This window comes from Onychomys torridus, chromosome 17 (genome assembly GCF_903995425.1).
Source record: "Onychomys torridus chromosome 17, mOncTor1.1, whole genome shotgun sequence".
In the NCBI taxonomy this organism is placed as follows: domain Eukaryota; kingdom Metazoa; phylum Chordata; class Mammalia; order Rodentia; family Cricetidae; genus Onychomys; species Onychomys torridus.
The window spans coordinates 8,026,756-8,098,844 of NC_050459.1; the positions used below are offsets into that span (position 1 = coordinate 8,026,756).

General features: G+C 48.0%; 1 protein-coding gene across 1 annotated transcript; it reads right to left on the minus strand.

Annotated features, from left to right (window-relative positions):
- Positions 1 to 9,973: 9,973 nt before the first annotated feature.
- On the minus strand, positions 9,974 to 35,581 carry Irs2 (insulin receptor substrate 2). The gene is made up of 2 exons (XM_036166331.1): positions 30,534 to 35,581; positions 9,974 to 12,274 (listed from the first exon to the last, which is right to left on the minus strand). Exons 1-2 carry the CDS (start codon positions 34,525 to 34,527, stop codon positions 12,270 to 12,272), a joined length of 3,999 nt encoding a protein of 1,332 aa, XP_036022224.1. The 5' UTR covers positions 34,528 to 35,581; the 3' UTR covers positions 9,974 to 12,269.
- Between the last annotated feature and the right edge of the window lie 36,508 nt (positions 35,582 to 72,089).

Below are 72,089 nucleotides of genomic sequence, written 5' to 3' on the forward strand. Positions count from 1 at the left end.
GCTCCTGGAAGGCTAAGACGGGAGGATCACCAGAAGTTCTGTGAAGCTATAAAGTAAGATCCAAGCTAGCCTGAGATACAGAATAGAAGCAGGTTTAAAACAGCAACAAAGAATAAACAGCAAACCTAAGTTCAAACTATAAAATGCAGTAATAGGCAAGCTGACTTCATATGCCTAAGAATAGATTAGTCTAAAATGTAAACAACAGAGTCCCAGCACGTGGAAATAGTTGTCTGTGTAGCAGAGGGCAGGGGACTCAAACTGAACTGAAGCCTCCACCCCCAAAACTGAAGACTATAAGATGGTTACACAAAAGTAATGCTCAACTTTTTCATTGCATGAGGATAGCAGAGTATTCAGTGAGGGCCTACTGTGTGCATGAAACAAGAGTGAACATAGCTTCCCCCAAACCAGTCAGGTCAAATTCTGATAGGCAAGAGACAATAAAGCTAGCCAGGCAAACATCTGTGATATGAGGAGTGACCTATGTTCAACAGAATCAAATTCTAGATTTAATGGAAGTAAAATGAAATGGCTGTTCTTCCTTTATTTACCTGTATATCCACGAAAGGGTTAATTATAACCTAAACTCCCCATGAGAGGAGTGTGGGGAAAGGAGGCCTCCCACATACCAGCCTGCCCTGAGGAATGTGTCTGTCACATGTCCACGTCCTGTATGCTGTCCTTTGGCCTTTTCAGACTCCTCTGAAAAGGGGATTAGTGAGGACACGTGATGGGCTTCATATGGAAGCCCAGAGTGTAGCCTGCAATGGATGGAGGAGTTGAGAGATCCCATGTGTCTGCATCAGCCTGAGCTTCATCCTCAGACTGGCCCTTCCTGTGATACACACACACACACACACACACACACACACACACACACACACACACAGGCATGCATGTGCACACGAATCATCTCTCTCACCCCACACCCACAGCCAAACTGACTGCTGGCAGCAATCAAGCTGTGAGGAATGCACAATAGCCCGAATACAGAAGACCTCCCAGTCAGGCCATGAAACCCTTCCCTGGGCCCCAGCATATCCCTCCCCACCATTGAGGCCCAAAAGAACAACAGGATGTCCAGGGCAGCACCTCCCTCAGCAAGCGAGCTGCCTGCCTCCCTGCCTCCCTGCCTCCCTGCCTGCTTGGATGCAAAGTCTAAGGACTGAGCAGGATTAAGTCATTATCGGAAAAAAAAGTAATGAACTGAGTTAACTGAATCCTCTAACAGAGGGGTTGGCTCTATGGAAGAGCAAATCCCCACCTACAGAATAACTACAGGCTGGGAGAAAAAGCGGATCCTGTGTCCGGTGTGCCTTCCCAGGATTCTGTACTCCAGCAGGCATGGGACTCCCCATCCCCAAGACTATTCACCCATGACACCCAATGGAAAAGAAATGCCCAAGTTTTTTGTAACATGAAGCTAGCAAAGTCTTCAATGAGCGCCCACTGTGTGAAGAAACAGAAGGGAACCAAGTCTGCCCAACCGCTCAGGTCAAATTCTGATAGGAAAGAGACAGGACCGATAGCCAGGCAAACATCCAGGGCATTAGCAAGTGACAGATGTCCAACAGGAAAAGAGTCTGTGAAACAGAGGCAGTGGCTGGAGGTTCCACTGGTAATGAGTTATGAGGTTTTATTCCAAAAGAGCCATCTCCGTGTTGCCCGCAATCATCCTAGCAAGTCACGTGGTAGGTGACTCCATTAAGCCACTGGGAAGGTGAGACCAAGAGACTTCTATGGAGGGAGGGTGTGCGCATGAGGACGTTAGTCCAGCAGCAGTGGAATCTGCACCTTGCTGAGGAGTCTCAAGGGGGCTGGTGGGGGCTGGAGAAAGCAAGCCCAGCTCTATAGCATGCTGGCCCATGACAGGAGGCCACGGAGCACAGCCCTGAAGGCGGAAACTCATCCCTAGGACAGGAGCAACAATGACCCTGGTGGAAATAGAGGGACCAAGGATGGAGGGCATGCCAGGTGGGTACGGGTAGTCATGGAGACAGCAGTGCTGGCCAGAGGCATGATCAGGGTACGGGCAGGGATGAATTAGGAGAGTCCTCAGGACACGGTCAACTGTCACATCTGTTCTGTTGGCCCCTGCTGCTGAAAGCAGTGCAGAGGGTACAGGGTGCCAGCATGGAGCACATGGAAGAAGGGAGTTGGATTCATGGGTACACTGAAGCTGTTGTTAGTTCACCTCACGTTCTCCACATCCTGCTGGCTTCAGCAAGCTGCGAGGCTGCTGGAAGGGGTGTGCGTGCTACAGCTTCTCAGAGGGGCAGCAGCATGCTGTGGGTGGATCCGTGGCAGGACCAGGAGAAGAGGAAGCGGAGTTGTCCTCAGCAATTCATCTGGTCGCAGCTGAAGGAGGGCTGGGGATCCATATGCAGTGATGGGGTGGGGGGACCCCCAGGTTCAGGATCTAGGGATTCTTCACTTCCAGCGCCTGCTAAACCTCCCACATGCCCCCAGCTGCTGTTTGATTCTGTCACCTGTCACGGAGCATGTCATTTAGTGAATTTGTGAAGGACCTTCAGGATTCCTTTACAGGATTATTTGAAAGCTTGTCACTTATGATAAAATCAATGACTTCTACGGAAGACCTCTACCTAATGTAGACGGGTGATCAAGGAAGACATCTGTCAGAGACCGAGTTTCATTCCGGGGAGATCGTTGATGTAGAAGAGAGGTCCAACTGTGCCCATTGCCACACAAAGGAACCTTCTTCAACCTTGCCCCAGATTGCCTTATTTCAGTCTTTATTAATTAGGCTTTTGCGAGTGATAAAAAGAAAAGAAACCCCAGCTACTCTGGAGGCTGAGGCAGGAGGATCACGAGTTCAAGACGAGCCTGGGAGACACAGTGAGGATCCATCTGGAAATAAAAAGTCAAAAGAGGGCTGGGCATATGGCTCAGTGGTAGAGTGCTTGTCTAGCTTTTGTGAGGCCCTGAGCTAAACCCGAGCACTGGGGTGGTGGGAGGAGGGTAGAGAACAGAGAAACGAGGCAGATTACGAGGTGCTGCAGCTTGATTTTTGAGGGCTTCATCTTGACCCACAGACAGGCTAAGGGGCCTCACTCCTCTGCCTGATGATCACAGAGCCTGAGAACTTCGTAATACAACTTTCTGCCTGGGTGTCTCTCCCTCTGTCTCTGTATCATCAATGTCCCCACGGTTCAAAGCAACATGCTCTGTCCCTCACTGGCCACTAGTTTTGAGTCCCATATAGGTGTCTCTTCTTAGCTTCCTCCATAGACAAGGTGGTATTTTACAAATAAAAATGAGGTGTTCTTATCATCTAGAAAACAACACAAAGGAGCTTAGGGAGATAGCTCACTATGCCTCTCACATGCATCATAGAAGGATGAACCCCCAGTACCCACACAAAATTTGGGTACAGCTCACTATCAGTAATCCCAGTACTAGGGAAGCAAAGACAGATCCTTGGGGCTGGCAGGCTGGCCAACCTGCCTAGCTGAATTGTGAGCCCCAAGTTCACTAAAAAAATCCTGTCTCAAAAAAAATAAGATGGTTAGCAATTGACCTCTACATGCACACACACAGAGGAAGAGAGCGGGTGGGGTACACACAGACACAGAGACAAGACAGAAAGAGAGGCAGGAGGCAGAGACTAACTTGTAGTATATACTGCACTGCAATTGAAAGTCTCACTTATCTATCTGTTCCTGACTACAAAGGAAACAATTTTTTTTTTCCTTCTCCGAGATAGCTGGTAAAGGCACTTAGCAAAAGGCTGGAGCTCCAGAATGGAAGTGGCAGTGTGAGGCCCCTTGTGGGTGGGAGCTTTCCTGAAACAGTCAAGAAGCTAACCATCTGGCCCCGCATCCTGACTGAGTCACCAGATGAACAGCTGTGAGTGGAGGTGCTGCCAGGGAGCTGCTTTCCAGAGGACTCCATGCCTCAGGTGTGGCTATTGACTCAGACTTGAGCAGGTCGTCTGCCACCGTGCCTGGGTGCCTCCAGCTAACTTTCTACGGAGCAATGAGATGTGGGTGCAGGGTGGGGTGAAGCAGGTGGAATGGGTCACCACCTGGAGCCTGGTGGCTTTGCATCCTTTCTTTGGAGAGTACCATGCGAAGAGGTGGTGTTTGCAGTTTCTAATGTAACTGGTGTCTTGGGGATAGAAGGGGGACAGCTCTGGTCAACACAAGGCGGAGAGAAGACAACAGTTAGTGACTGGGAGCTTCTGCCAGCTGCCTGCTGACTTCCATTGGCCTGCCAGGGATGCTATGAGGCAAGTTCAATTCCAGAGGAAGGCTGGGATTTACATCATGGAGGGCAAACCCAGGCAGCTGTTGACACTCAAGCAAGTTGGGAGGCACACACTTGACCTGCACCAATGGCGTTATTCAAGCTTGACACTGCTTGGGGAGAGCTTCAAGTGCCTACCCTGCCTCCAGGGCCTTGGGAAGTGCACCCACCTTAATAACTCACAGGAGAACTGCAGCTCAAAGGGAAAAGAACTGGCCAGAGGACCCAACGCTGGCCTTGCTGTGGCCCGCTATGCTCAGAGGACAGAGGAACTCAGAGCTGGCTCGGCCACTTGACCGGACGTGGTTGTGCCAGGCAGCGCAGCCGGAAGCAGGAGGCGAGGACAGTGAGCCAAGAGCTTAATGTCTTCAGAAAATGGCCCAGGCGGGAGGAAGGAGAATGTCTGCTCCAAGAGCAGTAAACAAAAGCCTGGCCGCTGGCCAGGGAGCTGCCGCAGACATGGACTGGACAACTCTGAGCCGATCCTAGAAAGCCCAAGAGCATCCATGCCGCCTCCCTCTGGGTCTAGAAAAGCAGTGGTAGTGAACCTGCTTCTGTCTGTGAGACCCCAGCAAGTCCAGCAGGAGGGCCAGACTCTGCCCAGGCCTGGCTGAGAGGGAAGGACAGGGGACAGAGAGCCAGTGATGGATGGCTTGGGGAAAACCAAGCCAAGGACCAGTGGTGGAGGAGAAAAAAAACAAAAAGCCAAGGACTTCACCCAGGCAGGAGTCATGGCAAGCCTACAGCCCCTGCTTCCCCACGGGATGGTTGTGACCCCATGGAACTCATGACCACAGACTTCTAAAGACTTTTCTCCTTCTGTCTCAGGAGCAAAAGGGCTGAACCAGTTCATTCTTACACATACAAGAAGTCCATGAAGACGGGACAGTGGCATCAGTCTGTGCGTTCCAGGGAAGCTGCTCCCCCACCACCAATGCCAAAGCTCTGGGGCAGGTCTCAGCCTTGTAGCACCAAACAAGCATGGCCGTGGGTGGTAAAGATAAGCTGGGTTCTAACTTGAACCTTTGCTTTGGTTATTGTGACAGGAGGAGGTGACCTCCTCCTGTCACTCGGCTAATCATGTGTTCAGCATTCAATACTGTGAGCAGGGAGCCATCACTGGTGTCTCCTTCTCCAGGCATTATGGACCTTTCCAGAAATGTGACAGATGAGAGAATGGCTAACATTTACATCAGTAGATAATGAAAATGCAGCCTGGTACTTTGACCATTGAAAGCAGGGGGCCATGGTCCCATCAGCATCATATTCCATTAGCATGAGTCTAGTTCCTTTGCTCCCAATGTCGTCAGAAACCTTCCAAGACATCAGCAGTGACAGGCACACACACATGGCATCCTGCAAAAGAGACCAGATTGGCCATGCACAGTACACAGGCACCAGGGCTGAAGCACAGCAGGTCATCCCTGGAGGACCAGCAAGGCCAGCATTCCTACACACTGTCCTTGGGCACGCAAAGATGAGAGGCACCGGGGTCCTGCCTCTCAGTCTCTGCAGCAGTGCTGGGTCACCAAGGTAACCAAATCCTTTATCAAGGAGAGAGAAAACTGGTCCCCAGGATTTCACTGATGCCTGGTTCTCAACCTGCATGTGGATGGGATTTAGGTACCACATGTGTGCTTTGCTGTGGAACATACTGTCTACTCAAAGGTCAGTCCATCTGTGGCCTGCCCTCAGCCATAAAAAACAGACCCACCTCCAAAAAGAACCCTCAAAAGAAGAGGCTCCTGCTCTCTGCTTAAGGCTGACCTTTCACCTCCAGCACCCCACACTGAGTTGCAAAGTAGAGGAAAGGGCTAGCCACAAAGAGGGCAAACTGTGATCGATTGCGTCTGTAATTGCTTCTCACTGGAACACAGCGGCTCTGACTGGACAGCTGTGAAGAGTGGTGTGGCAGAGCAGAACTTGGTCCTTGATCTCCTTCCTGCCTCTTTGATTTGTTGAGCATGTCCCTGCCTCAGGGCCTTGGCACTTCCTGGACCACTCAATGAGCCTTTCCCATCCTCTCATGCACACAGCAGAGCAAGCAAGCGTGCCATGCTCTCTCCCTGTCCTCCACTCAAGCCCTGTTCGAATTCTCTGACTTGTGGCCCAGGATACAAGACCTCAGCTCTGCCACCCCCTCTCCGGTGCCAGGGAGGCTGCACAGGGGGGAGGAGGAGGAGGGTGAGGAGGGGCCTCCCTGATGCACATCAAGTACCCCGTCTCACCTGTCTGCATCCAAAGGCAGTCACCATTCACAGCCCATGGCACACTTCTGTTCCTCATGGCTCCTCAGCGGGAGAGCCTGAAAGGCCTCCAGAGTCTCGCGAATTTTCATTAACCAATCGCTCCATTGACCCAAGGCACCTATATAGGGCACCAAGCTAGGAGTTGCCTGCCAGAACCAAGGTGACTGTACCATATCCGTGCCCTCTCACTGAAAAGAGAGAGATGTCCCGTAGCCTAAGACTATGCAGTTTTAACAAGACAAACCTCACGAGTCTCCTCGCCAGCAGTTAACTGTGCCAGGATGGGTGTTACTTGACCTCTTCTGTTACATGTCAAGCGCAATTCCCATGCAGGTAAGACACTAATGGGTCACTAGCACTCAGTGGTGTTTATTTAGGACAACTCAGGGCTTTATTCCCTGAGATCCTTCCCCAAAGCCAACAGATGAGGTAAATGCTTATGCAAGGACGTATGGAGATGTAGCTCAGTTGGTAGAGTGCTTGTAGAAGGTATGAAGAAAGCCCAGGTTCCACCGTCAACGCCACATAAGCCTGGTGTGAGTCTGAAGCCAGTGGAGGCTACAGGAGACCCTGTCTCGAATCAAGTGGGGTGGGAGGGGCTGAGTGTGAGCGCTGCAGCAGGATACAAAGTAGCTGAGCGAAAACTCACTGTGTGTCACAGACTGTACTCAGTCTAGGATGACAGTGAGGAAGAGCTGTGACTGCTTTCAGTCCTGAACCTGTCACCAGCAGAACATGGGACAGGTCGAAACCCCTCTTCACCCTTTATTATCAGAGGTTTTCCAAGTTTGAGATGGGAGTGGGTGGCGGTGTCTCTGCACAGTGGCAATGTGACAGGGATACAGTGTTGCCAGCTGCTGTGTCTCACGGTTCCTTTTCCCTCCAGGGCACTCACATGCAAACCCAAAGATGGAGGTAGCACTTTGGAACCAGATGGTGAGTTACCAGGTCTGCACTGAAGACCAGTGGCTGTATGGACATTAAAATCATCATCGGCTTGTGGAACAGCCTAGTTTTCCTCCTCCAGGTACACAGTAAGGCTGCTTCCTACTGCTTTTGAAGCTGTCTCCAAGGGCTCCACACTGGCCAATGAAAACAGCAGGTATGACAGAAGTCCTTTGAGTGTAAATCAGAGGGTGTGGTAGTCAACTTATGATTCCCATTCATGGCAGGGATCATGGAGCTAATGACGGTGTCTTCCCCCCACCCAGGATTCTAGAGCACAGTAAAGCAGAACGCTTTGCCATGGCCAGCAACCACTGGGCGTGCTGTTTTGAGTTAAGCTTCTGGGATCAGGGGGTTGCACGTTGCAGCAGCCTTGCCTGCCCATCCTGACTCATACACCTGAGTGACTAGTTCTCTAGAGCAAAAAGCTTTCAATACACTAGGACAGCACACAGCTGTAAAATGATTTTTATGCAAAGCACAGAGTTGTAAAGAGATTCAAATTTGGTGACATTAAAATAAAGAGATACTTTACTACCACTGGGCCCTGGGGTGAGAGGCAAAGGTTGATTCTGAAGAGACGGGAAAGGGAGAGGTTGTACTGTATCAGTTTAACCCGATCACTCCGATCAATATAAAATCAGGGTGGAGATGTGGCTCATGGTAGAAACCTCAGCCAGCATGTGCAAGGTCTTGAATTGGAACTCGAGGACTATCAAAATAAGACACTTGGGTTGAAATAGTTAAAACATAATTTAATAAAAGGAAGGAAACCCCACTGTTGCTGTGACTAAAGCACCTTAGGAGATGTAATGGTACATGTGACGCACACTTGTAGGTCACAGTCCATCTCTGAAGGAATTGAAGCAGAAACCATGGAGGCTCCAACTTAGCTTGCTTTCTTATACAGACCACCTCCCCAGGGAAGCTTGGCATCCACAGTAGGCTAGGCCCTCCTACATCAGCTAAAAAAAAAAAATCAATCCCACCCCCCACAGACATGCTCATAGGCCATGTGATCTGGACAACCTCTGAATTGCGACTCCTTTCTCAGGTGACTCTGTGTCAAGCTGACAGTTAAAGCCAAAATGGGCACCAACCCTGCACAGTATTCATAAATACACTGGCCACAGGAAGACAGGTCGGGCTCAGACATAGGCAAGTTTAGGGGATCCAGTGAACACATAGAGACATGGATGGATGAACAGATCGAGATAAAGCCTGCGGGGGAACCAGTCCCCACGGCAGGGAATCCCAAACACTTGAAAACAAAGAAACTCAAAGATAAAAACAATGTTCCTTCGAATTAGGGAAATCTAGAGCTACACAGGGTTCCAAGACTTCCGAATTAGATACAGCAACGTGCTGGGTGTTGAGACACATGCTGGGTGAGCCTCAAGAGCAAAGGCAGAAAGCTGTGTGATGCACACACCCAGCAACCCCAGCACTAGGTAGACTGAGGCAGGAGAACCTGATCTCCAAACAAAACAAAACAAAAAAGCAAAGGCAGAATTTTTCAAGCATTGAAACTAGTGGTTCTCAACATGTGGATCGAGACTCCCCTTGGGTTAGCAGTATTTGGTGCAGGGAGGGGAGCAATGGGGTAATGTCTGGAAAGTTCTTGAGGCCAGAGCACACGTCCCAGAGTCCGATTCATGTCTATTCCCTAGTCTGAGTGAACACAGCCTACAGAAAGGTTTTCTGAGGTAAGGATCATTCAGGTTTTAGCAACTAACTGCAAGTGGTAAGTAGAGCAAAGTGGATGGATATATGCAGAGAAGTCACTTCCAGCAGAGGCAAAGCTGTCCTTGATAAAAATCAATGAATTATCAATATCACTTCAGTGTCATCTGCTTCTAAGCTGCACCTCAGGTGTGACAGTTACATTGTTTGTGTCTGAAGGGAGCACACTGGCCTGAGGGGCAGACTCCAGTGTGCTGTTGAGAATGATTCCTGCCCTAATTGGCCTGCTTTATGCTAATACACACACACACACACACACACACACACACACAATTTAAAACCAGAGTAGTCTTTGTCAAGAACTGTGAGTGTGAGCTAAGCTGCAGCTGTGATGTGACCAGCACCTTCAAGCTCCTGCTCTGACTGTCTTGCCATGGCAGACTGGACCCTCAAACTGTGAAAAGAAATAAACACTTCTTCCCTTAAGTTGATTTTGTCACTTTATGACTGAGGGGGCATTTTCGGTTTAGAACAAAAGTTTTAAAATCAAAAGGCATCCAAGTGGGGCGCAGGGGTGGTGTCATATGCCTTTAACCTCAGCAACCGAGAGGCAAAGTCAAGCAGACCTCTATGAGGCCAGCATGGTCTACAGAGCAAGTTCTAGGACAGCCAGGGCTATGTAGAGAGAAATGCTGTCTCAAAAACAACCAACCACACAAAAGCCAAAACCACACATACACTGCTTATTAATGCCAGACATGCAGGAAGAGACTGGTTTCAAGCTAAACTGGTTATGTATGCAGAAAAACATCCTCCAATCCGTATTCATTTCATAAATAATGTATTTTATTTTATTGCATATGGCTATTAAGGAGGGCATCCATGGTCAATACAGACTAAATACAGCACACTAATCTACTCCAGTTTATTCTCGTCTTCAGCGGCATCACGTGACCCCTATATACAGCATGTACAGCGGAAGACGACAGGGTGGGCGGGTCTCTTGTTGAAACACAATAGCGAGAAATATATTTAACATCTTGGTATCCTGAAACAACATGTACCCAAAGAAAACACTGTTTAATAACTGTTAAAAGTTTATATAGCAAAAAATAGTTTAAATTTAAGATTAAGTCAGGCAAAATGTACAAAGACCCAATACACAGCACAAAGTGTGGCCAACGTAACACTCACACATTTTGGTTCCTTTCTGTAAACTAAATTAAGGATGTAAATATTGCATATGCCTGCTCTTCTTGAAATGTACAGGATGAGGGGAATTTAGTGTATTCTTGTTTAGCTCATTCTGGCTGCAGCAGGGACCTGTGCCATCTGTGTCCTATGGTGAGGACACATCACATCTGCTTAAGTATGCTGTCGTTGGCTGATCAGCCCTACTGTCCCTGGGGGATTTAGTTACCAAGCAAATACGGTATGGGTTCCTAGACCCAAAACGAGTTAAAAATTTCAGGGGATTCTTGAGCTTCTCAATAAAGTACAGCACACACCCAAACGGACTTTCACTCTAGTACTGTGTGCCCCGTGCCCTGCTCTGATGTGTAGCTACAGGAAAGTAAACCTTGAGAATTCGAGAGGGGTGCGGGTCAATTTACATTCAACTTTGTCTTGCAATCCAGCTCTCTTCTACAAGCTCAGCACAGAAGCGGGAAGACAGCTGCACTGCTGTTAAATATATTTTAAGACATGGAATTTTTTGGTCGTCCTCTAAAAAGCCTCTTCCTACCAATGTATTATTCTATAGTGATATATATCTATATACTTATATATATATATATATATATATATTCTCCCAAACAAAAACAAAATGACAATAAAAAATTAAACCAGCAACTCACATTTCCAAGAATTAGTGTAGCCTCTACAGGCACTGGGGGGCGGGGGTTGGGGGGGGAAGGGGAGGCAGGGTCTCCAGCCCTGTGATGGAGCAGCAAGGTGACAGATATTCTGCTGACAAGCGCAGCCCTTCTAGGTGACACATGAAACAATTCCACAACACTGACATTTTCAGAACACTGAAAACAGAACCAGGGTAGTCTTTGTCAAGAACTGTTGACAGGCGTGTAGGGAGAGAGGCGGGTCTTCCTCTTCTGCCATTAACAGGACAACGGCTGGCATGCCTCCCCTCCTGTTCAGGGCAGCCTTGTTGGCCAACAAAGCAACATTATGTCAGAGATAATATATTTAAGAAAACAAAATTTGCCAAACCCAAACCAGCCTTGAGCTTTGAGCATGCCTACATTGAGCTTTTGGTTCAAGGAATGCGAGCTAAGGTTCAGTCAGGAGGCTTGTGGGCAGGAGAAAAGGCTTTTACCATCTGAAGTACTTACATGAACATCTACAGAGAGAAGAGTCAAGAAACCCGTTAAAGGTACAGAGATCTACCCTTCCCTACCCCTATCCCCAAAGACGGCTAACGATTTCCAAAAGGAGGCTGCTCCAGCCACATTCAGGAATTACTAGCATTAATCCATCTTCGAGTCCAATCCCATGGAGAATTAATGTCAGTCCCACACCGGGCTCTGTGCATAAGTAAACATTTGCAGGTACCTGGACTGGAATCCACACTCACTTATCAGAGAGACGGAGGTCAGCATGTGACACACTGGGGCAGAGCTGCCCTGAACCCTGCCAAACAATGCGGCTTCACCTTGAACTGAGGTAGGACTGTGGTAGTTTTGACCATAAGCCAGTAAATACCAGATTTGACCACTTTCATGGGTATTGTCGCATCTCCTTGCATGCTGAGGGATTAATCCGCTTCGCCACAATGAAAGTAACAGAACTGACAAGGATGGCCGGGATCAACGAAGGCCAATGGAAACGTCCAATCTCCTGGAGTGTACTCCACCAACTCATTAGTTCACAAACAAAACAAGAAGCAACATAAACAGTGCAATGACGGCAAGTGCCCCGTGTGGGAACAGGCGAGAGATGGGGGCTTGCCTCTTGGTTCCTTATCGAATACAATTCACAGAAGTCTCAAAATGTAGAGTTGCTCCCGTTGAAAGGAAAGTGAGCAGCGTTGGTTGGAAACATGCTAAGCATCTCCTTCAAATGGATTCGGAGTTCTGTGGGGGTGGTGATGGAGCCTGCAGCACTTCACTCTGAAAAAAAAGATCAGATAACTGGTGAGCCATGCTCCAGGGACCACAGCAGCCCCAGAACTCCCCAAACCCATGGACCTGAATTTGGGATTTGGGCCTCTCCCTAGAAATGAGGCACCAGGGAGATGTAAATTCAAGATGGCTGTCCTGGAGATGGGGCAGCAGGGTGCACTCAAATCCATCTGCACATAGGTGAGAAACGTCTTCCCCCACACACTTTGCCAAGCAGTCCAGCAAAGAAGTCACAGGGGATGGGCAGGGTTCTGGCTTTCATGACAAGCATCTGTGCTGGAGGGACCGGCCTGCCTCCCCAGGCACTGGTGATGAATGACAGCCACCACACACCTCACTGGTCAGCTATCAACCTGACTCCTCCAGGGAAGAAGGGAGTCCACTCTTCTTCCCCAGGAAACTGCCCATTATCTCCCCTCTTCTTAAGACCCAGACTTGGGCAGGGCGATACAATGTATGGAACTTGTCTGCTGTGTGGTCAAACACTCCTACAGTCTACAGATGACTGTAAAACTAATACAGGGACCTCACACCTTTAATCCCAGCACTTGGGAGGCAGAAGGAAGAGGATCTCTGTGAGTTCGAGGTCAACCTGCTCTACAGAGTGAGTTCCAGACCAGCCATGGCTACTCAGAGAAACCCTGTCTCAAAAAACCACGCCCTAAACTTGAAAGTTCTCACAGCCACATGCCTGCTGTCACAAGGCTCTCAGCGGCTCTTAGCCTGTACATATCTCCCCAAGAACCAAAGCTACCAACTCTCCTGATGAGCTGAGTGGCAGGAAGACTATCGTGTGGTCATGTGACCAGCTGCACCTGTTTTCCCCTCCCATGGAGGAGCAGCACACCTCTACCACCTGTCTCCATTCTTAGTGTGTAAAGTCCCTGTTTACCTGTGTGTGTGTGTGTGTGTGTGTGTGTGTGTGTGTGTATACACGTACACACTTACGTTCTTTTGTTAATGGACTGCATAACTTGGAAAACTGATGTCACATCATGATGACCCTGCCTTTTTATCTTAAAAGTTCCTTGGCTTTTAAAATAAACTGACATACTAACTTTACATCATTCATGATGATAGCAACAAGGCTGCACTGGGTCTTAAACTGGTCAGACCTTTTCTCTCTTACCTCTAATATCATCATACAGCCAGACACACCTCTAACATCGAATGGAATTCTAACCTTTGACTCTTGAACCTCATTCTCTACTGAGAGAGAATGTGTGTGTGTGTGTGTGTGTGTGTGTGTGTGTGTGTGTGTGTGTGTTCTTGAGTTCATAGGCCTGACTCAGCACAAACAAAAACGTGTGGCTTCTCTCCAACAAAGCACAGATCTGTGCAGACAGAGCAAACACCCCAACTCTTCTACTCCCCTGAGAACGTGACACTTGGAGGCTGTGCAGCTTCATGGCTGTGTTTGTCCTGTAAGCTTTACGTTCTTTCAACAATTAGGATACACATTATGCAAATGTCGGCAGACACTGAATTCAGTACTTCTTCCTTGACCATTGATCACTGTGATCTTCTCATCCCAAGAGACTCCAGGGTACAGTGGCACCTGGCTGCTGACACACCTTAACAAGCAGGGCCCAAGTTTCACAACAAAATGGCAGCATCTTGTCACTCAGGTGACCCTACCCCAGTGAAACTCCTACAGGAGAACACCAACCAAGTTCACTTATTTCTACACAACACTTAGGGAAAGGAAGCTGAACCCACGTTCTTGGAAGGAGCTCTGTGAGTCCTTCCATGTCCCCACTACAACACGGGTGTATTCAAGGGCCAGTGGGGTCTGCACTTCCTTAGAGATGCTATGTGACTGAGACATCCAACCTCAAGCATCAGGTCTTTGGGAGCACATATCAAGTGAAACTGTGTATTTAAGTACAAGGACTGAGCTGAGAAGCAGGAAGAATCTCGTTCACCATGCATGGTCCTTTCAGCAAGATTCTTTTTGAATTCTATCCTCGAATAAGGTCTCTTCATGTAAAAACAGTATTCTGATGGGAAGATGAACGAGTGCCCAGCTCACGTGCTAAGGACAGGGAGGTCAGACAGCACCACAGGCAGCTCTGAGGCCAGTGTGTTCGGGATGGGTGCATCCCACATTCTCTCTCACACACACCAGGGCAGTACAATGGGATGGAATTTGTCTGCTGTGAGGTCAAACACTCCTACAGTCTACAGATGATCATAATACTAGTATGGGGACCTCAGGACTCCTTGAGGATCATGGAACTTCAATTTTAGTGTGTCTACACACTAACAGAACCACAGTTACCAACAGTTCCTTAAGACAAGTCTTAAGGTGGCCACAGTGCTGACAGTGTGAGAGACCTGGGGAACCTCTAGAAATATAAACAGGATGAACCACCAGAAGAGATCCTGGGGGTGGGGGAGCTGCAGAAACAGGGAACCAAGGGGACTCTGAGAGCCTCACTGGACCTACATGTTGTAGAAATTTAACTATGTAAAGATCTGCTACATTTGTTTCTGCTGTGGACTATTTAACTGTGTAAAGGTGTGTCACATTTGTTTAATAAAATAAGGATGTGTTTAACTATGTAAAGATGTATTTAACTATGTAAAGATGGGTTGCTGTTTCACCTTGCCTGCCTAAGGCACCCGATTGGTTTAAGAAAAAGCTGGTCTGCCAATAGCTGGGCAGGAGAGGATTAGGCTGAACCGGCAGGCAGAGGAAATGAGGAGGAGGAAGAATCTAGAAAAGAGGAGAGAGGAAGGAGGAGAGAACGAGGGAGAAAGAGAAGGACAGGCCCTAAAGCCAGGCAGCTGCCAGCCAATAATGAAAGTAGGACATACAGAAGGAAAGAAAGATAAAAAGCCCTGAGGCAAAATGTAGATGAAGAGAAACACAATAATTTAAGTTAGAAGAGATAGCAAGAAATAGAAGCTAAGATAAGGCCAAGTGTTCATAACTAATAAGTCTCCATGTCTTGATTTGGGAGCTGGTTGGTGGCCACAAATAAAGTCTGCTCCCCCCACTCCATGGAACCCTAAAACTGGGAAGTACCACTGAAGAAGGAGTAGAGAAGGAACGTCCACTTGTCCATCCTTATGAACAGAAGGCCTAAGACTGAAAATGGCTATCTTTACATCAATGTCCAAAACACCTTTTTCCATTGTGAGCAGGCGGCAAAATCTATGTTGCACATGCTGGCCAGAGTCCTGACCTACCATAGCCAGGAAAATGTAGGCCTGAGGAGGGCCACATTCAGGAGGCTGGCCTAGGCCTGGGGGTTAGACACCTAAGATCAGGCTTCTGCCCTCACCAACCCTTTCCAGTCCATCAAGAGAGGAACCAGAGCTGGGAACTGACTCAGGTGAGAAGTAGGATGTGTGCCCTCTGCGTGTGAACCAGGATGCGTGTGCCCCATGCCTTTCTGTTTACTTTGACTGGGCTGGTTCATGTAAACTACAAGGAAGGAATGTATTTTCTAACCCTGCTAATCTGACATCCCCAACCTTAAATATTTATAGTTCCTAAGGACACGATGCCAGTATATATTTATTTATTCATTACCTATGTCAAATCCACTAGAGGCAACACAAGGATGATTAATTTATGGTCACTCTGCTCTGCATGTGCCTTCAGACGGGAGAGACTTGGTGCTACCCAGTCCCAGTGGTAAAACAGAGACCCAGGGAGATCCTGCACTGCACACAGGACAGACCCACAGACTCCTGTCTTGAGTCACAGGATCTGAAATCTCCTTGTAATTCTACACCCAAATCCCTAAGATCACAGACGAACCCTGCAAAGTAGCAAGTGTCTGGAGCCATGAAAAGCAGGCAGGTAGCAACAGTGGAAGCCATTAGCAAAGCAACTTCCGTACGTCCGTTTGCTCTGCCAGAGCCCAGCTAGGCTTCACCTTCCCTCAGCCGTCACCGATGACTTATGTCACTGATATGCAACACGTGGGACACAGTCTTTGAGGACAAGCCTTCAGGTCACCTTTTCCCAGGGCAGAAAGAATTCAATGAGCCCCAGTGGTTCCACCTCCAAAGGCTCTGCTCAGATCTCAGGAGAAGAGCAGGGGGAGGGAGGAGAGAGGACTGGGGACTGAGGGAGAGACAGAGGACAGACACACTGCTGAAGGACCAGGGAGAAGGTCTTCACAGTTCATGGGACAAGTAGCAAAACAAGTAAGTCCCACTCCGCTACCCAGTCGAGCACCAAGCCCAGAGTCTGTTAGCAAGAAATCAGACAGCCATAGGGGCGCCTGAGTCAGGTGGACTTCCGCTGGGATGTCTCCTGAGACGCTGGGTTTCGCATGTTTGACATCAAGGCTTTTCACATACCAATGTTCATGATCCCAGGCATTACCTGGGTCAGGACAGCTCTTCCCTGTGGAGCACAGGCTCTGTCTCCAGACCTTCTCTCTCACGAAGAGCCACACACAGACCCTCACTTGGGGCCCCAGAGAGGTTCTGTGCACTTCGGAGAAGAGCAGGTGTGGACCCCCTAACGTATTCAGGGCTCCGAATCACTAGTGCTATTTAGATGAATATTGATTTGCATGACTAAAGAAAACAGGAGGCCACGTATTTTATTTTTTCCAGTAGCAAACCAAATTAAGGAAGAAATGAGCCCTTTGGTGAGATCCCCTATCCTTCAAGCCCATCTCAATGCCCAGTTTAGGCTTTTCATTTAAACACAGAACTAGTTGGGAAAACAGGCTTTTCAGTTGGAAGAGAAATTCCTAGAAAAATATGCCTGATAATTTAGTACTTCTTACTTTGCTAAGAGCATTAAAAAAAAAAAAAAAAAGTCAGGTTGGGTGTGATAACAAAGCCACCAGAGATTCTAAGAAAAGCAAACGGTTACTTAACCTTTCATCTAAATTGGAAAAAAAAATCATTTACAAGGAAAACATGGATGATTAAGCTCCCTGTGACGACCTGCTTGAGAGAGTCTGACTTTCTTTCACGTGAGCGCTCACTTCCACCGGCAATTAAAACGCTTTCATTCTGAATGCTTGTTATTAAACAAACTCCCTACCTTCGAGTTGCAACTTGCTAATGACACAATCAATCCCAGACGGGAGATGAGGCCATGTAGCTTTTTCAAGGCTGGAGCCATCTGCCCTTTACGCAGCTTAATCCTTCAAGGAAGACAGCCTCTTAATGGCCCAGCCACGGTGTGCTCAGAGGCCTCCCAGCCTGTGAAGTACCCCACTTTAAACTTTCTCTACACACCCAAAGCTTCGCCCATGGGAACCTGCCAGCTCAGCCTCGGCGGCTTTTACAAGCCAAGGTTTCAGTAGCTGTTTCCTAATGTGGGCATCGAGCGAGCTTCTCCCTGATAGGAACCCTCAGCTGCCAGCAGGTGCAGATCCAGCACCACAGAGCCAAGCTGTTTTCATGTTCCAGCCCAGGACCCTGGGAGTCCAGAGTCTTCTGTACCCTAAGGGACCCTTTCTCTCAAACTAGGACACTCTAATCCCAGGTTAACACCAGAGGGAGACCTCAGAGTGATGGGGTCCCCCGAGTGAGCCAGGGGCAACTTCTCCCCAGTGCTGTCAAATGGAGGCCCCTCTGGCCCCCAGGACAGATGTTTAGGGCCCAGTGGGAGTGAGGGAATAAGAAGAGTCCACTCAAGCCCCGTCTCCTCTTCCATTCCGCACCATTTGTTCGGTTTTGTTTTGTAAGAAATGAGGCTTACAGCAGGATGCTAGGGGCACACTTACATAGTAGAAAGGTTACCAGAAGTGGATTAACCAGTTCTCCACTGTCACCTCCTCTATTACATTTTGGTAGCAAGAGCAGCTAAAGGTTACTTGTTTGAAAACAAAAACAATACTACCTAATATAACCGTCACACATGGTGGACTCCAAGAGCCACCTGCCCTAAGTACTGGCTTCTCTGTGTCTGCCTCTCTTCCCTCTCCACACTATATCCAGCCCCATGCCAACCAGGTTCATTGAGCTCTCTGCTCTTTGTACATTCAACCTGGACTTTTTTTTTTTTTTTAATTCTATGTATGAGATCATGCAAATTTTTTCATTGGCTTTTTATAGAACTCTCTTCAAAGGACATTAAATACCATACTAGTATCTGATCCTATGTAATGAGCAAGACTAGGTGATATACACATGCCTTGAGAAACCAGCTTGCTTGCTAGACTGCATGTGACCATGTCCTTCTGGCCTTCATGTCCTCTGCACTCGGGACAATGTTCCTTAGTCAAGCTAAGTTCAACAACAACAGACACCCTTACAGCTTATGCCACTTCTCGGAGCAGAAAAGACAAACACAACCTCCAAAAGGAAACCTGAAGGTGGTGTCTCAGATACCTAGGAAGGAGAATACTCTGCATCTCACAAATGATGATGGTACACAGCAGGGGCCGGCCATATCTCTGTAAAGTCTTACTGGATTCACAGCCACATCACTCACCTAGCACAGCTGGGTAGCTATGACAACCAAGAATCCACTGTCCAACCCCTCACAGAAACAGTCGGCCAACCCTTCAAAGGCACACTAACCCACCAACATTTAACAAGGAACTCGAAGAGAAGACACAGGCAGGTTTGTCAAAATAGCACCACACATTTTCCACCTGTGTGTCACACCTGAGACTAGCCGATGCCTCTGGAAATGATCTGCAAGCTTACGCTCTTCAGAAATGCAATACTGTCTGCTAAAGGCCAAGCTATCCTCTTACCGACCCTACTTTGAGTCCTAAGACCGAGTGTGAAGCCAGCAAGCACTCTTTAGACCCAGACTCTCTGGCTTCTTACAGCACAGCCCGGCACACAATCCATCCGGTCACCTCCAAATGCAAGCTTTGTGGATACTCAGCTTCACAAAGAGAAACTGACACCTACCTCACCTGCATATCATAATCAATCCAAATCTCTCTTAGGTAGCTTGAAAATGTGATTCCAAGGGCTATACTTCCATAGCTGGTACATGAACTAGCATTAAAATGACAGATATCTTCTAAGGATACTTTTTTCAGATATAGCACATTTTTGCATGATACTTACACAGATGTAAAAACTATGCTTTATGTATACTATAAAAATGCTTACAATTGGAGTTATAAAACCTATTTTTTTCCCTGTCAAATTATGGAGAAGTAGAATAAATATTCAGAGCAGATTCATGTACATTCCTTCAACTGATAGCCAATCCACTTGGGAGATATGAGGGCTCATCCTGATTGTTGAGTTGATAGGATCTATAACCTCTGGGGCATGTCTGAGAAGAAATTTCTAGATTGGGTTAACAGAGCTGGGAAGACCCACCCTCCAGAAGCCCACACAGCTTTCTCTGGTTCAATGGGATGTATGCTTGGGAGACATGAGGTTACAATAGCCAGAGTTAGACTGAGGACCATGGCCACCATCAACCAGGTGATTTCTCAGCTAGGTCAACAACACCCACTCCTGAAGATAGGGATATTCTCTCCCTACCCCGACAACCCCGGTATCACCGTGAAACTATCAAAGGAGATTTTATATAGAAACCATAATGACTACAAACAAAACATACATGAATATTGATTTTCTATATCAGGGAGCACATGCTTCTGGCGTGACTCACAGTCTGTGGCCAGACTCCTTCACATCAGTCATGAAGGCATGCAGCCACATGCCATGTTTTGAACTACAAAGACTTCTTCAGACCCCGAGGCTCTGAGCTTGTTGAAGAAGGCTGGCTCTTCTGGTTGTTTAGAGAGTCAAAGGAGTAGGGCAAAGGGGACCTGCTGTCACAGCCCCATCCCCCTAAGATGCTTCCAGGAACAATGCAAACAAGGACGGTTTCTAGTAGCCCAGGGACCACTGGGAAGCACATGGAACTAGGCAGGCAAGCAGGTCCTAGCCAGAGGAGAACCAGCTCAGTTGACAGGGTAAAGGTGGTGGGGAAGGGGTACTCCTGCTGGAGGTAACTCCAGGCCACTGAAAGCTAAGAGCCTCAGAAGCCCAGGCGTCTCTGCCTCCCTGCTCTACTCAAACCCTGACAGACAGAACCAAGTCAAAACGTACTATATACCAACATGTGGCACAGCACCCAGCTAACACGGCAGCTGCCCTTCCCTGCCTCCCTCTAGCCCCCACTGGCACACGGTTCAGCCAACGCCACATGATCCACGGGGACTCAGGCAGCACACGTGCTCTAGCAGCCAAAGGCCAGCATGTTCATAAGGTGACCCAAGCCCTCAAGGCCGTATGGACCACACTTCCAGAAAGACAACTTCAGCCCAGGCAGAGGCCTCTACTAGCCACCCACATTAAGGCACTAAGGCCCAGGGTCAGAGAGACAGGGCCAAGGCTCCTGGTGACAGAGGATGAAAAGCTGGGCTGCGGGTATAGACAACGCCAACCCTCCTGGATAACTAGATAGACCCCAAACAAGGACATGCCACCTGCTCCTGTCATTCGAGCCCAGGGGCAGACAGCCTATGAACTCCTGTCTTCTGCCAAACCCTCTGCACCAGCTGGTAGGGGCAACTCAAGAGAAGGAAAGCCAGCAGCATCCAGGCATGGCCCATCAGAATGAAGGTCTGCAGGGAGATGGCCCCCATCTCACTGTCAGAGGTGATGAACTATGAAAGGCTGCTGGAGGGATGGAGACGAAGATGTGCTGCGGAGTGAGAGGTGCCTCTTTCAGGAGAGGGCCCTCGGGAGCACCAGCTTATAAATTGATCTGCCTATGAAGAATTTTCTATGTGTATACACTTGTGAAATTCAGCTTACATGAACCATGGTAAAGAATTGTTTCCCTCCATTTCCCTTGGAAAGCAGCAAGTTATGCCTTGGCTTCCAGGAGGATAACTAGCCATGGAGGTAAACAGAAGATGAGCCTCACTCCTAGCTTGCCAAGACAGACAGTGCTCCGAGGCACTGCCTCTACAATCACTTGTAAAAATGTAATTTAGCAAAGTGAGGCTGAACCACTCCCAAACACCAGCAAGTCTTTAAAACCACGCATGCTGTTGGCCGGAGACATCCATTATGTACGTTCCACACACCAACAGGCCGGAAGAACTCCAAGCTCCTGTGCGCTCACACTGGCCATCCTCAGCTCCACATGCACAGCAAGGCAAGCCAGATCTCCACATCCAGAATAGCATCCAACGTGACCACCAGAGCCTCCTATACCCACTGTGTAGCACAGTCCTAAGCAGCTCCACTTCTGACCTCGTCACACAAAACCAGCTTCTCCATGGTGCTCTTTAATCCACCACTGTGGTGAATCCCACTTAATGCTCCTGCTTGATCCGTATACTTTTAAAATCTAGCGGAGTCATCTCAATCTACTACTAAGATTTCTCACCCCACGTCATTATTTCTCCATCTGCCAGGGCCAGGCAGCCAAGATCCTGCACAGGGGTGAGGGTAGGGCAGTGGCCCAGGATGGCCTAACCCTGGGGAGAAGAGAAGAGAGGATCCCCCTGCTTCTCTGACAACTAAGAAGGCAGAGGACAACAGGGTCACAGCAGTGACAGGTGGCTTCCCAGCATGCACTCACTTGCAGAGAGGCACAGGGCCTTGCACAGGGAATCCACACACACCATACTTGGAAAGGTCTTCTACCTTTGTGACAGCAAGAGGCTCTTCACAGCACACCAGGAGATGGAAAACGGAGTCCCCAGTTTTTACCAGTTTTTACGACTGACTTCATAGTTAAATACATCTAAGGGCTACTTTAGCAAAAAAGTGTTTCCTTCTCATATAAGCCTACAAAGTAACTAAAAACAGGGCAAAAGCCTGATGTATTAGCTCTCTCTCTCTCTGTGTGTGTGTGTGTGTGTGTGTGTGTGTGTGTGTGTGTGTGTGTGTGAGAGAGAGAGAGAGAGAGAGAGAGAGAGAGAGAGGGAGGGAGAGAGAGAGAGAGGTTGGCTCAGTGTGTGTCTCATTTTGGCTCAGAGTCCAGCCTCGTTCTGCCTAATCTATCCCACCCCCCTCTGAGGCTGAAGGAATGGAGATAAGCTGCTGCTGTAGACTGACAGCCACTTCTGATTCCAGGAAGAGCAGAGACTCTGGAGGCAGTGCCCCCACCCCTATGAGGGCAATCACCTATGAACATGCGGGCAGCCCACCCCGCAGAAGCCAGCTGGCCCCTCAAGCAAGAAGTACTTCTCTGGACCATCTTGGAGAACCAGAGCTGAGATAAGGATGATGGGACCACACCTCAACAGGGGCTGCTTAATTACATAAGACCCCTGACCCTAGCCCTAAGTCTTCCTCTGTTTAAACCCAACACACAAGTCGGTGCCCCAAGATGGACCTGTGGTCACAAGGCACAGAACCGCTCCTCCTCCATTGACTGAGCACATCTCTCTTTGCCTCATCAATTGATAACAGAGACAGTGGCTGGGACTGGTCTGTTAGGGCAGCTGGAGTCATCTTCTGTCCTAAAAATTCTGTGTCTAGAGCGTGCTGATGGCTGAGACGGTCAACTCTGAACCCGACCCTCCCTTCAACCTGGAGACGCTGCCTTGGTTCTGGTTTGCTTGTCCTGTGGAAGTCTCCTTCCATCGGCCCACTCTGAGCACATGCTGCCCGTGATGGCAGGCTCCTGGCCCAGGGCTGCCAGGAGCTAGTGAGAAGGAATCCTCCTCTATGATGGAGCCAGCATAAGCACGGCAATCGCCTAGGGCACTAGGCCTTCCAATGCTCTCCTACAGTCTTCACTCAGAGCATCCAATGAATTCTTGGTGTGTTCTGCCCACGTATTCTTTTATAATCACGCCACCTCCGAAGGGGGCAGCTTGTGTCCAATTCAATTTGAATGAAACCCATTTGTCCTCAAGTAAAATATCTAGCTAAATGATTTTCCCCACAACTTTGTTTAAGGACCTTAAGAACATTAAGACCCCATGGAATACTTGGTCCCTAAAAAGATAACCACCTCAGCAACAGATGATTAGCTACTAACTGGTTGGTCCTGAGGCTAATTTTGAATTGGTGTTTCCAAATCTACTCATCATTAACTGAGTTAATGACTCATCTCTTTGGAAGCTGCTAACGGGCTGTGAGAGGTATATGATATTCCAAGGATAGGACACAGAGGCTGAGACTATTAACCCAGCCTGTATCACTGGTCAGCAGGGCTGATTCTGTCCTGGAGAGCAAAGGCTTCAGCACTGCCTGGTAGCCTCAGCCTTCATGTTGAACTAGCCTAGAAACATTTCTTCTTAACAACATCCCCTTCTGTTGTGTGAGCAATCTTCTCACTAGGTACTTTGCTCTTCTCCCTCAAATGCATCCTTGTCTCTACCCAAGCAGTTCTCTTAACGGGTTACAACAGCAGAGGGGGTGATGGGATCTGCTGCACATGCTCAGCTGCTCTGTTATCCACAGGAGCAGGCTGACCCCAGGAGAGACTTAAGCACAGTGCTCAGAAGTGCACCCAAGGTGTGCCAATCTCTGGACCACCTTCTCAATGCTCTCCTGGTGGTGCTTCCTAACTACTCTACCCTAGCTAAACCTGATCTTGAATCATTGAGCAGTGGCTCCCACTCTGGTTCTGTGTCCTCAGATACACTTCTAGAGTCCACCCCACATCCCCTACTGTTCCCACACTGAGCTGAAGGGGCTTAATATACATGGATGCTAAATTCTGTATTGTCAAGTTCTATGTCCGTGTCCTGTGTTCTTTACTAAAACTTAAAAATGCTAGAGGAATAGAAATGTTTCACTCAGGAGAGATCTGGGAAGCTGGCTGGACCTCAGGAAGTTACCACCAAGAGTTAAGCTCACAAACCTGTGGACAAAAGAGGGCTCATAAAAAAAAGTGGGGGTAACACCACAAAGTTCTTCAAACTGACAGATGGAAACTGGCTAAAAAAAAAAAAAAAAAAATTAAAAACTGAGAGGCCTTTCCCACAACGTCCATCCTTCCATTCTTCTTCCTAAACTGTTCCCATTTTACTCTGAAATTGTAAGGAGGGAAGTGAGGCAGAAAAGGGGAGATTGACTCACTGCCACAGACAGAAACGGGAAACAGAAGGTCAGCTGGGAAATTCTGAGGCAGTGTGGTTTTTGTGCTTTCCAAGCTGATAATCCAACATAAAGAACCTGGGCTCAGGACTCAAGAGCCAACACTGCTCCCTCCTTTTGTCCTAATGACTTTGGACAGGTCACTTAACCCTCTGACCACCAGGTTCTGTAGTTCTGTCAAAAACTGAGTCGGGCTGGAGAGATGGCTCAGCTCTTAAGAGCACTGGCTGCTCCTTCAAAGGACCTGGGTTGGATTCCCAGCACCCACACAGCGGCTCACAACCCTCTGTGACTCCAGTTCCACGGGATTGGATGCTCTCTTCTAGCCTCCTTGGTCAGTAGGCACAGTGGCGCACAGACATCAACAGACATAAACACAGGCAAAACACCCATACACATAAAAGCTGATTCTGCATATATCATAAGATGTATAAATGTCACATGACATTATACTTACAGAAATAAAAACACTACAAAAAAGGTCTGAGTTTCGCCCAGTGTGCCCTGTGAAGTTATCATTCAGTACTGCTCAGAAGACATTTCTTTTTCATTACACTTAACACAAAGAATTCTTTCAGCATCATATTGTGTTTACCACGTTTCTGGATTGTTAATAGTACACTTTGGTCCCTGAAGATGGCCTGAGTTAAGTCCACAGAATGAGTAGAGAAATCTTGTGTCATAGTAATAAATATTAAAACACTACACTGAGGCCACGTGGAAAAAGCAGAGTCACCCCCAATGCCAACATATGGCTTTTGAAGCAATAATGAAAACGGTATTCCAGGATGAACTATAGCGCTTACATTTATGCTTTGGAAAAAAAAAAAAAAAAAAAAAAAACCCAAGCTTAAATACCATGATAAATCACTAGGAATTATACCAACTCTCTATAAAATAAAAGAATAGAGGATCAATAGTCTTGAGGTGACTGTATACAGATTTGAATGTCCTCAGAAAATACAGATGCATTCAAGTCTCAATTAGGAAGAAAGAAAAAAAAGAACTATGGGTTTGGGGGGAAAAACAGTATGGGAATACAGATACCAACTCTAAACAAGTGTTTCTGGAAAACCCGATGCTTTTTAAAATAAATATTAAAAGACTTGGTACTTAAAATTCATGTAAAGGTCTATCTTTAGGATATTTGGTGGATCCAAACGTTTGACCTGATTTCAGTAAATGCACAAGAAGAAATATTTTGCAAATGTCAATGCATAAATACCACACAAAAGGAAGTGGGACAGCATTTGAATCATTTGCCTGCTCTTTTTTAGCACATCTTTGGACAAATAACTATGAGTGTGTAAAACTCAGTATTATTTCTAGTTTAGCAGAAAAAGAAATTGCAATTATTAAATGGACTACTTTATCATCCATACACAGCCTGTATATTTGAACCCAACTCTATTTTAGCATTCTAACACAATGAATTCAATTAAGACTGCCAAGCCCAGAAGTGTCTGGCACATTCTGTACCCAGCAAGCAGCTCCTGGTGTGCAGCTCGCTTCCCTGTCTATTCCAACTTGCTTCTGTATGTGTTAATTCAGGGCACCCTCAGTATGAGCCAAGGAAACTACCCACAAAAGACCAGTGGCCACCACTGACCCCAGCATCCCCTACCAGCTCCTTCCAGAAACACAATGGCATCTACTCTCCCGGTGCCCCCCACCTCAACTAAACCCTTCAACTACGCCCCTTCCCCCTGCAGTCTTGACTGATACATTCAAACCAATAAAAATAAAGGGTATTCTGTTTAGATTTGGAAACCATTGCTGCCACAAAACCCATAGCCGGATAAGTAACACAACCTTTGTAGCAGGTCAGTACTAAAATGGCAACATTAAAATGCTTGGCACATCTTGCATGAAAACATACACTTTTTGTGCTGGTCTAGGGAGACTGAAGAGACTCCACCCCTACCACAGTTCTCTAGGCAAAGAGGCTGAATCTGGAGCTGAGCTCCCCTCTGAGTCAAAGTGGCCCCCACCCTAACTGGCAGTGTAGATAGAAGAATAAAGTTACATTTCCCCTTAAGTTTCCAAGGTGAGCGGAAAACATCCAATTCTGTACTATCCGATGCCCCCCTCCCAAAACAAAATAAAAAGCTGGCTGGCTTGCCAAATCTGATAGCGAAGTTACCTAGCTCTCAGAATATGCTTCCAGAGAAAGATGTTAACAGGAATCTAACAGAACGCCTTTATGCCCAGCTGCTGCTATGAAAATTGCTCTTTTGGGGCTGAAGAGCAAAGAATCCAGCATGTTCCTACCCTACAAACAGAAGGCACAGTACTGAAATCAAAACTTCAGGAGTGACCCCCAAGTTAAATCAACAAACAGAACCGAATCCCTGCTGAACTCCGGCTGATTAAACACCTGAAGTTCCAGGGCTTGGCTGTTAGTTAGAGCTTCCAGCATTAAGAGTCAATTTTTAAAATGTATATTCTAATTACACATCCTCATCTTGTCAACAGCCTTTAATACCGGAGCACATCACAGACAGGAATGCAAAGCGTGCTTTGAAGCCAGGGCAGACAGCAGGCCTGTTTTTCTTAATTGTTCTGCTACTATGTAATTTGAATCTCTACATTGTTACTTTCATTTTTCCCCCTTTCTGGAACAAATCTTGTTTTGTTTGCTGCTCTCCTCTCACACTACTGCTCTAAGGCTGAGCTACCACCCGGCTTTACAGAATTCTTAAGGAACGGAGGTGGGTTTCTCAGAGCCCCCACGCACAACCAACAAAGAGTCAGGGAAGGTAAGCATTTAAGAAGGCTTTGTCTCCATTCCCAGACTACTGAGTTTGGGTTTTCTTTATTAAGTTTTAATTCAAGAGCACTCATTTCCAAAAGTCCCTTCGAGGCCCACATTCCTGACCATACAGAACTGCTGTTTTCCTCACAATCCCTCTGGAAGGGCTTAGGACACTCCTGTTTTCATGTCTTTATGACCCAGCAGGGGAAGGACCGGAATCAACTGTTCTGTAGACAACACAGCCAGAAGCGCAGGTATGTGGCTCTCCGGAGATTAGCAACCAGAACCCTGGCTTCCTCGCTCCGCCCTCCTTCCTTCTCAGACTCCACACTTCTGTAAAGGTTTTTCTTTCGATAAAGGAAGCAGAACTGGCCACGTGACTTTCATTCACCAAAGCCAGAGTGTTTTCCTTAGCTCTTAGGTTGCCTTGTCCTTTGGAGGTGAAAGCCACCCTGCACAGCACTATCTTACCCCCCAGGCACTAGGCCTAGAAAGCACCCACCAAGGCTTGCAAGACTACTGTGTGGGCTCCAGGGATCAAGCACTTCCAGAGGCAGAACTTTCTAGACTAAATCAAGACCACCCCCCCCCCCCCCCCCCCCCCCCCCCCCCCCCCCACCCCCAGCTCCTGTGGAAACACCTCATTTATCTGAAACCTTGTAAGAGAAGGATGTGTGGATAGTCTTTTGATCAAACAGAACTAAATATAGATGCTTTCCACTTATCTATCCAGTCAGCCTCTTCAACATCAGAAACTAACAGAATGAAAACCCCTCTATGGAGGAAAACCAACATTTTAAGGAACACACCAATCTATAATCCTAGTGTCAATAATGTGCATACTTTTATAAGAATCAGTTTTAAAACACTGTTAATCCAATTAATTTCCAGTTCCCAAACAAGATAATTCTGACAGATTAATCAAACTACACACATATACACATACCTGGGGTTTACCAGCTTCTTAATAAGCAGTGTTTAAAACCCACCCCCATTCCCAATTCAACTGCAATCGACTATGAAATACTGTCAGGACTTCATGTCTAAATTACTTATGTACTACATACTACCCAGGTTGAGCTAACTTATTCCGTGTCTGTGTAACTAATGGGGTCTGTCCAGGAGAGTGTGAGTGAGCAGCTTGGGACAGAAGCACAGGGCACTGCTAAGAAGAGCCTGGGCATAGCTTGGTAAGCGGCAAGGACATTCTGCAGTTGAGTTTCACATTCCTGCTTCTAGCCTGGCTTCTACAAATCACCCTCTCAAAGCACACTGCTCTACAGAGAACTTTTCGTCTGTGCACACCACCAATGTCTACCTTTTCTGTGGTCCTTTGTGGCTCAACAGACATCAAGGGCTCAGCTCTGTGAGGGAAGAATGCTCGTTCACCTCCTCTCCCATGCCGCTCTCTGTTCAAGTCAATTTGCTAGAAATCTAATTTGGCATACATGCCTCCCTTTGAACATGTGGCTTTGGCACAATAGATGAATTGTAGTTATCTGTTCTTCCTGTGAAATGCCCCTTTTTAGAAAGGAGTTTAGCATAATATCCACAGAATTCAGAAACAGTAACCAAGATGCCTCCTGTAGGAAGAACTGTTTGGATTTTACATGTGTGAATCCTGCAGGCTGACAGGAATTTTATCCTGGTGGGAAACCCTAAGCAGGAATAGATGAACCAGGTGTCTAAACAAACTTAACCCCTGCAGATCAGCATTCTTTCTAATCTGCCAGTGGATCCTTTTTTGAATGTAGTGACTGTACAACAGGCTTCAGGCTTCCAAGTATTGAGTGCAGTCTGGGTTTTCCAGAGGAGGAGACCCACCCAACCCCTACTGCCTGTTTACCCATTCTCTCTACCAGGGACATAGAAGTTGCTAAATAAGTGTGGTGTGTGTGTGTGTGTGTGTGTGTGTGTGTGTGTGTGTGTGTGTAGGAGTGTGTGTGTGTGTGGGGGGGGGCTGACAGACTTTTCCCATTCAGTCACACCCTGCCATGTTTAGATGGCCCGTGGCTTAGTTGATCCTCAACTCCCTAGCATTAGAAATTTTGTACTATTTACTCAAGCTTTCACAAAATGACCTTCACCTGAGAGACTGACCATGGAGGAGACACTCTGCCAACTTCTAGTTGATTTAATTAGATGTTGAAGCACTGTACTAATGGTAATTCCTGGAGACTCCTCTTCCTCTGCTTCAGTTTTAATTATAATAATAAAAGAATTAGTTTTTCATCCATTACCTTAGAATAATGGCATTTCCCTCAAGCTATAAGCCTGAAACCTATGAATTAACAGCCTCAAATATACTAGAAAACACAGTCTGAATACAGATCACATTCAACTGCTCTGGTTACTCTAAGAACCGAAAATGTACAGGTCGCTGTGAAACAGACCACCACCTTGCTTCCAACCACCACCGGCTCCACTGTGGCACCCCGTCTGTCCTGCTAGCAACCCCATATAGAAACACAGGCAAGATGATGGGCAGAACTCGGCACTCCAGGCCCCGAATCCTCTTACACTCCAGCCTTTCTGACATACAGAAGGCTTTGCCAACTGCACAGCAAGCCCATCTCTATGCTGGTGGATCTTTGATAACTGGGGAGGAGACTGTGCAAGGCATCCTCCAGTCCCACTGTTTCTGGAAAAGCCCTTAACTTCAATTCCTGATCCTGAAACATGGCTGAGTGCTACCGCCTGGGGTGCTCTGAGAAGCCCAGCCCATCCTGTCCTATGCCAACCCCATTCCTTGTTTCACCCAGCCCACGAGGGCCTTCCAGTGGTTCCTGAGTTCCCAAACCTCCACAGGGATTTACATCAACAGCTCCAGCATTACCTGGGGAGTTATTAACAATGCCATTTTGCCAAGTCCCGGACCTACAGCACCAGAAATCCTGGGAGGTTTACTTGCCTAGTACCCACAGACAGGAAACCCTCCAGGAAACTCCCAGTTATACTCAGGTGAGAACAGCTGCCATCAGGCTATGTAAGGCAAGCCACACTACGGCCATTTCCCTTATGAGAACCATGGTGCCTCTGATGGACAAGCTTGTCACAGTCTACATGTGAACTTGAAATGACAGGTGGCTCCTATGAGCAGCCACCAAGACTCATGCTCACTTCCTGAGGGACTCTTGGGTATGTTTTAATAAACTTTAGAGCCGGGCAGCAGTGACCTGGGGCCCAGTCACTCACCCACAGAGACAGTAGTGCTCAGCATCAACTGTGAAGATCTAAACAACTTTCCTCTGGAGCAGCCACTGTAGAAACCCCACCCAGCCAGCAGATGGGAAGGGCAGGACCACAAGGACCCAGGCAAGAGATGGCTGGTTCGAAAACAAGGTCAAAGTCTCCTCCTGCTCACAGGGAGCCATTAACTCTACTCAAAACCCAAGTAAATAAGCTCTTTGGAGAAAGACAACAATAATATGGCAGCCAAGGAACCACTGGGATAGAGTCACATCCAAAGCCATCCAATATTCCACCCTCCCCCCCAGCCTCAAGGTCAAAGGGCCTCACCTTTCACGACTGTGGCTTCCTTCAAGTGATGGGACAAGAAGTCGATGCTTGCGTAGGTGCTGGCAGAGGGCAAGGCTCCAGTGCTTGGGCCCCCACACACCCCGCTGGTGCCAGTGTTTCCGACGGAGCTACGGAGCCCCCCCAGGCTACGGGTCCGGCCCCAGGAGCTCTTGTCTCCTGGCTGTGGATGCTGCGTCTGCGACGGTGACAAGGACCCCTGCTCATCACTCACATCAATGGCGATATAGTTGAGGCCGTTCTGGAAACCCACGGAGGTCTCTCTGCGCATGGGAGAACCGCCGCCTCCGGGACAGCCAATCAAAGTTCCGGGCTGACCCGGGTTCCACGGCCTAGCCTGCTGCGCCGGTGGCACAGCCAGCGAGGGCTGCGCCTGTCCTGGGGATGTAGGTGGCTCATCACTTCCTCCCAGGATACCACTGCCTTCACTGCTTTTCCTGAGAGAGACGTTTTCCACAGAGGCCGAATTGTGGCGCTTGGAGTTGTGGGCGAAGGAGGGGGACACCGGGGTGACGGTGGTGGTAGAGGAGAAGGTCTCTGAACTGTGGCGACGTCGGCCCCCCTGTGGGTCTGCACGGATGACCTTGGCACCCCTGTGGGGATCAGGGGGCTGGCTGACTTGAAGAAAGGCCTCTACCCCAGACACCTGATCCATGAGACTTAGGCGCTTCAAGCCCGATGTGGGACTGGTCACTCGGGTACCTTCTGGCTTTGGGGGTGCCGCAATAGGTTGTGGCGGGGTAGCAGCCACACCAAAGGCCATCTCGGTATAGTCACCATTATCCCCAGGCTCCGAGGAAGTTGAGGGGCCAGCAGTGGGGCCCTGGGAAGTGGCAGCGGATGCTGGAGGCAGGCGGTAGAGCTCTCCTGGGGCAGGTGGCAGAGGCTGCTGCAGGGAAGAGGGGGAGGCCGAAGGACGTGGGGGCAGTGGTGGGTATGGGGATGAGACCTCTGGGGAGAGAAGGCCATCCATGGAGCCTACTGTATCCCCACTATGGGTGCCAGGCTTAGGGGACTTGGGAGAACTGAAGTCCAAGTTCATATAGTCAGAGAGCGGGGAGCGCTGCCGGCTATCACTGCTGGTGCCTGGGGTACCTGAACCCAGGGACGAAGCAGGACTACTGGCTGAAAGCAGCGAAGAGGACGAAGCCGCCGATGCCAGCAGTGGGGGAGCAGGTGGGGACAGACGGGTCCCTGCCTCCCCGAAGTCAATGTTGATGTACTCGCCAGGGCTCTTGGGCTCTGTGGGTAGAGGGTACTCTTGCATGCTAGGAAGGGTCTGCAGTCCCTCCAGCGATAAGCGCGTGGGTCTTACTGCCCGACAGCGCTGGCCCAGGAAGCCCTCAGGGCGGCTACCACTTGGCCTCATGGGGGAAGGCACTGCTGAGTGTTGAGGCTGGGTAGGGCCACCCCCAGCTGCCCCAAAGGTGCCAGCCAACTGGGAGGTCCCTGGGGTGGCCTGGGGTTCCAGCCTCTCCTCTTCCAAGATTCGCCCCACAGGGGAGCTCATGAGCACATACTGGTCACTGTCCCCACTGCAAGAATAAGGGGCCTTGTAAGAGCGGGGCAAAGAGCTGTAGCAGTGTCCAGGGACACTTTTGAGGCCCTCACTGCCTCCGCGCAAAGCCGCTGAGAAGAAGTCAAGTGGCGTGCCTGCAGTACCAGCCTCGCTGGGGGACATATTGAGGTAGTCCCCGTTGGGGAGCAGCTTTGGGTCTGCGTTCTCCATGGACAGCTTGGAGCCACACCACATTCGCATGTAGCCGCTATCTTCTGGGGAGCTCTCCGCTGGGGAGCTGGCTTTGTAGTTGCCCCCATTCACTGGGAAGGTCCTCCCTGGCCCTGAAGGGGGCGCTGGCACTGCTGCTCCCGAGGGGGGCAAGGCTGCAGCCGCTGACCTGGGCTGCAGGATCTGCTTGGGGGCAGATACACTGGTGGGGCTCATGGGCATGTAATCATCACTCTTGCGGCTACTGGGGCCACCACTCCTGAGGGCCGCCCCAGGGGTCATGGGCATGTAGCCATCATCTGCCCCCAGGTTACTGCTGGAACTCTTGTGAGAGCCAATCTCAATGTCCCCATAGTCCTCTGGATAAGGGTGGTAGGCCAGTTTGGGAGACGATGCCGGGAAAGATGGGCAGAGGCGACCTGAACTCCCAGAGAAGGTGGCCCGCATGAGAGTATACTCATCCAGGGAGGCAGAAGAAGGCTGGGGTACTGGCCTCTGCCGGGCAGGCGTGGTCAGGGAGTAAGTCCTCTTCCTCAGCCCTCTGTCCAGGTCTTGGGCCCCATCCCCAGAGACTCTACGGTAAGGGCGGCCACAGTGGCTCAGGGGTCTATCCATGCTCATGTACCCATAGAGCTCGCCCCCACTGCCATCCCTAGCTGGCGGGGTCTCCGCAATTGACTCGGGTGTGTTGCTCCTGTGGCTACTGAAGGCTCTCAGGTCGCCAGGGCTGGAGCCATACTCGTCAAGGGACATGAAACCCGGGTCACTGGGGGAGCCGGACGCGGAGGCACTGCCGCTGGACGGACGCTGGCCTTGGGGGTGGTGCAGCGGATGAGGCAGGTGCGGGTGGGGGCCGGGAGGGAGCGGGTAGGAGCCCGAGCCGTGCCCACTGCTGGAGGACAGGCTGCCGGGGCTGGTGGCTGCAGGCGGCGAATGCGCCACGGGCATGGACATGGAGCGGCTGTGTTGCAGGGCGCCCCCTGCCGGCGCCAGCGTCACTTTGCTCGGGCGGCCTCCGCAGCCGGCGCTCAGGGTGTGCGAGCGGCTCAGGGGCGCGCGCACCGGTCCCGGACTCAGGGGGCTCCCGGCCACCGACGTCGGCCTGCCTCCCGCCGTCCCCGCCCCGGCTGCCGCACCGCCGTCGCCCTCACTGGCCGTACGGACCCGACACGAGGTGCACTTGGCTGCTGGCGGGGTGGCCGCCAGGCTGTCGGTGCGCGAGCGGCGCACCAGGCCGGTCTGGCTAGGGGGCAGGTTGACCAGGTGGTGGTGGCGGCGCGCGCCCGGCACGCTGATGGGGTGCGTGGCCGACGACCCGGACGACTGACTCTTGCTGCGAGGCCGGAACTCAAAGAGCTCCTTGAGCGCCTTCATGGCCTCCAGGATGGTCTCATGGATGTTCTGCGCCACCACCGAGTCGTCGGCTTGCATCCACAGCTCTCCGGGGCCGGTGACGGCCGAGCGGCCCACCTCGATGAAGAAGAAGCTGTCCGAGTGGCCACAGCGGCGGATGTTCATAAGCTGCAGCGTCACCGACGGCTGCTCGCAATTGAGCTTCACGAAGCCGATGGTGCGCGCAGACAGGCATAGGCGGTATACACCCGTCAGGTTTTTGCTCTGACCCAGACCCTTGGGCTTGAGGTTCACCTGCCACACCTCGCGGTAGACTGCCGTGGCGGGCGTTACGAGCCCGTAGTCATCGGAGCCAGCGGCGCCCGCCGAGCCGCCCAGGACGCCTGGGAGAGAGGCGCTGCAGGACCCGCCGCTGCCCGCGATGCCCGAGCCCCCATCGCCAGAGCGACCCTCGCTGACCAAGTCGGTGAGCGCGCGGTACCAGCCCTCTTGCTCCTGCTCGTTTTCCGCCGCCACGGCGAAGTACTCGTCCTTGGTGTAGAGGGCGATCAGGTACTTGTGCTTGGCGTCCGCGCGCTTGTTGATGTTCAGGCAGCAGTCGAGCGCGATCACTCTCTTCGGCGCGCCCGCCTTGCTCCTCCACTTCTTCTCGCTCTCGTAGTACTCCAGCCGCGGCGGCTGCGGTGGCTGCGGTGGCGACCCCCCGGCCGCGGATGCCTCGTCGCCGCCCGTGCCGGGGCCGCGCAGCACGAAGAAGCGCTTGTGGCCGTGCTTCTGCTTGCGCAGGTAGCCGCACTTGCGCACGCTGTGGTTGTTGTTGTTGTTGTTGTTGTTAAGGTTCGGGCCGTCCCCGCCCGCTGGCGCGGGGGACCCAGGCAGGGGCGCGCTAGCCATCGCCGCTAGTTCAGGCCGCACCGCCCGGCTGGGCGCGCAGGGGATGGTGAGGGCCGAGGGGCGCGGGCGGGGGCGGCTCCCCGCCACCCGTCGCCCGGCCGCCCGGCCACGCGCGCGCGCGTCCCCCGGGCCCAAGCGGTGGGCTAGGAGGCGCGCGCGGCTCGCTGGCGCAGGGCCCTCCGCCGCTCGTAAGGATGCTCGGCGCGGGCGGTGGCCGCCCCCCGCTCCGACTGTCCGCGGCCGCTGCCTCCCGGGCTCTCGGGCGGCGCCCGGGGACTGGCTGGCTGGGCCGAGAGTCGGGGTCCCCGAGCCGCGGGGCCGAGCTTAGGACGCGCGCGGCCGGCCTGCTGCTGCCGTTCCGCGCTGCACGACGCCGGGCTGCGTCCGGACACTCGGGGCCCACGCCGCCGTCACTCGGGCCGCTGCCGCTGCTGCTGCTGCTGCTGCTGCTGCCGCCAACGACGACCCGGGCTTGTCGCGGTCCCCGCCGCACAGTGAGTAACACATCGCGCACCGAGTGACTGAACTAAGAGCAAAACAACACGTGACTCTGCGTTACGCAGGCACACTCGCGCGGACGCCCCGCCCCACCGCCCCGCATTGGCGCCGCATCCCCCGACGGACGGCGAGCCGGACCAATGGGCGTGAGGCGCGGGGGGGGGGGCGGGCCGACACCGGGGCCTCGTTTCCCGCCGTCCCCTCCCCCTCCCGCCGAGGCCGGGCCGGGGCTCGGCGGGGGCCGGGCTCATTAATCAGGGGCTCGTTGTGGATGCGGGCGGGGGCGATGCCACCCAGGGCGGGAAGCTGGCCACGGAGGAGGCGCGTGCGGGGTTTGTGCTCCTGCCTCGAGCCCTACTAACTGATCCCAGGCTTCCGCCGCGGAGGGGGGCCAGGGGGCGGGAGGTCGCAGCCGGTGCGGGGCGGCGGTCGGACCCCAGCAGCCGGGGTGGGCGCGCGGCGCAGGGCGGTGCCCGCAGTGGGTGGCAGGCGCGCGGCCCGGCTTGTTTACGAGCATCGCTGCCCGGGAGCTCTGGGTCGATGGCCGCTCTGTGCCTTTTCCCGGCCGCTCGCCGCCGCTCGAGGGGCGCCCCGGAACCGCCCCACCCTCCGCGGGCGCCCGCCCCCGCCCCCCGGCCGTGGGCTCTTTCCGGGGCGTCATCAGAGCCATTCACTTGTCAGGTTCCCGGGAAGTGGAAGTCGCCTGTTCTGGATGTAATAGGAGAGAGGAGGAGGGCGTGTTGGCGTAGGAAAATGCGGTTTCCATAGTGCCGGGAAAGGGCGGGCCTGGGCGGGAGCGGGGAGCTGGGAGCGGGTGCTGGCGGGCGTCCTCCTCGCGCCCCGCGCCCTTACCGCTCCCGGCCGGCACCCCAAGCCCTGCTCACCCCGCACCCGGGCTGCTGGCGGGCGTGGCCGTACCTAAGAGCGCGGCCGCCGGCACAGAGCCAAGCCAAAGATGCCCTTGAACTACTGCTTTGAATTTCTCTATCTACGTGGCCTTTGTGACTTTCAAAGTCGAGGGCAAATAAGCACTCGTACGTCACGTCTCCTAACTGACAGTGAGGGCCGCTAGAAAGGGCAGTGATCCGAGTTCACAGAGGGCAGGCTAGGGATCCTGATCCAGGTGGGTAAACAAAACAAACCCTTGCCCATCGCGGGGAAAGTATCTAAATGAAACAAATCCCGACAAGAGTTTATCTTACAATTTAACCTTGGTTATTTTGTACTGAGTCCTGGAGGTTCGCCTTGGAATGCCCTGCATAATTTACAAATATCACTGCAAATACAATGACATGTTTAAGAAAAACAATTGCGTATTGTGATTTTGAAGACCATGGATACTTTAACCTTTGTATAAAATGTGCCCTAAACACTCCAATGGTGAGATTTATGTGCCAAGATAACCCAAACTAATATTGGACCTGTTCTGTTTATAGCGTGTGTATGGTTATGATTAGGATTATTGATGCGCAGCAAAAGTTTGTGAAAAATCATCAATGTAGTAAACAGCATCATAAACTTATCTTTACAAGGGTGTGTTGAATTCAGTCTTCCATTTTAAATAATACCCTTTAAAAGTAAGAGCAGCGCCTGCCGTTGTGAATGTGCGCTCCTGTGTTGTGCAAACACGTGTGACTGCACACCCATGTGGGTGCCGAACACCCTGTCTTGTGGGTGCTTGCTTTCCTCTTCTATCACCAAGTGTGATCTCTCCCCAGAGGAAACATGACACCATGACAGGGTATTTTTGTCTTAGCGCTTGAAGAAAATGTGGCTCGATTTTATTGATTGTGATCATTTACATCCCACGTTATGAGACACATAAATGGGCCTGTGTGTTCTGTAACCGGCAATAGCAAAGGACAAGGAGGCCGCTTTGTGTCAGTCTCCTGTGCTTCCCTTTGAGAAAGTACCTCTGGTAACCGTGTTTTCGCTTTTATTTTGACTCTTCATACAAAATGAGATGTTTAGGAATGCGTTCAGTGATGACGTTCCGTGCCCACGCTGTTGGAGCGTGGCTAGCACCAACTTTGTTTTCCTTGGGGCTGAGTTAATGTTAAGTACCACAAGTCAGGAGCTCCTCATTGGCCAAGCTGATGACACAGGAGGGGCCAGGGAGAGGCACTACTACTTAGGACGGTTCTGCTCACAGAGGCAGCGGAGGTGGGGGGGGGGGGCTCTTTACAGCACAGTGTTTGTCCTTCTGAAGCCCCAAGTACAAAAATGAGAGGTCCCTCAGCACACCTTGGCCTCTCCTTCCCACTGCCAGATAGCTAGCTGTTTACTTGCTGGAAACTGGTTGTGTAGCTTGTGATTTTCCAACTGTTCTCCCATACTTTTTAGTGCAACTCATCTCTTCACATCTGTCAACGTGCTGGGCTCGCAGGACTGGGTGCCGCTTACCTGGACAGTTGCCAGTGGACAGCCTGGCTATGGGTTTTCTCCCTGGTTTAGGATCTTTCCTTAGAACCCTCTTTTCCCTTTCACAGCTGACAAATAGCCATATGGTTTGGATTGGTTGGGGTTTTTTAGTTTTTAGAGACAGGGTTTCTCTGTGTAGCCCTGCCTGGCTCTCCTAGAACTCACACTGTAGACCAGGCTAGCCTCTAAATCAGAGATCTGCCCATCTCTGCCCCCTGAGCACTAGGACTAAAGGCACATGCCACCACACCCAGAATCCATAGCTTGTTATCAATGAAGATTTGGGATTTTCTTAACATAGATTCATGCAATTATGCTTCTTTTATTAAAGTAAAAACATCTTCCTGGAATAATTTAAGTATAAGTGGGTAAAATGTGTAAAAAAAACCCATGATATAAATACTATTACCAGAAAAGATCATAGATGTTTTTCTTTATCTTCATGTAGAGAGGCTAGTATAGGAGAGAAGTACATAGTTTTTCTTAAATTCTTCTGACAGGCTTTTCTGTCTAGGTCAACTCTAAAAACCTACTAAGTGGAAAGCTGCAAGGCCAGTGTGAACAGCCCTCCCTTAAAACATGTTCCAGGAAGCCTAACACCAGTTTCTGTTGGCAGGTCTGTTTACTCTTTAGAAAGGATGGCAGTGGCGTTTCACTGGGCTCAGTAACTTGGTTCACAAGCTTATTCAAAGCCTTTGCATTTCTGATGAATGAACCTTGCACAGACTTTTGCCCATCTAGGCTTAATAAGAGGACTTGCGGCATTATACCCCCTCCCCCATCTCTTTGCTAGTATGTTTCAACTGAAATTACACAAGAATTTTGTAACATGTGAACTCTGTGTTTGCAACAGGATAACTTCCCTGCAAGAATGTTAACTGTTGTTTACTCCACTTAGTATCTGTGCCTGGCAGTGCAAACAGTTAAACAATCCGGATTTGTAAAGACAGGCAAGCAAAAGCAGGTGAATCTCTAGTTCAAGGCCAGCCTAGGTCTACTCATAGTGAGCTCCAGCCCACTCAGGACTGCTTAGGGAAAACTTGTCTCAAACATGAAGAAAAACAAACAGAAGGAAGGAAGGAAAAGGCAAGGAAGAAAGAAAGGAGTTTGTATAAACTGATTATATTAACTCCTTGGACATTGTAATGTCTTTCCACTTTAGTATCCATTCTGCTCATTAAAAATATTGATTCAACAGTTCTGATAGTCATAGGTGTTCATTCAGTAAGGCGTTTCCTAAAATAAAAGCTTATTGGATGCTAAAATCACCTTAACTTTTGAAGTAAGAACTGTCTGTTCCTGAGTCCACAGAGCAGATACTGGTGACATTAAGAATGTCTCCAAAATGACACAGCTATATTTCCTGGATGCAGAGTAGAGGCAGCTGGGAACGACCTGTCAGTCTGGTGCCTCAGGAGAGCAAAGTCGACCTGTGCTCCTTGATGGGTGCTGTGTGAGCATCAGGAGCAAACAGTTGGCCTGGGTTTGCAAGTTCTCCCAAAGTAACAGACACAGCTAGCCGCCTCCTGCCAGGTGCCCTGTTGTTTGGTGGAACTATGCCCGCCTCTGAAACCTGCCATGTCCCTACAGCCCTTAGCAGGCGGCTTCTAGAGTCTGTATTTAAGGTGTTTACAGCCTAAGGATAACACAGGAAATGCGGCTGCCTCTTACCCATACTGCCACCAACTGGCGACGTCTCTCCCCAAGACATCCAGTGAGCACAGCTATCCGTCCACTGGTGGCTGGAGGGTTTTATATGATAGTGCTTACCTCCTGACATATTCACTTTGCTGGAATCCTGGAGGAAGGTAGTAAAAGTGATTTGAGATATAACAGACTTCTTGGAAACATACCAGTAACTTAGAACGAATCCAAGCACGTTTCAACACAATCAGATGGAAAATATTTATCAATGACGATTTAAAGTTTCAGAAAACACAGCAACACAATAAATAAAGAATGTAAGCTCAGGGTTATTCTATGCTTACTAGATCAAACCTGAGTTAAAAGCAAAACACACTTTCCCCTACATTGGCCATTCAACCTCAGATTCTTTTTTGAATAAGCCAAAGTCACATAGAAAGATATCAAAATGAAATTTTTGAAAAATATGAGTGGAAAAGAAAACATACCCTGAAAACTATGAATGACAAGTGTCAGTTCACATGTCTTCACCATGACTATGTTTCTGAGTAAAATAATTAGAACCGTGAGCTGACAACTCCTTAGTTCATTCTAATATGCAACCATTTCTTTTGCTTTTTTGAATTGCTTAGTTTCGGTTTAGGTGATGCTGTATTTGACTTTACGCTGTTAGGTAATGGCAGTAGGAAAATTAGTGGTGTATTCAGAGAGAGTGTTTACCTGGAGGGGAGGAACCCAAAGGCTTGATTGACATGTGCACTGCCAATCACATCCTTGGGAGTCTACATTTAAAACAAAAGCTGGCATACAGTACCAATAACAGTAATTGGGGCTGGAGAGATGGGTCACTGGTTAAGAGTACTTACTGCCTTCCAAAAGACCAGGACAGATGGTTCACAACTGTCTACAAAGCCCTAGGGAATCCAATACCTTTTTCTGACCTCTGTGGGCACCCAAATATACCTGACATTCATTCAGACACATACATATACACAAATTAATATTAAAAAGTTAATCACCAGGGCTGAGAGACTGTTCAGTGGTTAAGAGCACTTCCTATGCTTGCAAATGACTTGAGTTCAGTTCCCTGAACCTACATGGAGGCCAACAACTACCTGTAACTGGTTCCTGGGGATCCAACACCTTCTTCTGGTCTCCCTGGGCACCATTTAGGCATGTGGTACACAGACATATGTGTAGATATTCACACATACATATAAAAATAAATCTCAAAAAATGTCTCAGCAACAGTGAACTGGTAAGATTATTTCATTGCTGTGTCCACACACGATGACATGACAGTCTTAGCAGGATGTGGGGACATTTAAATTTTCACCCTCCCAAGTGCAGGTGTCTTAAATACTGGTATTGGTGAAATTATTAAGGCCACTCCACGTAGTTAAAAGGGAGGTTTATTTTGTGGGGTAACTTACAAATGAAGGGGTAGGTTGCAGGGTCTGGCAAAGGTATAGGGTAGTCCGGCGGTGTTCTCTGGAGAACTCTGCTCGGTCCACCTCCAGCGTCCGGCGTCCCGGAACCAAGAGAGCCACCTCCTCCTCCTCCTCGGTCTTCTGCTCCCTCCTCTGCCCCGCTTTGTGGGCATGATCATTACTGAAGCCTCAATGGAGGTTGGAACTTCCAGGCCAATGCTGGGATGGCTATCCACTACATACTGGTTCTTAGGCAGGGGTGCTGAAGTCCTTTAATTCCCGAATAGGGAATTTCCACTACCTGTCCTATGAGTACACAGATTCACAAAGGGTTAAAACGAGAGAATTAGGGCTGGGGATGTAGCCCAATGGTGGATCACTGACCCAGCATGAGTGGAGCCCTGGGTTAGATTCCAGGCTGCAACCAAAAGTCAGAGCCATTTGCCTCCTCACACATGTCCTATACTTTTGCCTTATTTCACACAGGTCTAACACAAATGACGGTAACCATAGTGAGGTTACTGAGAAGTGTGTGCATTCCCAATTTCCCCAATGCAGAGTGACCCAATCAGCTTGTGACGTGCAGGCAGGACCTTGCAGCCATGACCCCTGAAACGGAGGAACTGAAGACTGGAGACTGCCCTACGCACAAACACATCCTAAGAATTACTCCTGGGAGATCAATAGCAGCAGGCCTTCCATCACTGGCTGCTGCTTCTCAGTGTTTCAGAGACCACACCACTGCTGCCAGGCTGAAAGAAGGTGGCATGTTACTCCTATCTTAACATGTTGCTCCCTATAGAATGGAATAGTGCCCACCTTCTAGGTTCTGAACTTGAACGTTTGAAAACCCCGTTATGCGATGTCATTCAAAACAAAACAAAACAAAAACTGAGCTGTACCGATATTTGACCTTCAGCTGGGTAAATACGAGGCTGCATTTTAAAACTTCACAGCACCGTAGAGGGTCCAGGATGACATTCACATCCTGCACTGTGTGTGTTAAAATGGATGGGTGTGCCGGCCATTAATGTATCTTCAACTTAGATCATAAAAACCAGCAAACACCAAGTGACGGAATGTGCTGTGGATACTTTGGGAGCCTCATCCTTGAAATGATCCAGAGTGCAGATCTCTGCTTCTGTACCCTTCTGCCTCCATAAGGGCTCACTTCTTGATGTGGTTAGGACTTTGGTCTTCATACGCATCTATGGTTGTGACACAGAATTTGAAAACAGAAACTGTCACATGTTGTTACAACATCATCTGGTATTTTTCTTAACTGTAGTTTTAATTCCTGGTGTTGCTGTTTTAGCCCATCCTTATCAACTTGTAGGGAAAGTGGTTTCTACCCCCCCCCATTTTCCTCTTAAGACCATACTTTATGTATACCTACTAAAAACATGGTAACAGAATGGTTTGATATGGTTTTAATCTTTGAGCCTTGGGAGTTTCATTGTCAAATGTCACATTGGGGTCCACCTCCGGGAAGATTCCAGGAAACGATGACACAAAGTTAGAACGAGGAAACAAGTCTGTGGTGTGATGGGGTAAGTAAGCTTGAGGTCCCAGCGCTGGGCCAGCAGAGGTGGGAGAATCTGCAAAAGTTTGAGACTATCCTGGGCTATGCAGCATGATGCAGTTTCAGAACACAAAGACACAAAACAAAGTGAAAGAGAAAAAGGAAAGAGAGAGGGGAGAGAGAGGGAGGGGGAGAGAGGGAGGGGGAGAGGGGGGAGAGAGGGAGGGGGAGAGAGGGAGGGGGAGAGAGCGGGGAGAGAGAAGGGGCAGGAGAGAGAGGGAGGAGGGAGAGGGAGGGAGGTCAGCCTCTTTCCCAGTTCAATAGATCTGCCTTTTGAAGAAAATTATGTGTGCACAGGAAGAGGGATAAATGTAGCCAAGCGGGAACTATGGCAACTCTTGTTCTCACACATCTTTTTATTTTACGGCATCACTGTCTGACTTTGAGCACATAATGTTTAAATTGGTTTGGAAGCCGGCTGGATCTGTCTCCGGCACTGCAGCTTAAAGAGGTGCCTGTAACCATCAGCCCGTATTGTGGGGAACCTTCCTGGAGTGAATGGCAGGGGACGGGTAAAATATAAGGATCAGCTCCATGTGTGTAACTGGCATGATGTTCCCTGCCCTTCCTGTCCAGGTGCTTCTCAAACATACTAATGCACCGGCCGCCTGTCTCTGTGGTCATTTCCTTCTTTAAGTTTGAAATAAGTCTACTCTTTCCATCAAAAATGATGTCCGCTGTCCCGAGTGGATGTCACAGGAAGGGAACCCTTTCTCTTAAGCCCTGGTGGATTGCAGTTTCGAACATAATTGTGAGAGTTAACACATTTAATATGAGAACCGAGAGTGCCCACGTCACAGCGAGTACAGCTTTTGAAATGAAGCCCAGGTCCTTGAAGGCAGTGCCTGCTTTCTCAGGTCAGGAGCTGACCCTCTCACAGGAAAGGGACACTGAAGTAAAGTCTGTAAATGTCACTCAGTCAGAAGTGATTACTGTTGTGTTTTGTGTCTGGTTAATTCCCCTGGACGACAGTACCAGGAATTGCCTGCGTAACTCACAGTCACACTTGACATGCTTATGAGTTATGAAGCCTGGCGGTGGGGTTGTACGGACAGAGGACAAAAGGAATCATTTCAGGCTCATCAGCCACAGGTGTGTTCAGTGGTCCCTAGCCCCAAATTCCAAGGATTTACATTCTCTGGGGTCTCTAAGTCTCCCAGGCATCTCAGTCCCCTCCTAGTTCTCTAGGTCCTTGATGTATGTTCGTCCCCCCAGGTTTCTTGGTCTTTCAGACCTTTTGGTCCCCGAGGTCTCCTGGTCCTCCTGGGTCTCTTAATGCTCACTTGTCTCCTGGATAAAGCAGAGGCATACTAGATACTGACACCCCCTCCTTCAGTCATTGCCAAGGGTAGTGTGGACAACAAACCACACTGCCAGATGAAGTCCTTCTCGGGCTGAAGACCCATCTTGCTCATTTCCCATCCAGCACAGGCTATCACCTGAGGTACCTCCCCGATTGGGTAGCAACTATCAGGCCCCTGCAAAGTGCTTCACCTTGCTTGGAGCAACAGCAGCCCAGGCAAGTCAAGCTTCTTTTTGTCTATGAGTTTTCTGGTCCAAGAAGCAGGTGTTCCCTGACATCATGGGAGTCCCAGGAACAGGCCACTCAGTTCCCTATAAAGAGAGTGGGATGGCATTTCAGTCGCCACTAGTGCCCCTAGGAAGTGCAGAATCTGGAAGGTGGTGTAGAGCATGGCTGCAGGACAGAGAGACAAGTGTAAGTCTAAAATCAACCCTGCCGCCCAGAGCAAAGTGCTGGGTTGGAAAACTGGCATTTCACTGCGTTGAAGGTGAGCACGGGGACCTTCCACAGGTGTGGTCAGCATCATCAAAAGACATACTGAAGACGCTTTGAAGGTGGGGTCCCCCCCCTCACTCTCCCTTCACTGAGGTGACAGTTGAACAGAGCGAGCCAAGCGTTAAAACATGCAACCATGAGACTTAGGGGAAAAGACAAAGAAATACCACGATTTGATCTGGTAAAACAGAATCCCATAAGGAAAAGAGTGAAAACTGAAGGGGAAGAAATGGCCGCTGCTGTCTAGGAGGAAGTAGAATGAGTATTTAGTACTTTACCATTGTCTTAAAATAATAATGAGATCAAAAACATCCAAGATCCCAACAGTGATAGCGGGAGCTAGAGAGTCGCCAACGGGAAAACAGCCTTTTGTTCGCGCCCCGCTCTTGAAGCCCATTCTTAAAGGGCCTTCCAGGATGCCCCATGACCTCTAGCATGATTGTTTTATGTTTTCAGATTATATTTTGGACTTTTTTTTAAATTAAAAAGTAGGGTTTTTTTTGTTTTTTTTTTTTTTTTTTTTTTGCGGGGGGGGGGGGGGGGGAAGGGATTGGAGAATCGTCTCAGCAATTAAGAACACACTTGCTGCTTTTCCAGAAGGTGGGAATTTGGCTCCCAGAACCCATGTTCTGTAGCTCACAATCACTTGTAATTCAAGGGAATCAGATGCCCTCTTCTGGCCTTATGGGCATCTGCATGCTCGTGTGTATACACACTACACACATATGCAAAACAAACAAATAAAATGAATCTTTTAAAAAAGAAAGGGGCCACATTCACACGTTCGGTAGCTGCTGTCATTTTGTCTCGTCCTCTGACTGTAAGCCACTTACAGAAGGAGCATCTCCACACAGCAGCAAAGTGCAGATATCTCAGGATCCAGGAGACTTGCTTTGCAAAAACCATGAAGGAGTTCCAGATGGGTGCCCCATCTTCATCATATACTTTTTAACAATCGAAGTTCTTACTCAACATCACTTGAACGTGCATGTATATTCTCGCACACACTGTTTTATATGGAGGACTTGGGTTTCTGATAGTAATTCTGCATCTTCAGTGTTCGCACATAATGAACATTACTTCCAGTGAGCAAGCAAGTTGCGAACCCTCCAGCAGCATGACTTCAGCGTCCTCCCCCTAGCCTGCAGGCATTGCTCGGGTAGGCCAAAGACTGATGTTTCATGACATGCATGCTCCGGGTTGGCTACGTGTGTCTCCATTGTCTTCTGAATGAGTGCCAGTTCCTAATTTTACTTGAATTTCTCAACTCTCTTTTGGATTTGGGGTTTTGTTTTGTTTAAACATTTGTTTCCTTCTCTCTACCTGAATTCTCAAGTAGTTAGTCCCACGTACCCTTTCTCTGTTTGGGGCTTACCGCACCTGTATAAAATCTTTGTGTCTGCAGCATGATGATACAAATTCACTTTTCTTTCCCCACTTCTGGAAGGCGGTTTTGAACATGTGGCTTTGCCTTGTGTGACTTTGAGCCTCCCTGGCATCTCAGGTCTGCACAGTTGCCCAGTCAACCTCTGTGTTCTCTTTCCTTCCCTATGATGATGTCCTTGTTTACCAGAGGCCGATACATCACGGTCTTAACTACTAGGCATTTAAAGGAACCCTCACTGGCAAACCCCATCAGCTCATTCTACAAGAGGCTCTTAGATTATCAGGTAACTCTGTTTCTGGTACAATTGGAACTAGTTTGACAAGTTTACTGAGCCACCTCATGAGGATTGCCATGAATTTAGAAATGTTGGACATCTTCAAAGACACTAAGCTCCCTACCCACAGACATGGCACATTTCCCCGTCTGCTTAGGAGAGTTTTGACTTTCTTCATACAAAATCTTGTAATGTTGCCTGTAGAGGTCTCGAGCAGATTTGGTTAGATTTCTTCCGAGCACTCTGCATCCTTTGTGCTTTTTGTCAATACTATGTGTATACAAAACTCTATTTTTTTTTAAATTGTTGCTTGGGTAAAGAAATTTTGTTCAACACTCTTACCAGTCCTCATATTTTGAACGTATGAAGTGATTTCCTTGGAGATACTGCGGGACACCATTATTCTTATGTCTTCTTTTTCAAATTCCTTTATGTTCCTCAGCAAACCTCATCTTACTCCCAGGCCAGAGCCACTAACATTGTGCAAGGGTGAAGTCGTTCTTTAATCTACTCTTCTGTGTATATTCCTATGTGTGTGCACACAGGTATGTGAGGTGTGTGTGTGTGTGTGAGAGAGAGAGAGAGAGAGAGACAGAGACAGAGACAGAGACAGACAGAGAGAACACAGGCAAGGGGCCCATGGGGTGTGTGTGTGTGTGTGTGTGTGTGTGTGTGTGTGTGTGTGTGTGTGTGTGTGTGTGTGTGTGTGTGTGTGTGTGTGTGAGAGAGAGAGAGAGAGAGAGAGAGAGAGAGAGAGAGAGAGAGAGAACACAGGCAAGGGGCCCGTGTTGGGTGTCATTATCAATCTCTTTCCACCTTGCTCTCTGAGACTGAGTCTCCCACTGAACATGGAGCTCACAGAGTCAGCCAGCCTGGCTCTCGGGTGACCCGGAGCGATCCTCCTGTCCACTTCTCCTGTGTTGGGAAGATAGGAACATGCTGCTGCTCCTGGCTTTTACACAGGTTCTGGGAGCCTGACGTCAAGTCCTCATGCCTCTGTGGCATACCCTGGCTCAGCCACCTCTCCCCTGCCCCTTTGTTCCCTTGTAAAGGAGATGTTTAGACTCTGTGATTTGGTAAAATATTTGTTTTAAGATTTTTTTTTTAGGTTCGGTTTAAATAAAAATTCTTCCATCCAAATAGACTAATAACCTTAAACTAAAAGGATATAAAAGTTTATATCGACATTTTTTTTAACACTACTGAGACAATCTTTGGCTTTCTGGTTTAATTTAAAACTATAGTGAATTATGGCCAGGCGGTGGTGGTGCACGCCTTTAATCCCAGCACTTGGGAGGCAGAGGCAGGCAGATCTCTGTGAGTTTAAGGCCAGCCTGGGCTACATAGTGAGTTCCAGGAAAGGCACAAAGCTACACAAAGAAACCCTGTCTCAAAAAACCAAACCAAACCAATCAACCAAACAAACAAACAAAAACTATAGTGAATTACATTAACTGATTTTTAAAATATTCACTGAAATTTACATTTTAGAATAAATCTAATTTGGTCCTTCTTTAATTTTGGGTTCCATAGTTTAAGAGTCAGACATGGTAGCAAGATAAGGACCCCTCATCTGGGATTTCTGGAATTTGCTCTGTACCTGTGGTGGGGGTGGGAGGTGGACAGGGGAGGAAGAGGGGGGGAAGGGTTTGGGGGGGGGGGTCAACATCTGTCTGCCTGCTGTAAGTCTGTGTGTCTTGATCTGTAAGTAGTCTTTTTCACTTTCAGAAAGACAGATGGGTCTAATGTCTTTTCTCTGAGCCTGGCTCCTAGAGTTTCTGACTACATAAAAGTTCCAGTCATTATGAAGCTGAAAATATGACCTTGTCACCTTCTCTTATACCTTATGGCATGTGATAGCCAGTATTCCATAGAACATAGCCAAGGCATTTTCCAGAAGGGAAAAAAAATAGAGGCTTTCAAATCTTTGTGTGTGCAGGTCTGTATGGAGGCCAGAGGCCAGCCTCAGGTCAGTTCTCAGGTGCCCTCCATGTTGTAGTTTTTGTTTTGTTTTGTTTTAAGATATCTCCAGTTGGCTTGGAATTCACTGATTAGAATAGGCTGGCTTCCCAGTAAGACTCAGGGCCTCATGGTTGCAAGTCAATCACTTCTCGAACCAAATTATCACCCTACCCTTCAAGTATTAGAATTCAGTCTTTCAATCTAGGCAAGTTTTTATTGGCTATTTCCTTTTACTTAGGAAGAATATAATACTTTATGTATGTCCTTCAAATAGAATTTGATATAGTGCTAAGCCACACACTAATAGGTAGCAACATTAAATAAAATGTATTTAACAAAGTTACTTTAAAAAAGAAAGAAAGAATCCTAAAAGTGCTAATCACTTTCTCAACACATTGTATATGAAAGGATGGTTATTTGCAAAACAAATTCAATGTAAATCATCCTTCCTTTACATTGAGATCAAAGTCATGTGACTTCCTGAAGAGAGATGGCAGAGCCTGATGTTGAGGGCTTCCTTATGCTACTTCTGTGTGGTCAAGACTGCCTCAGGAATCCACACCAACCACAAGGTACCCCAACAAGTGTTGCACTGGGATACTTATCCCAGATCCCTCTGTGAGGCTGCCTTCACCCCAAAAGTCATACTCAGTGACTCAGTGACATGGAATCTAGATGAGGTTTCACAAGACAAACAGGACGACGTTCTCCAAGGTCCTGAACCCGGAAGCGCTCCTCCAGTCTTGGAGTTTAAGGATCATAGTTCAAGGGTCGGACGCTCTCCAGGAATTGAATATCTGTACCCACACTTGCACCCACTTAACTGTGGGAGCTTCCTGAGCAAGGCACAGAGATTTGGGGTCCTGCTTGCCACCTACCATCCTGGATCTGCCTGTGAGGGATACTCTTCCATCCACTATAGGGACCTCATCTAATGGCTGTGCCTTGTTCCGCAGATGCACAGGACACCTGCTCTTCTTCATTTTCCTGCAGTTAGGTGTCACTGCTTTTAAGATTTATTTTGAAGTCATATACAGCATCTGAGTGGATGTGTTCTATATACTTTTTGCTTATATTTTTCATTATTCCCATATAGATTTCTACCCACAGGAGTGATGATCCCCAGGTATGAACAGCAGAGAATGTCCCATACACTGCTGAATGGCTTCCAAAAAGATCTGCCCCAATTGTGTGTGAGAATGTCCTGCTCTTCAGTCCTCTTCATTGCAAGGCTCCAATAGTCACAGTCATACCTTGTGACATATCATGTACTTTTCTCTGGTTGATGACAAAGCCAAGTGTTCTCAGAAGAGGAGCACGGGTATCTCCTCTATTCTCTACCTATCCCATTAGGGTTTTTTTTTAAAGGTTTATTTTTATGTACAAGTGTATGCCTGTGTGAATTTATGTGCACTGTATGCATGCAGGTGCCCATGGAGCCCATAAGAGGGCGCTGAGTGCACCAGAACTGGAGTGAAACACAGTTGTGTGCCTCAGTGTGTGCCACGCATCAAATTTGGGGCCCTCTGCAAGAACGGCCTATGCCATTAACCACTGGGAAATCCCTTCAGTCCAATTCCTACAGTTTCACAGTCTTTTCTTGGGTTGACCAAGCTTTTCACACACGTTTATTTACCATACCTTTATTACCACACCTTCATGATACATCTACTCTAGGTGTTTTCTGAATTTAGGTGAATTGTAATTTTGTTCCTTTAATGTCTTAACCTAAGAAAGTAAAAATTTCTTAGTGAATGTGAAAATTGTTCTCTATTTTACATTAACATTTATTCAGTGGTCCTGCATACTTTGAGATTTCTCAGACATCAGAATCACGTATTTGCCTATAACTAACTGTTTTTGTTCTTTAATTCTCTTATTATGGTAATTGACATAAAATCTAAGCTGTCTATTCTCATTATATTAATACTAAATGTCAATATCTAATATTTAATGATCTATATTTTCCCTACTGGCCATATTATTTTTGCTGCTTTCAAGTGCAAACAATAAACTTTTCACATATGAAGGCATTGTTATTGACATTTTCCTGTGTACCTGGGGAAGTACTTAGCATCAGCAGGTGTCTTTTTTTTTTTCTTTCTTTTTTTTAAGTCTTTTTAAAAATTATTTATTTATTTTTATTTTATTTGCATTGGTGTTTTGCCTGCATGTATTTTTAAGTAAGGGTGTTAGATCTTGGAGTTTAGAGACAGTTGTTAGTTGCTATGTGAGTGCTGGGAATTGAATCTGGTTCCTCTGGAAGAATAGTCAGTGCTTTTAGCCACTGAGCCATCTTTCCAGCCCCACACAGGTGGTTATATTTTACTGACTTAAAAGTTATGTTCAGTAAGTGTATCTCTGACTCTTGGTCCTGTTCTTGGAACCCTTTTTCTCCTGTTGGGTTGCCGTGTCCGACTTCAATATGATAGTTTTTGCTTCATTTTATTGTATTTTATTATGTCATGTTTGAGTGTTATATCTTAGAAGCCTGTTCTTGGGGCTGGAGAGGTGGTTAAGAGTATTGGCTGCTCTTTTGGAGGACCAGGGTTCAATTCCCAGCACCCATATGGCAGCAGGCAAAACACCAATGCACATAAAACAAGAATAAATAAAATTTAAAAAGAAGCCTTTTCTTTTCTATTGAGAGACAGAAAGGGAATGGATCTGGAGGGGATTTGGGGAGGAACTTGTAGGAGTAGAGGAAGGAGAAACTGTAATCAGGATATACTGTGTGAGAAAAGAATCTATTTTCAATAAAAGGGGGGAAAGTGGAAAAAAAGTTATGTCCAGGAATGTTGCTTGTGGCTATTTAAAAACCTGTTTTATTTAATATTCACACATGAACATAATATGTTTGGAGCCTTTCCCTTCCCGTTCTTACCTTATACCCCTCCCCCACCACACACTTTCCCCTCCCAACTTAGTGTTTTCTTTTTAAAAACAAATACCCGCTGAGTTCATATAGTGCTGTCTGCATGTGCGTGGGGCTAACAGGTATTTTAATAGGAGCAGAGACTGGAATTGAGCTCACTCTGTCTCCAAACAAGATGGGTAATAATTAGGAAACTTTGTAGAGTGGATCATTGCACACCAGCAGACATGAGCACATCCCTTGAAGAAAATAAATAAGGAGCAACAGTGGGCAGTGGACTGAGGACCGACTTTCCCCCATCTCTCCTTCCTGACTATGGACACAATGTAACCAGCTGCCTGGGATTCCTTCTGCCGGCCATCCCCTCCGTGATGGACTGTATCTCTTCAAACTGTATGCCAGACGTTTTGTTACACCAAAGAGGAGAAGTAACTAATAAACTGGATGTCACATTTGCACTCAGGATGGCCTCTGTCCACAGTGTACTAGAGAGGAAGGATACACATAAGTACTAGCAATAGTTTGTTACCTCAACCTGTTTGAACACCCTATTCTGTAGACCTGAGTAATGGATGAATGATCTGTGACCTGGCCAGAGACAGAGAGGGAGGGGGCACTCCCCAGGAAGGTGGGGCTCCTGAGGGAGATGTGGAAGGGAACTGATGGCATCTCCTAGGCTCGGCAGAACGTTTTGCAGGTGGAGAGTAACCAGAGCCTCTGAGGGTCGATGGGAGAGGGAACAGTAGAGCCAAGGACACAAGAAAGACACCATGAGAGACGAGACCCTTGTCAGGTACCTTGGGCATCAAGTCACTACTGGGCCTTTCTGCTTGTTGCCACAAGCTCTATTTTCTATCTCATCCACATAGAATTAGAGTTGGCCACTGGGACAAGGCTGATGAGCCCCAGCCTGGGCGGTACAGTGTCCTTGGCTGGCTCCTGAGACTCCAGGATAGCCAGCAAGCTGCACTTCCTGAGAGAAGCAGCTAGAAGTCTCTCAGTGACTTTTAAAGTGGTGTTTAGGTTTAATACTCTCCAATTATCAACCTAGTAAAATAGATTAATTTGTCTTTTAGGGAAATGGAAGTGCTTAATGGAGTCAGACAGAACCATGAGTACTCCATAAACCAAGGCTGGAGTGAGACAGGAGTGTCGGGCCAGAGGATGTGTGTCTGGCCCTCCCGGTCCTCTCCCCTCTCCTATGCATCCTCCCTTTGGACCCTGAAGAGCCCTCCTATCTTACCCAGCTCCCCTCATAGGCTGTCAGCCTGGTTCTGTGCCACACTGACTCTGATCTAAGCCCTGAGTCACATGTAGTTCCAGCTCTAGCATTGAGATACCATTATGAAACATCTTTTGCTGTGGGCTGCTCATTAAACACCCTACATCAATAACCCAAGCACCTCAGTATGGCCCTCCAGGTGAAGCACTACAAATTGTCCCCTAACGGATTTGGTTTTCTCAAAATTTCCTCTTCTCAGTGGATGCTTCGCTTGCTGATCTGCTGTATCAATCCATAAATTCTTTCAATGACAAGAATGGGAACCCAGATCAAAGGGGTCTGACCTCCCCAGTCACCCTCCTGTACAACAGAGTAGTGGGAGCTCTGCTTCTTTGTTCCCTAGTCAGCAGGTGGCACAGGAGCCCACTAGAGCTGCATTGGTACAGAGTCCATCACTTCTACTACAAGGCTGGTGGCTAGGATGCTGCATGTACAGGGAGATGTCACCTTCTCCCAACTGGAAGAAAAGAGGGGCAAGCAAGCTAAGTGTCAGCCTGCAGTTGTGGAAGTCAGTGTGTCCACACTGTGGATCCAGCAGGTGCTGGAAGATGCAGGCCAACACCTGGATTGAGGAGTACAGCTCTTCTCTTTGCATTTGTCAAACATGAACTACCCATAGGAATCTTGGCTACAAAGAGACCCAAGATCTGGCCTCTTCACTCAGAGTCATTAAACTAAAGGACATGGAGATGATTCTCACCAGACAAGTGGCTCTTTGGGTCACATTCTGAGTGTTCTCTGGAAGCCTCACATCACACATGGCATGGGGGAAGCATGGAACTCAGGAAGCTCAAAACTGGCCAGGTAGAAAGGGTTGCCAGTGGCTTGCTTTTCTTCATGCTTTGATTTGCTGAGCCAGAGGTGGAAGCTGGGCTGTGTGCCATGCACAGAGCCATATGTTGGCATGGGGGGGTGCAATGCTGGTCCTCAGTTTCTGCCCTTAGGAAGCTGGCTGGGAAGCAGACACCATAGGAACAGCCCCACACATGGGTCACTGGGCTATAGTAACATCCCCTCCCCTCTCCCTACCCCATGGAGACACAGAAGGAAGTCATCAACCTGACGACATTCTCAGCCCTGTGCCTCTTGAAGGTCCTAAAGGTGTCCTGCACGTTGGAGGGTGGCTTCTGTTGCTGCCAACACAGCAGCAGCTGCAACCTACAGGGTGCCTAGAACCTAACCACCTCCAGACCCGCCCAGTGCACAAATGGAGGACGGTGGCGTGAATGTGCTAGGTTGGGCCTGGGCAAGCTGCTCTCCCAGGGGGAGGCCTGTGCAGTGTCTCCTCACTATAAGCAGTCTCAGAAAGACCACTTTCCTTTAGTGGACAAGCCAGCTTTGGACCAATGTAATGCTCCTCGACCCAGCTGGCTGGGCAGCTCCCTGGAAATGCGAAGTTCGTGTTTCCAGAGAAAGCATCCCAGACCCCACTTCTGGAGCTGTTCTTTGTAACCCTGCCTCCAGACAGCCGGTGTTTATATTGACCTTGGCAATTTGGCTGGATCTTTACTGCAGCCTAAGCATTGGTGGCTTGATTGGGCACCTGTAAGAAATGAGTCCACCATTCTGGATTGGCAGTAAGAGGAAAGGGTAGAGCACACTTTTTCTTTCTTCTACCTCAGCATGCCATGGCAAGTGCCAGAATATTTGATGAGGAGAAGAGTCGCTCTCCAAAGATTGTAACTAGTAAATTAATTAGAAAGAATTTTCCAATTCCAGAGGAATCTTCTGATGAAGGCGTTAGGCACTGGCTACTGATGAATACTGGGAAGGAGGCTCGTCATGTCTTCAGTTGCATGCCCAGAGTTGCAGGTGATCACACAGGCCAATATTAAACTGAATGGATCACAAAGCAAAGCAAAAAAAGACAGTGTATGTGAGAAATAGGAGAGGTAAATAGATAAGATATTTAATAATAGATAGTAATAATAAATAGATAAATGAGGGTGAGGTGAGAGCAACCGGGACACCTTCTATGCATGTGTGAAGCTATCAAAGAGCACATTTAATAAAAATTGCAATTACAAAAGATGACAAACCACTTGGTGTGTGCATGGTGGCATGTGTAACCTTGCTGGGAGAATTGGACCTGAATCCAATCAGACCTCTGCATCCGGCCACATAGAGAAGATAGGATTGCTGCCATGTGCAATCATGGCTTAGCCTCATGTACTCTTGGGAATGGCCATGCTGTAAACAGATGGGCCATAGGAATAAGAACAGAGTGGTAAGGTACATAAGACAGAATGGGAGTGGCTGACACAAAGTTGGGGGTGCTTAACCAGAAAGGAGGGGCTTGTGGCTGCAGAGAAGACCATCTAGGGTCTTCTGGGAGTCTGGCTTAGTATTGGCCAGTTAGCAATGCATTGGCTTTGGATCAATCCGCTGCCGATTTCTTATGTCATGAAGCATGCTCCTGGGGACTGATAGCTCAGCTGGAAAAGCACTTGCCTTGCAAGAATGGAGTCCTGAGTTCGATCCCCAGAACCCACATTTTAAAACAGTTGGGCATGATAGTGAGTGTTAGTAACCCCAGCCCGAGAGAGACAGAGACTGGCAGGCTCCTGTGGCTCCCTAGCTACCCAGCCCAGCCTGCTTGATGAGTTTCAGGCCAATGAGAGACCCTGTCTCATAAAAGGACACCTGAGAAATGACACTTGTGTTGGTTGTCTGGTCTCCACAGGCAATTGTGCTCACAAACACATCTACCCATAAACACTCCTGTGCTCCTGTTTCCAAACTGGAGGGTGTTTCACTTCCTCTTTCTCCAGAGCTCTTGCTCTGGGCTCACCAAAGAAGAGAGCTCACCTCTCATGCTATGTGTCAATGGAGACAGACACACATTTTTCTGTGGAGGTGGGGAATGCTTTTATTTCTGGTCAGAGTGAAAATCAATCATGAATTTCCACATGGAAAATCACCAGCCTGAGCACCTTTGGAGAAGACAGTACATCCATTCCTGTATCGACTTGCTTTTCCACAAACTCATGGGCATTGGTTGCTAGGAGCAGGCCAAGAGAATGTTCAGGCCTCTGTGTGGACAGAGGGGAATTCCTGGGGGATGCCAAATGGATGGCAGGGGATTGAGATGTTTCATTAATAAACCTGGCCTTTATAGGGCCTTCCAAGAAAAAAGCAAGCTTCTGTACAAAACAGACCCTCAGGACTGAGCAGCAGAAGGTGTGTGTGTCAGGACTCCTTTACTTGCAAAGCATGTGGTTAAGTCCAAACTGTGGCTACTCAATGTTGACTTAAACTTCCCAGTGCCTTGACCTTCACTAAGGCCTCAAAGCCAAGGAGCAGAGCTGTCTGCCCTACAAACAGGAATGTGGCCAGAGCCACATCCAACATCCTCAACCTATCATTTGTCAGCAGTTATTGGAAGAGGGGCATTCAGGAGCCTGGGTAGAGTGTCTGGTGTAGACTGGTGGACTTTGTTCTCCCAGATCTAGTGGGTGCTGATGAGAGGCACTGAGAAGTCATCCCTCAGGATTCACAGGGGGCAGGTTCACAGCCCTTCCAGACCCTGCAGCTACCTAAACACCAGGGCACTCAAGTGGGTACATGAAATGGCACAGTCTTGCATGTAACCTCTGCACATTATACCAACAACTATCTGTAAGTTACTGACACACGTATTGTGATGTAAGCACTGAGCACAATTGCTACCCTGTGTCATTAGGAAGAAAGTGACCATGTACTCAAAACAGGGGCAGATTTTTATATATATTTAATTATGTACCAAAAATAAATCATAAGGAAAAAAACTTGAGAGGACAAGAGGTAATAATCTGAGACTCATCTGCGGGTGAGATTGCAGTGTTCACAGAAGATAGCATCACACATATTACAGCTGCAATTGCCTGTGCGTTCACACACCAGCACAAGCCACAGACATTCCTTGTACAGGGATGGTTTTTATTAGGGCACCACAGATTTCTGCACTAACTACAAAATCATATCAATGTGTTCATAAACCATAAGCATGTCCTATCTGTAGTTTTTGTTTTTTAAACAGAAGCTATTTACTCTATGGAATACAAGAAAAAAATCAAATGTTTTCAATATCACTTGAATTGATTTCATTGAATTCAGCTGTCTTCATGAGAGGTGACCTCCTGAGTTGTAAGTCCTACAAGACCTGCATGGACCAGTGTGCAGCCTGGAGCTGCTAAGGGGTAGGGACCCCAGAACTGGTGGACGGAGCTAAACAGAAGTAGAGAGCACAGAGCCTGTCACTTGGATTAAGCTTTGAGGTTTCAAAAAACCATGCCATTCCCAATCAGTGCTCGCTCGCTCTCTCTCTCTCTCTCTCTCTCTCTCTCTCTCTCTCTCTCTCTCTCTCTGTGTGTGTGTGTGTGTGTGTGTGTGTGTGTGTGTGTGTGTGTGTGTCTGCCTCATGTCTGTGGATCAGAATGTCAGCTACTGCTCTAGCATCATGCCTACCTGCTTGTTTCTACACTCCACACCATTGTGGTCATAGACTGTAGCCCTCTGGAACCATGAGCCCCAATTAACTCCGTCTTTTATAAGTTGCCTTGGTCATGATGTCTCTTCACAAACCTAGAAAATCTATGAAACAGCAGCTCCAAGGTCAGCATGTAGGGCACAGACCCAGTCTGTCTCCAAGTCCCCATGGTGGGACCCGCATGTCTTTCTCCTTGTAGCGAATTAGTCATAGGTGAGTAAGACCCTTTCTAATGACCTAATCTGGACCCAGTCACTTCTGCAAAGCATGTCTCAGTCATGGTAGACTAGTACTCGAACATGTTTGTGTGGAGCAGTCTGTCCCACTAAAGGCAGGACTGTGGCTCTGTTCCCTTTGCCCAGGATACCTTCTCCTGGACTCCTGTGGGCTCCCTGTATCTCCCTGTGGACAAGCCTGGGGCTTTCCAGTGCCTCCAGGGACCGATAGCTCCTGGTGTCACCTCATTGCTCCTCCTTCTCAGCTCTCTGCCACTCTCTGCTGCTTCTGCCATTGACGAGGTGGCCTCCCGCCACCCAGGCACACTTCCCCACGGGTCCCCTGCCTCCTGTCTCCTTCCAGGCCTTGCTCACAGGTCACCCTCGTCCACCCCCTTTGCATTTCCTGCTCTTTTATTGGTCACTTGGAGTCCGCAGCGTGACACGTTCATCTGCAGTGTCTTCTCTTTGCAGTGTCTTTCCCACGGTGCGAACATCGGCCCACGAGGGCGTGTTCACGGACACACTTACAGCATAAGCCTCTGTGGCCATGCGGTGGTTGGTTGATGCTTGTTTTTCCATGCCTTCCAAACACATTTTCTGAATCTGTCAACTATTTTGGAGGATATACCCCCTTAAAAGAATACAGACTTGTGGGTTTTTTAATTCAAAATGAGGTTCTCAGCTATACATGGGATTTAGCATCAAAACACTCACGTTAAAAAAATAAATAAATAAACTAAAACAATTGTTATGAGGTCAAGCTGGAGTATGTTATTTTATCAAAATAAAAAAGGTTTATAGGTTTTTTTTTAAATGTGGAAATTGCTGGTGAAAAGTATACTTGGCACCCTTTCAAAGGTTGTTATCTATTAATTAATTAATAATTATTGTTAAGAGGCTGTTGTTTGCTTTGAAATCAGTGCGGTGTGTGTCGCAGTACTTACTAGGGACAAGTCAGACAGCCACGCTTCATAGCAGACTCTCTTGGTTATTTTTTAAGCTCAGCAAAAACATTGTTAGGAATATCCCTGCAGTTCTGTAACTATACACATTTCAGGCAAATATGATGGGCACAAATTCCAACAGGAAGCAGAACACGGAAAATAGATAGCATTGAGCATTTGCAAAGTCATATCCCACTAAAGTGTTGCCAGAATAAGTGGGTTCCCGCAGGGAAATTTTTATCTCTTGTAGACTATTTGAAGTAAATGAATTCAGCTGAATAAAGGATGTGGTTTAAAATATTAGGACTAGTCCCTTCTTTCAGCCCCATTCTATGTGGGAGACACACTAATAACAGGTATTATATGAATACATTGAAGGGCTGCATTGGAGATGGTGTCACTTTTAGTTACCAGGATCCTGACATGTGCAGGAGTGTGCCTTCCTATTCTTGCATTATTGCAGATGCAACTTTTCAAATGCATTGCGTATAGGCATCATGTCACTTGAAACTACAATGAGAAAGATATGTATTTGACTGGCTTGCGCTGTCCGTTATTGGGTGCCCAGCCCAACCCTGAACTCTGGGGTCAGATGGAACAGATTTCCTCAGGTGCAGCCAGCTGCCTGGCACAAACATGCATAAAAAGGATGACCTGAATGTGTGGGGCAGGCTGCATTTGTGATTCCCTGGGAGTATGGCTCAATGTAGACGCAGCCCCTTATGGTTGGCATGTTTGTTTATCATGGCAAATAGATTCTTCCATCACAGATGTTAAAACTTACATTGAGATGGTAAATTATATTAATAGTGCTTTCCCAGGGACATGGATGGACAGTGTAGATGGACCTTAGAATCCAATGGGAAATTCCTTGTTGAATATTTGTGCTCACAGCCAGACTCAATCATTGTTTATCTTGGAAGGCTCCTATATGATAGCTGTTTATACAATTTGGCAAATCATACAGTGTGTCTAGCAAAAGCAACTTAAAGTCATCATTTTGTTTTGCTTACCTGAGGCTAACTTCTCCAAAAATGAACTGCCATGCACACAAACATGTACACGCCTGTATGATCACGTGTATGCACATAGATGAATGTTCCAGAGATTAAACATTGAGTATATTCCCCAATTGTCCCCCACTTATTCATTTTTTAATTTATTTTTGAGACAGTATCTCCCACTGAATCGAGAACTCACTGATCGGCTAGACTATTTAGCAAATAAGCTCTCACTATCTTCCTGTCTCTACCTTCCAGGCCTGGAATTACAGGTGTGGCGCACTGCACCCAGCTTGGGTGGGTGCTGGGGACTGAACTCAGGTGCTCAGGTTTACGCATCGAGCATTTGACCCACTGAGCTACCAACTCAGCACTTCTTATCTTCTTGTGGGAACATTCTTCAAGTACTATCAAATCAGAACAGAAGGTCGTTATCAACCAGCACACTCACCTACCTCGGACGTTATTTGCTTGCACGTATTCAAAGCAAGCACTGTAAGTGACTGAGTAAACACGTGCTCGTGAGATAAATGAAGTGGGGTGTGTTCTTTTCATCTGATGATGTGTGTGCTTGGTGAGGAGGGCTTTGTTCAACGTCAGACATCACAGTGCAGTGAGGAAGCTCAGTCCAGGCAGTGCCGACAGGGTCGGTCTGACCTGTGGTCACTGCATGTGGGGATTTAAGGATTGCAGTGATCCTCGGAGTTCCATATGCTCTCATTTCCTAACTCTGTGACCTTGAGCAAGTTAGTGACCTATCAGACTGTTGTTCTTCTCTCCATCCATTAAAAAGTTAAACATGTAATGTATGTGTACGGTGTCGAGTGTACAATTGGCTCAGTACCAAATAATGATGGTGTCTCAAGATGGCACAGAAGGTGTGATTCTCATTTCTTATGCTTGTGTGCTAAGACTTTTGGAATTTGGGGGTGGCTATCCCATCACACATTCACATGACAGAGGTCTTGATGCTGTAGGTGTATGCACCTATATATGTATATAACACATATGACATTTGGTGCAGAATGATGGGGGACACCCTACTGTGTGCAGGTCTGCGTCCTTTGATGTTAGGGAAATGGTCCTGATGTGACTGAAGACTGAACACCGTAATCCTCTGTGAGGTTTCAGCATCACACACCTGGAAACCTCTGTTCAGACATGAGTGACTGCTCTTGGCTTTAGAGGTCCTCAGAGGGAAGATCAGCACCAGCAACAGAGTCCCCGTGAGCTCTAGGGGGGGAGGAGGGGGAGGAGGAGGAGGAGGAGGATCAGTTCAGAGTCCTCCTCCCACAACCCCAAGGCCACAGGGCCTGAGCTGTTTTTAGATCAAACTTTGAAAAAAAAAAAGGTGACTCTATCTCTTTACGATAAGTGTGCCCCAGGGCCCCCGTGGAAGTATGAAAGTTCTGGTATGTTTAAATTGAGTCTCCTGAGTCTCCAACGAGAATGGTCAGAAAGTTGGCTTTGTTTGGATGTAAAGCAGTATTCTTGCTTAAATTAAACACTTTAAGGCATTCCTCTATTTATCAGAATCCTTGATTTAAAAAAACAAAACCCCCCAGTGACTCTATTAATTGGGCAACAGGCAAGGTATAGTCATGCCCGAGTTTTTCAAAGTATTAAGCATACTTGTCGACAAACGTTTTCCTTGCTGCCAGGACTCAGTGGCTTTCACGCTACTCAAAGGCTCATAAATTACTTAAAAGTGTATGTTCTGCACTTTCCCCCAGAAATCTCAGTGGACAGCCATGTAAATGGGGTGTAGCGTTGATGAATTACACCTTTCTTCCCGATGCTAGGCTGAGTTTCCTATTATTAAATGGTCATGTGCCAAGACACCCAGTAGCCTGATGGTCAATTAAATTTCAAAGGACTTCAAAGGCCAGGCACAGCCATTTCCCCTTCTTTTTGAACGCCTTAATAACAACAGTCTCAAATTCCTTGGAAACATTAAAATGCAGTTCATTTGCAGCCAGCGTTGGGTAATTGTAAAATATTGTTCTGCAGTTTCTTTTAAGAAGGGAACTTCATTCCGAAGAGCAGATGTGACAGTCACCGGAGGGTTGATACAATGAGAGGTAACAATGGCTTTGCTAACATTGTCAAGAAAGCAGGGACTCCGCGCTCTGCTCTGCGGAAGATATTTTAATTCAGCTCCATTGTTTCGAAGGTAGATTTGCATATCTCAGAGGGGAAAACTCCACCGTGAGTCCTGTGCCACAGGCATAAATCTTACAGGGCATGTGACTGCTGTAAACAAAGGAGACCACTGGGGAAGGCGACTCTCTGGGATTTTCCACTGCCATGCGCTGTCACTCTCTTCACACTGCCCTTTAGTCTCCTGGAGGGAAAAGTACCCAGAATTCCTGTTATGATCCAAACAAACCCATGGAGGAAGACCCCCAGCTGCTGCTGCTGCCCACCCTGCGGTTCCCAGATCTGTGACCGTTAGAGGGACAGTGTGGACTGAAAAGTACCTGGAAGCATACTGTTTGCAAGTGGAAATCCGGAAATCTCTCCTCTAAGGTAATCTGTTTTGTAAAAATCTATCTTAAAAGGTGTGTCAGACACACAGATATGGGTGTGAAGAAGCCAAAGCCCTAGAAGCCTGAGTCACCCTGAGCCTGGCCCGTCCTGGACCTCTAAACTGCAGTGCTGAAGCAGCCAGTGAACGGCCAGTTGAAATCAGCATTCCAGGCATCTTTCCGTGTGTTCCCCTCCAATTACAGATTAAGAGAAGGTTATAGACATAGTCTGGAGAGATCTCTGCTTCTCTTCACCCGGTTTCCATTGTGCTACAGGACAACAGGGAAGCCAGGAGATTCCCAAGGCCCAGCTCCTCTTTAGAGCACTCTCCAGCACTGCCGTCATCAGGATGCTCTCCCAAGCCCCCAACCCCCACCCCCAGCCCCAGTCTGTCTGTTGGTTGAGACAGGATAGAACAGGATGCCATCAGGATCCTCCTGCTTCTGTCCCATGTGGGGTGTGGCCTTGTGCATCCATGAAAGGAGGAACCTCTTCTGGGGTCCACACTGTGTTGTCTTAATGGACGGTAAAGGGAGTCATGGGGACACCGGACATCTTCTCCCTAAGGAGATTCCCAGTGGTGTCCAGGAAGAAGAGGTGCTGTGGGAAAAGGGGAGATGCAGCAGGTAACATATTTGTTGTTAGGAGCTCCAGCTTCGGAGGTTCCTGTATTACTCTGACAAAATGGAGAGAGTCTGGCTTTATCACTAACGTGTGTTCCAGAACACCTGCTCCCAGCAGCTTCCCATTGCTCTTGTTTTGAGACAGGGTCTTGCTCTGCAGCTCCAGCTGACCTTGACTACTTGGCAATCCTCCTGTCTCAGCCATTCTGGTGCTGGGATTGCAGAGGTGAGCCACTGCACTGGGCTTTACCCAGCACTGTTAAATAAAGCACCCCATGCCCCGTCCCTGCTCCTGCTCCCCCTCCTTCCATGAGAATAGGTCACCATGATGAGTAAAGGGAATGCTTCGCTTCTGTTGCCCAGAGAGTTTTTGGTTGGAACACCAGGCTTTCAAATTTCTAAACAAGCCCCTATGTGTTAACTGGCCATTTCCTGTTGACATAATGTTGCCATAATCTAGAATGATGCTCTAGTTCCCCAGCCAATCCTTGCTCTAAGTAAAGCAACACTCCCCTTCTATATTCTGTTTGATAAGGAGTGAGGCCCTGAACAGGGTCAGCTGACGGGAAGTCGCCTGTGAACACCTAAGCGGCCATGCAATAGAGCCTAAAGCTGGACTATGAGACTGTGTAAGATTTTCTTTCTTTTCACACTTCATTCATTCATTCATTCATTCATTCACTGTGTGTGGAGGTCAGAGGACAACTTGCAGAAGTCAGTTCTCTCCTGACTATGTGGGTTCAGACATCAAACTCAGGTCATCAGGCTTGGTGGCAAGTGCCTTTACTCACTGAACCAACTCTCTAGCCCTAGATTTTTCTAGAATTTTAAAGAGATACCCATCAGACACTTGGAGCTCAACACTTGTTATCTCTCCATGAGATTTTCTTGATTTCTGATGGAAATAGAAATTCAGCCAAGTGGCATGTGGCCAGCCATGAATGCCAATCCTAGACTTCACTGTCACTGTACCTGGGGTAGAAGAGACACCCCCTCTCATGCAATCTACTCATTGATAATGTGGGCTGTCTGTCTTCAGATCAGTTGAGACAGAAAGGGAATGGTTTAAATGAATGCCCAGGAAGCATCCAAGATGTTCAGCGAGAAGAGGAAGAGCCACTGTGGGGTGGGTAGCACAGACATCATTCTGTAAAATTACCAGATCAACAGTTGCCATCACATTCTTTGAAGGAAGCCTCTCACCTCCAGGGCAGAGCATGACTCGGTTAGCGCTTTTCTGCCTTTTAAGCACAGATGCATGCAACACTGTGCACTTCTTCCTACAGCTGCGTTTCCCTGTTTGTTGATGTAATGGAAACTACCCTGGTGTCTAACCACCTAAGGGATAGATTTTACCCAGTTTCTTTGGGCTTTAGTATAAACCTATACTTTCCCCTATCCATCAGGGCTGCATCCACTCTTGTGGACAAAGCCTACCACAGTTTACTCCAGATGGTTCCAGAGTCAGGCTTTTAATAGAACCCTGGGTATGTGTCGTGTTAAAAAATTACCTCTCTGATGTTGTAATAAGATTAAAAACTTGGCATGGTGCCTAGATCAGATGACAATATTTATGAACACTCTTTGTAATATTTTGGATTCTAAAGAAACCCCTCCCCCAACACACACCCCACTGTGCTAAGTCAATAGGGAAATATTAATCTCCAGGAAGTCAGAAAGGGAAGTCACCAAGAGGATGGGCCACAGGGTCACTTTATTTTCATTGCATAAGCTTCTGGTTACAGCAAAGCCTTCTGCTGGAAGTTATTACTGAGCAAACAGCAGAGACAAGCCCTCTACCTCCCTCGGCTTTTGGTGAGGAAGAGGTCGGGAGTGACTCCCTGTGTGTTTTAAAAGGCCCTACTTGCCCCTTGCTGAGGCTTGCTTCACTGGCTGTTTAATAAACATCAGAAACAATTTTTCAAATTTATCTGTGTTCATTAGCTTTGCAAGACTTCAGACCTTTGACCATATTTCTTTTTTAAAATACTCTTTGTTCATTCATTCATTTATTCGTGTGTATGTGTGTGTGTATATGTACACATGCAAGAGTGAAGGCATGCATGCACACACACAGACACACACACATACACACACACACACACACACACACACACACACACACACACGTACACACATACACACACATCCCACAGAATTCACATGGAGGCTACAGGACTTCTTTTGGGAGGTTACTCTCTCCTTCCTCTGTGGATGGAGCTTGGGTCACTGGGCAGTGGGCCTGAGCCATCTCACCAGCCCTTAACCAAAGTTCTTTCTACCCACTTTCAAAGTCAGTGACAAAAATATGCTCTGCTATGTATGGATGCTGGGTCTTACAGTCTGAGCCACTTTAAGACTAGTAATTTTTTTTCGAGACAGTGTTTCTCTGTGTAGTTTTGATGCCTGTCCTGGATCTCACTCTGTAGACTATGCTGGTTTTGAACTCACAGAGATCTGCCTACCTTTTGCCTCCAGAATACTGGGATTAAAGGCGTGTGCCACCACCACCTGCCTGTAAAACATTTTTTAAAAAGCCATATTTATCATTTCCTCCCCAAATTGTAGAGCAATTTTGACATTATGGAGCATTTATAAATCTGGAGACTTATAAATGAGGTGATTCAGTTGCTTGACAGCCACCAAAGACCAACCATTTAGCCTAGAAAGATGATGATCTTGAGGGAGGAGTTGTCGAGACTAGAATTGGGTAAAGGGTGGCCAGGAGATTTACCATGTCCTCTTCCCTGAAATCAGAGCCAGCTGCCTCCTGTATTTATTTCCCCCATGGACTGACTGAGGATAAGCACAAGGCTGCCTTTGCTATATCTAGGTCTTCCTGGCCCATGGCGTCAGCCTGCCTGTCAAGCTTCTTCATGTGCAGTGTGGCATTGGAAGTGAAGGTGGAGATAAGCAGTTATTATGTGGGTTTCCTGTAAGGACCCAGGAATGGTGGAAATGAGAAAGTGAAAGCCAGAGTTAATCTCACAGGTTGAGAGCCTGGCAAGAGCCAGGAGTGACAGCCAAAAGGAGAGAAAGTGGTTCCCAGGAGAGTCCCACAGTGGGGACCCAGCTCCCTGTGTCTACTGTCCGAGTCCCACAGGAGGGACCCAGCTCCCTGTGCCCACTGTCTCCCAGGTAGCACCAGCCTTCCTAAGACACACTTATCCTTGTCATCTGTCACTGTAGCCTTAGCGCCACTGGGAAAGGGAACTCGTACCCTGTCCCTTCTGCACAAAAACACCAGGCCCCTGCAGACACTCACTCAGTTACCATCCCATCTTTGCAGCGTATCCCTGTATACAGACTGATGCACATGCAGCAGAACCAGGGAGATGGGAGTCTGTCCGACAGGACCTTGTATTCCAAAACCATCCCCAGGAAGCCCCTGGCCAAAGGAGGGCCTTCAGCGGTCCACTGCTCTGAAGTACTCTTGGCCAACTTGCTTGGTCTGTAGCCATCTTAAAACTTCTCTCCTAGCACCCCACTGGGGTACTTGTATTTTGTACATATAAGAGTAAAAACATTTACTTTGAAACATTGTTTAGAGTCAAGAAAAACATAGCAAAGATTTCATTTGCCATTTCCAAGTCTTATCTCAAAGGTTTTGAGTTTATAAACGCAACAAAACGAGAGATTAACCTCTGTATCTTCTCAGAGAGTGCATGCCATGTGCCAATGAGGCAAGGGTGGACTCAGCCCTGCAAAGAAACTACACAATAGATGCACTCAGAACTGCCTTCCAGGACCCCCAGACACTCCCTAGTTCCCTCTGCTCCTTTGTTCTGTGGAGCACAGCGTTGGCTACTGGAGAGGAGTCCTAGTTACAGCTCTTCTGGAATCTCCCCTCACCCAAATAGAACCTGTCTCTGCTCTGCTCCTAGAACTGTGTGAAGTTAGTTCCAGGAGACAGGTTGCTCTCCATTACTGTTTGAGGCAGGTCAGGCTGGAGAAATGACTCCCTGGATAGAACACTGTCAGTGTAAGCATGAGTACATGAGTTCAGATCCCCAAGTATCCACATAAAAGTCAGACCTGGTGACGTGCATCTGTAATCCCGGAGCTCCTAGTAAGATGGAAGGTAGAGATGGGAAAAGCCATAGAAAACTGCAGGTCAGCTAAGCAGGGATGTGGTCAACAAGAGACCCCGCTTCAAACAAGGTAGAAGGTGAGAACTAAAGGCCCTCCTCATAAATGTGGCACGTGTCCACCTATATTCTCTCTCCTCCTCCCCCACCTCTCTCATGCACACCACACACTATACACACACAAAGGTGTTGTTTTATGTTGTGCTGGAGAGATAGCTCAGTGATTAAGAACACTTGCTGTTCTTCGAGAGGACCTGAGTTCGGTTCCCAGCACCCACATAGTATGGTTCACAACCACCCATAACTCTAGCTCCAGGAGATCCAGTGTCCTGTGGAGAAATCTCTGTGGGCGGTCTTCTCATCAACAGCCCCTGCACCTCCCCTTAAAAATTTGTCAGATCTTCTGACACTAACACTCACTGTGTTCTCTGGAGTACCAAGCCACTTACCCAAGAAGCCATCTCTGTCCAGCTTCCTTCCCCACAGTCACAGTGGTGGAGAGGGCTCCTGCCTCAAAGAGGATCAGGGATCTGCTGGCCTCTGTGCATCAAAGGCTCCCACACTCTGTAGGGTCACGGACCGGAGGAACTTCATGAAGGTGACTTCCCATTTGCTTTTGAATGGATCCTCCCAGAAACAATGCAATATATCTTGACCTAGGAAAAGTCACCAATTCAGAGAAACACAGAGAGGAAGTCACTCATTCCTGCTTCTGCCCGGTTCAGATGATCACTCACCTTTACCCCACCTTGGGTCTCAAAGTAAGGGAAATTCTAAAGTAGTTCAAATGGACGTGTGGCCAGCTTTCTTTGCTGCTATTAGACATTTTCAACCTTGACTGTCCCTAGTGACTAGGACATATATACAAACACAAACATATTTTATTGAAGTCATGAGATCACAGTAGAAACTAATACATTGACTAGATTAATTCTAGTGTAGAAAAATTAATATAATCTGTCAGCCTTTGGTAAGTCATACAATTTTGAGGCATGCAACAGAAGACAAAAACCTCCTATTACTATTAAGTTTCTAATGAGTATACCCCACAGCTTCAAGGGTATAATAGATTGATATGCAAGTCAATCTGTAAAAGTCAGTTTCTTCTGATACTCAAAGAACACCAATATCAATAGCTCAGAGGGGCAGGAAGCACTTTAAAAAATATATTTATGAGGGAAAGAGTCATTTAAGAGAATACAGGAAAGCTGGATAGGAATGAGAGCCTTAGGTGGGGAGTCACCGTTTGGAGCGGCAGCTGTTTCCTGTGAGGTAGGAACAAAGGTTGGGGGTTGTGTGTGCGTGGTGCAGGAGGGGGCTCCCAGTGTCCCTGCTCCTCAGAACAAACCACAAGGGCATGTGCCTCTCTAATGCCTCTGTTGTTGTTTGGGTTTTTGAGACAGGGTTTCACACAGCCGAGGCAGGCCTCCAACTCTGTTTATAGCTGAAGAGGACCTTGAACTCCTGATCCTCTTGTTACCATGTCCCCAGGACTGGGATTATAGGTGCAGCCCATTTCCATCTCCAAATGCCTCTGCAGAGGGCTAAGTAAATAAAGTTAGGAAGTGGAAGGCACCATCTCTTTCCTCAAGAATAAAGGGTTCAGGGAAAGGCGAGTGGCAATCTTGTCTTGTGTGTCCTTCTGGAGTATGGCATGCAGTAGAGGGGTGTTCTAGGACACTGAGCAGAGGCCCCAGCTGGGAGAGAGGAGGATGCTCTCTGGAAAGCTAAGCCAGTCCAAATGATGGTATCCCTGAGGCTTAGCGGTTCTCTACCCAACTATTGCTAGTCTGCTGATCTCCACACAGGGAGGGAGAACTCACAGAGCAAACAGAACAGAGCAGCTCCGGCCAACTCACCTTGGGTCCCAGACCTGCTACTTGCAGGCCTGCTTTGGACCTTTGTTTCTGTTGGGTGTGCAGGTGTTCAACATTGTCTAGTTTTTGTTTTTTGTTTTTATGTTTTTTTCCATCTCTCACTTCATTATCTAACAGAATTCATACTGACTTTGGGCAATGACATTGATATCCCGGCCACCCAACAGTGTAACTTGAGAAATGCTGCTGGCCGGGAAGAGAGAGGCCGGTGGAGCCTGCCTGGCATGACTCCAACCCCCATGTTGCCTTGTGCTTCAGGGCCCCTTTCTAAATGTCACTGGAACCAGAGCAGCTGAGATGTTCTCAGCATGAGGAGCCTTTGGATTTCAGTTTCACATTAGTAGTATCGAGTGTCACGTATGGGGCTGGAGAGATGCCTCAGCAGTTAAGAAACTGACCCATTTATGTCCCAGTACCCAAGTTGGGTGGATCATGACCACCTATAACTCTGGTTTCAGGGGGATCCAACTCTACCTTTGAGCTTCTGTAGGCACTTGGACTCAATTCACACATGCTCAGATGCATGCCTGTGCCCATGTGTTCATGTGTACTCACACACACACAATTGAATAAAGCCATAAAATCTTAAAAAGAGTGTACACACACACATATACACATTACCACCTTCTTCACGGTCATAAGACTAATCTAAGTATTTGAAATCATAATATTTATGTTGTAGTGTTGAGCTATGATTTTGTGATGCCAAAGCATCCATGTGGGTTGGCCCTCAATAGACCATGGATGGAAGGAGTTGTCAGCATAATTGTCCACGGGCAGCTGTGACTGAGGCATCCACCCTGTCATGGGACACACTACATTGATCTCTTAGTAGAAAATAAGGGAAGCAGCAAATGACCCCTGAAGGCAGATCAATGTGTGTGACAGGTGGGGTGGCACACTAGAAACCCAGGCTTGAAACCCAGCATCATTCCCCACATCTGTCACTGTCCAAGGAGAGAGTGGTCACTTCTCCAGAGTCACTGTTTTGGGGGTTGTAGATAACATCGTGGACCACAGAAGTCCCTGTACTTGTGTACTTAGTTCCTGTGCATCAGGACCGTGGGAAAGTGACTGAACTTGCTCTGTGTTTCAGACCTGAAGAAAGTTCACGTTGTTTTTACAAGACATCTTGCCATGTGGTCCTGCTATCTTCTCACCTAAAAGGAGAGGGACCTTCTGATATGCCGCAGTGACACTGTAGGTGACAGTGACAGCATCCATCCCTGGAACATCAGGACTGCTGCCTCTAACACAGACGGAAGCAGGACGCCTCATCTATCCCACAGATGACAGGAGATTCATGAAAACACCAGACAACACCAGTGAGGGTAAACACTCCCACCCACGTGCTTTTGTTTTAGTTAAGGGAGAAGTCTGCCCTGTGCCTGGCCAGACCTGCCCCAGGTTGCTCCTTGCTCCCTGTGTGGGAATAGACTTTCTCCTGCGTGTTCCTCACTTTCACAGTGGCCCCTCTTCTGATACGCTCATGAATAAACCCAGCAGAGTGTTTCCTAGCGAGGAACTGTCCTAGCCTGCAGTGACACATGTCAGGATTAGGAGTTTGGATCTCTGGTCAGTCCCTCTCTGTGGTCAGAATCTGTCACATATGTGACCCACAACGGTGCCCAGACAGTCACATTCACCTGTTCTTCTGCTCTGGTTGAAATCTGTCGGAAAGCAGATGCCTATGGGGGACTTTGTCTTACATATTTCTACTATGGCTTTCTGCACCTTAGAAGAGTCACTCAGGGGAGATGCTGCTCAACAACTCAAGAAACCTAAGAGAGGAAGTGATTCTGTCTTTATTTCATTTCAAGTTGGTGTTTTCCTCAGTTGCTCCAACCTAGAGAAGGGGGTGCCTGGGCAAGTATCCAGCTGTCATATTTCAGCCATGCTGTTCTGCTCAGAAACTCAGCGACTCCTGCAACTGTCAACAAGGTGTAGTGGTGCATCTTTCATGCGATGCGTTTAGCAAGTTGTAATAATTAAAATCAAGGCAGACCTCATAAAAGGCTGTGTAGCTACTCCCAATGTTGCCGTGATAATGAAATACTCTGAGAAAAAGCAACCTAAGATAGAAGGTGTTTATTTTTGGCTAACAGTCCCAGTTACAGTCCATTCAGGTAAAGAAGTCACACTGCAGGAGTTGGGATGAACTGGCCATGTGGCATCCCTAGCCAAGAACAGAGAACAGCGGCAGTTACAGGCCTGTGCTTAGCTTGCTCTCCTGGATTATTAAGTTTAGATCCTGCCCACAGGTATGATGGGTCCCTCCTACATCAGTTGATGTAATCAAAACTCCCACAAGTCTGTATTCCAGGCTATTCTAGATTCTTCCGGGTTGACAATGTCACCCATCACATATACACTAAGTAAACATTTGTGGCATACACCCCTTGCCTCCCACCCAGCGGGATCAGATGAGCTGACTCAGAAACATTGAGGAGGGCCAGGATGGGTCCAGGAGTTTGGGATGGGGTTGTAGGAGGGTACCTGGGCTGCTGCCCACAGGACCCCCCCCAGTCCCAGACCCAGTGACAACATCTCCCCAAAACCAGCTGAACCATTTATCCAAAGGCCTAGGGGCCACAGTTGTCCCTTACTCCAAAAGATAGGACTAGATCCAGGTGATCCCTGGATGATTCGGGGTGAGTGGTGACTAGTTGCTGGCGTCAGAAGGGCAGTGGGAGGAAACAGTCACTAGTAACACTTGGAGTAAAATTTGAGATGGATAAAAAAGCTCCTGGAGAATTGTTTTGAAGCACAAAACAGTGACCACCTAGGGAGAGCAAGTTACAGGGAACACAAATGAATAAGGAAACTTAAGGTCAGAGCTACATAGGGTGACCCCTCAGCAAAGCCGTCCAGGCTGGTGTCCTATCTAGGGATGGGAGGTGTTTTCAAACTCGGATCTAGTCTTGTCTTTCACCAGAATCTTAAAAAAACACAAATCAAGACCTTGGAAATGATGACCTCTTCACTCTGGATATTTAAATATTTAAACACATAAGTAAATATTTAAATATCTCTGTAGATAAGGGGAAAGTCTAGAAACTTCTGAGGCATATACAATGAATAAGTGTTCAGACTGGGACATTTGGGAAAGTACCAAAAGACACAAAAGACAAGAGGAGTTTCCAAATAACTCCTTGTCCACTCTGCTTTGAATGTGGAAAAGTGAGTTAATACATATCCTAGAGACCACACAGTCCCCCCAGAAGCATGATATCCTCAACGTTGACCTCAGAGCTTATCAATACAAGGGCTGAGCCTCTCTTTCTAATAGGAGACTCTTATCTCAGTGGTCCAGCTGGTTTTGGGGAGATGTGGTCACTGGGTCTGGGATGGGGGGAGGGCTGGTCACTGCTTCTAAATGTGCTCTGGACTGTGCCTGACCTGCCTGGTGACCAGGAAAGCCGTGGCTCCCTCATGTCCTGGCATCTCACCTGCAGAATTTCCAGGATCTCCTTCACTGTCCTTTCATTAACCTGATTGTCTGGACCAATTTCTCTAGCACATTCTTTGGGGAGAGCCTAAAGGAGAACAGCATAAGGTTCTGAGCATATAATAGCCTTTCACTTTCATGTTTAACTACTGTATGCTGGAATAAAGAATTTTTTTCCTGGCTTACTTTTCCCTCTGGTATAACAAATATCATTCCATGTTGCCGCTAGACTTTCTGAAGGAGATCTGAATTTCCTTTCTTCATAAAGTAACTAATTCCATTGCCCAGATACCCAAAGGCCTTCCCTGTTCTTTTGACTGCAGTAAAGTCAATGGCTTACATCCTGTTGGTACCATGGGCTTGAACACAGGGCCTGTGTTAGCACTTTCAACATTTTTATGTCAAGAGACACCAATGGCGTTCCAATGCTTCATCTTTATTCCACTGTTTACTTGTTGTGAAATTCTATCTAACCCCTGAATTAATTTTTTAATGGAGGGATGCACACGTGTGTGTGAAGGCTGCAGGTCCACACTAGGGTCTTCTCCAGTTACTCCCCACCTTGATTTTTTTTGAGACAGGGTCTCTCACTGAACCTGTGTCTCACAGATCTGGCTAGGCTGGCTGGCCAGGGAGCTTCAGATTGCCCACTCCTGGGAGTATGTGGGTATTAGGAGTCTGCCCTCCTGTTCTTATGCGTGCTCAGCAAGCATTCACATCACTGAGCCATCTCCAGCTTCCCTCTTAAACATCCTTCCCTATTGCCTCGTTTGCTTCCCCCCAGCCTTCTGGCATGCCATTTCATTTCTTCTCATCTTTGTTCACCCCCAGAATGCTTTGTTTCAGCTCTAACTCCTCCTAGAAGGCATAGCCGCCACCACCTTGAATTTCACCAGTTCTTTGTTACATTGCTCATGTCTTCTGAATTTCATGGAGGTCGTTTGGAGTTCCTGAGGCACTGCTCTTTCTATTCTGTGTCCTTGGGGAGGGGTCTCCATTCCAGCAGGAGCATCTCCTTTTCCTTGGATTAACCAGAGGCACCCTGTGTCCCCTTCTGCTGCTCATCATCACCTGAGGGAGGGCCCCTGCATTTGTGAGAGCAAGAGATGGATTACGTAACACAAATTTTAAAAGGTCTTGTCAATAAAAAACCTGAAGCCAGATATTGGGGTAAATTCTGAAAATTCAGAGAGGCAGAACAAGCCACAGCCAA

Bases quoted from the DNA above. Each gene is read 5' to 3' on its own strand.
- Irs2 (XM_036166331.1), bottom strand. From the start codon at position 34,527: ATGGCTAGCGCGCCCCTGCCTGGGTCCCCCGCGCCAGCGGGCGGGGAC.